This window comes from Vicugna pacos, unplaced genomic scaffold (assembly GCF_048564905.1).
Source record: "Vicugna pacos unplaced genomic scaffold, VicPac4 scaffold_16, whole genome shotgun sequence".
NCBI lineage: Eukaryota > Metazoa > Chordata > Mammalia > Artiodactyla > Camelidae > Vicugna > Vicugna pacos.
This window is the reverse complement of record NW_027328737.1, coordinates 4868208-4940296: the sequence shown is the minus strand read 5'-3', so window position 1 is coordinate 4940296 and position 72089 is coordinate 4868208.

The window sequence follows — 72089 nt, the reverse complement described above, 5'->3', positions numbered from 1 at the left end:
ATATTCTAAATTCTATATTCAGTATTCAGTTTTCTATATTCTAAATTCTGTGTTCAACATTCTATATTCGAAATACTATATGCAGTATTCTGTTCTCTATATTCTAAATTCTGTCTTCTGCATTCCATATTCTCAATTCTGGGTTTTGTATTCTGTTTTCCATATTCTATATTCTGTGTCCTACATTCTATATACTGTATTCTATATTCTGCTTTCTGTATTCTATATTCTTTATTCTGTTTTCTACATTGTATATTCTAAATACTATATTCAGTATTCTGTATTGTATATTCTAAATTCTGTGTTCTACATTGTATATTCATTTTCTATATTCAGTATTTGGTATTCTATATTCTAAATTTTGTGTTCTACATTCAAAATTCTAAATTCTATATTCAGTAGTCTGTATTCTATATTCTAAATTCAGTGTTCTGCATTCCATATTCTAAATCCTGGGTTCTATATTCTGTTTTCCATATTCTATATTCTATGTTCTAAATTCTATATTCTGTACTCAATATTCTGCATTCCGTATTCTATATTCTATACTCTGTGTTCTACATTCCAAATTCTATATTCTATATTCAGTATTCTGTATTCTATATTCTTAAAATTGTGTACTGCATTCCATGTTCTAAATTCTGGGTTCTATATTCTATACTCTATATTCTATATTCTGTGTTCTCAATTGTATATTCTAAATTCTATATTCAGTATTCCGTATTCTATATTCTATATTCTGGGTTCTGCATTCCATGTTCTCAAATCTATATTCACTATTCTTTATTCTATATTCTATATTCTGAGTTCTGCTTTCCATGTTCTAAATTTTATATTCAGTATTCTGTATTCTATATTCTAAATTCTGTGTTCGGCATTCCATGTTCAAAATTCTGGGTTTTACATTCTCTATTCTATAATTTATATTCTGTTTTCTACATTCTATATTCTAAATTCTATATTCACTATTCTGTATTTTATATTCCAAATTCTGTGTTCTTCATTCCATGTTCTAAATCCTGGGTTCATATACTGTTTTCAATATTCTACATTCTGTGTTCTAGATACTATATTGTGTATTCAATATTTTGCATTCCGTATTCTATATTCTATATTCTGTGTCCTACATTCTATAATCTAAATTCTATATTCAGTATTCTGTACTCTATATTCTAAATTCTGTGTTCTGCATTCCATGTTCTAAATTCTGGATTCTATATACTATTCTCTATATTCTTTATTCTGTGTTCTAAATTCTATATTCTATATTCTATATTCAGTATTCCATATTTTATATTGTATTTTCTGGGTTCTGCATTCCGTGTTCTATAATCCATATTCGGTATTCTGTATTCTATATACTAAATACTGAATTCTGCTTTCAATTTTCTAAATTCTGGGTTCTATAATTTCTATTCTATATTCTATACTTTGGGTTCATCATTCTATATTCTATATTCTATATTCTGCATTCCGTAGTCTATATTCTATATTCTGTGTCCTAAATTCTATATTCTAAATTCTATATTAAGTATTCTGTATACTATATTGTAAATTCTGTGTTCCGCATTCTATGTTCAAAATTCTATATTCAGTATTCTGTATTCTATATTCTAAATTGTGTGTTCTACATTGTATATTCATATTCTATATTTAGTATTCTGTATTCTATATTCTAAATTCTGTGTTCTATATTCCATGTTATAAATAGTGGGTTCTATTTTTTCTATTCTAAATCCTATATATATTGTTCCTCATTCTATTTTCTATATACTATATTCTGCATTCCGTAGACTATATTCTATATTCTGTGTTCTACATTCTATATTCTAAAGTCTATATTCAGTATTCTGTATTCTATATTCTATATTCTGTGTTCTGCATTCCATGTACTAAATTCTGGGTTCTATATTCTCTATTCTCTATTCTATATTCTGTGTTCTACATTCTATATTTTAAATTCTATATTCAGTATTCTTTATTCTATATTCTATATTCTGTGTCCTAAATTCTTTATTAAGTATTCTGTATTCTATATTGTAAATTCTGTGTTCCGCATTCTATGTTGAAAATTCTACATTCAGTATTATGTATTCTATATTCTAAATTATGTGTTCTAAATTCCATGTTCTAAATTCCGGGTTCTATATACTCCATTCTATTTTTATATACTGTGTTCAACATTCGATATTCTAAATACTATATTCAGCATTCTGTGTTCTAAATTCTAAATTGTGTGTTCTACATTCTATATTCTAAATTCTTTTTTCAGTTGTATGTATTCTATATTCTAAATTCAGTGTTCTGCATTCCATGTTCTAAATTCTGGGTTCTGTATTCTGTTTTCCATATTCTATATTCTGTGTTCTAAATTTTATATTCTGCATTCTATATTCTGCATTCCGTATTCTACATTCCATATTCTGTGGTCTACATTCTATATTCAAAATTTTATATTTAGTATTCTGTATTCTATATTCTTTATATTGTGTTCTGCATTCCATGTTCTAAATTCTAGGTTCTATATTCTATACTCTATATTCTATATTCTGTGTTCTAAATTGTATATTCTAAATTCTATATTCAGTATTCCGTATTCCGTATTCTATATTCTGGGTTCTGCAGTCCATGTTCTCAAATCAATATTCAGTATTCTGTATTCTATATTCTATATTCTGAGTTCTGCTTTTCATGTTCTAAATTCTATATTCAGTATTCTGTATTCTATATTCTAAATTCTGTGTTTGGCATTCCATGTGCAATATTCTGGGTCTACATTCTCTATTCTATAATCTATATTCTGTGTTCTACATTCTATATTCTAAATTCTATATTCAGTATTCTGTATATTATATTCCAAATTCTGTGTTCTTCATTCCATGTTCTAAATCCTGGGATCTATATTCTGTTTTCAATATTCTACATTCTGTGTTCTAGATAATATATTGTGTATTCTGTGTTTGGCATCCCGTATTCTACATTCTATATTCTGTGTCCTACATTCTATAATCTAAATTCTATATTCAGTATTCTGTATTCTATATTCTAAATTCTGTGTTCTGCATTCCATATTCTAAGTTCTGGGTTCTATATACTATACTCTATAATCTTTACTCTGTGTTCTAAATTCTATGTTCTATATTCTATATTCAGTATTCCATATTCTATATTGTATTTTCTGCGTTCTGCATTCCATGTTCTATAATCCATATTCGGTATTCTGTATTCTATATACTAAATACTGAATTCTGCTTTCCATGCTATAAAATCGGGGTTCTATATTTTCTATCCTATATTCTATATTCTGTGTTCATCTTCCTATATTCTATATTCTATATTCTGCATTCCGAAGTCTATATTCTATATTCTGTGTTCTACATTCTATATTCTGTATTCAATATTCTGCATTCCGTATCTAACATTCCATATTCTGTGTTCTACATTCTATATTCAGTATTCTGTATTCTATATTCTAAATACGGTGTTCTACATTCCATGTTCTTAATTCTGGGTTCTATATTTTCTATTCTATATTCTATATTTTGGGTTCATCATTCTATATTCTATATTCTATATTCTGCATTCCGTAGTCTATATTCTATATTCTGAGTCATACATTCTATATTCTAAATTCTATATTCATTATTATGAATTCTATATTCTAAATTCTGTGTTCTGCATTCCATGTTCTAAATTCTCGGTTCTATATTCTCTATTCTATATTCTCTATTCTGTGTTCTAAATTCTATATTCTAAATTCTATATTCAGTATTCTGTTTTCTATATTCTAAATTCTGTGTTCAACATTCTATATTTGAAATTCTATATTCAGTATTCTGTTCTCTATATTCTAAATTCTGTGTTCTACATTCTATATTCTAAATCCTATTTTCAGTTCTATGTATTCTATATTCTAAATTCAGTGTTCTGCTTTCCATGTTCTAAATTCTGGGTTCTGTATTCTGTTTTCCATATTCTATATTCAGTGTTCTAAATTTTATATTCTCTATTCTATATTCTGCATTCCGTATTCTACATTCCATATTCTGTGATCTACATTCTATATTCAAAATTTTATATTTAGTATTCTGTATTCTATATTCTTAATATTGTGTTCTGCATTCCATGTTCTAAATTCTGGGTTCTGTATTCTATACTCTATATTCTATATTCTGTGTTCTAAATTGTATATTCTAAATTCTATATTCTGTATTCCGTATTCTATATTCTAGATTCTGTGTTCTGCACTCCGTGTTCCAAAATCTATATTCAGTATTCTGTATTCTAAATCCTATATTCTGATTTCTGCTTTCCATGTTCTAAATTCTATATTCAGTATTCTGTATTCTGTATTCTAAATTCTGTGTTCGGCATTCCATGTTCAAAATTCTGGGTTCTACATTCTCTATTCTATAATCTATATTCTGTGTTCTGCATTCTATATTCTAAATTCTATGTTCAGTATTCTGTATTTTATATTCCAAATTCTGTGTTCTTCATTATGTTCTAAATCCTGGGATCTATATTCTGTTTTCAATATTCTACATTGTGTGTTCTAGATACTATATTGTGTATTCTATGTTTTGCATTCCGTATTCTTCATTCTATAATTTGTGTCCTACATTCTATAATCTAAATTCTATATTCAGTATTCTGTATTCTATGTTCTAAATTCTGTGTTCTGCATTCCATGTTCTAAATTCTGTGTTCTAATTACTATACTCTATATTCTTTATTCTGTGTTCTAAATTCTATATTCTATATTCTATATTCAGTATTCCATATTCTATATTGTATTTTCTGGGTTCTGCATTCCATGTTCTATAATCCATATTCGGTATTCTGTATTCTATATACTAAATACTGAATTCTGCTTTCCAATTTCTAAATTCTGGGTTCTATATTTTCTATTCTATATTCTAAAATTTGGGTTCAACATTCTATATTCTATATTCTATATTCTGCATTCCATAGTGTATATTCTATATACTGTGTCCTAAATTGTACATTCTAAATCCTTTATAAAGTATTCTGTATTCTATATTGTAAATTCTGTGTTCCATATTCTATGTTCTAAATTGTATATTCAGTATTCTGTATTCTATATACTAAATTCGGTGTACTAAATTCCACGTTCTAAATTCTGGGTTCTATATACTCTATTCTATTTTCTATATTCTGTGTTCAACATTCGATATTCTAAATTGTATATTCAGCATTCTGTGTTCTATATTCTAAATTCTGTGTTCTATATTCTATATTCTAAATTCTATTTTCAGTTGTATGTATTCTATATACTGTATTCTGTGTTCTACTTTCCATGTTCTTAATTCTGGGTTCTATATTCTCTATTCTATATTCTATATTTTGTGTTCATCATTCTATATTGTGTATTCTATATTCTGCATTCCGTATTCTACATTCCGTATTCTGTGTTCTATATTGTATATTCAATATTTTATATTTAGTATTCTGTATTCTATATTCTAAACTCTGTGTTGTGCATTCCATGTTCTAAATTCCCGTTTCTGTATTCTGTTTTCCATATTCTACATTCTGTGTTCTACATTCTATATTCTGTATTCTATATTTTGCATTCCGTATTCTACAATCTATATTCTGTGTCTTACATTCTATAATCTAAATTCTATATTCAGTATTCTGTATTCTATATTCTGAATTCTGTGTTCTGCATTCCATGTTCTATAATCCATATTCGGTATTCTGTATTCTATATACTAAATACTGAATTCTGCTTTCCATGTTCTAAATTCGGGGTTCTATGTTTTCTATCGTATATTCTATATTCTGTGTTCATCTTTCTATATTTTATATTCTATATTCTGTATTCCGAAGTCTATATTCTATATTCTGTGTTCTACATTCTATATTCTGTTTTCAATATTCTGCATTCCATATTCTACATTCCGTATTCTGTGTTGTACATTCAATATTCTAAATTCTATATTCAGAAATCTGTATTCTATTTTCTAAATTCTGTGTTCTGCTTTCCATGTTCTAAATTCTGAGTTCTATATTCTGTTTTCCATATTCAAAATTCAGACTTCTACATTCTATATTCTGTATTCAATATTCTGCATTCCGTATTCTACATTACATATTCTGTGTTTTACATTCTATATTCTAAATTCGATGTTATGTATTCTGTAATCTATATTCTAAATTCTGTGTTCTTCATTCCATGTTCTATATTTTGGGTTCCATATTCTCTATTCTATATTCTATATTTTGTGTTCATCATTCTATATTCTGTATTCAATATTCTGCATTCCGTATTCTACATTACAAATTCTGGGTTTTACATTCTATATTCTAAATTCGATGTTATGTATTCTGTATTCTATATACTGTATTCTGTGTTCTACTTTCCATGTTCTTAATTCTGGGTTCTATATTCTCTATTCTATATTCTATATTTTGTGTTCATCATTCTATATTGTGTATTCTATATTCTGCATTCCGTAGTCTATATACTATATTCTGTGTTCTACATTCTATATTCTGTATTCTAAATTCTGCATTCCGTATTCTATATTCTATATTCTGTGTTCTACGTTGTATATTCTAAATTCTATATTCAGTATTCTGTATTCCATATTCTAAATTCTGTGTTCTACATTGTATATTCATATTCTATATTCAGTATTCGGTATTCTATATTCTTAATTCTGTGTTCTAAATTCCATATTCTAAATTCTGGGTTGTATATTCTCTATTTAATTTTGTATAATCTGTGTTCAACATTCGATATTCTAAATACTATATTCAGCATTCTGTGTTCTATATTCTAAATTCTGTGTTCTACATTCTATATTATAAATTATATCTTCAGTTGTATGTATTCTATATTCTAAATTCAGTGTTCTGCATTCCATGTTCTAAAATCTGTGTTCTGTATTCTGTTTTCCATATTCTATATTCTGTGTTCTGCAGTCTATATTCTGTATTCAATATTCTGCATTCCGTATCTTGCATTCCATATTCTGAGTTCTACTTTCTATATTCAGTATTCTGTATTCTATATTCTAAATTCGGTGTTCTACATTCCATGTTCTTAATTCTGGGTTCTATATATTCTATTCTATATTCTATACTTTGGGTTCATCATTCTATATTCTATATCCTATATTCTGCATTCCGTAGTCTATATTCTATATTCTGTGTCCTACATTCTATATTCTAAATTCTATATTCAGTATTCTGTATTCTATATTCTAACTTCTGTGTTGTGCATTCCATGTTCTAAATACTCGGTTCTATATTCTCTATTCTATATTCTCTATTCTGTGTTCTATATTCTATATTCTAAATTCTATATTCAGAATTCTGTATTCTATATTTTAATTCTGTGTTCAACATTCTATATTCTAAATTCTATATTCAGTATTCTGTATTCTATATTCTAAATTCTTTGTTCTGCATTCCATGTTCTAAATTCTGGGTTCTATATTCTATACACTATATTCTATATTCTGTGTTCAAAATTCTATATTCTAAATTCTATATTCAGTATTCCATATTCTATATTGTATATTCTGGGTTCTGCATTCCATGTTCTATTATCCATATTCGGTATTCTGTATTCTATATACTAAATACTGAATTCTGCTTTCCATGTTCTAAATTCTGGGTTCTATATTTTCTATTCTATATTCTATATTCTGTGTTCATCTTTCTATATTCTATATTCTATATTCTGCATTCCGAAGTGTATATTCTAAATTCTGTGTTCTATATTCTATATTCTTTTTTCAATATTCTGCATTCCGTATTCTACATTCCGTATTCTGTGTTCTACATTCTATATTCTAAATTTTATATTCAGTAATCTGTATTATATACTCTAAATTCTGTGTTCTGCATTCCATGATCTAAATTTTGGGTTCTGTATTCTGTTTTCCATATTCTATATTTTGTGTTCTACATTCTAAATTCTGTATTCTATATTCTACATTTCGTATCCTATATTCTAAATTCTGTGTTCTACATTCTTTATTCAAAATTCTACATTCAGTATTCGGTATTCTGTATTCTATATTCTGTGTACTGCATTCCATGTTCTAAATTCTGGGTTCTATATTCTCTATACTATATTCTATATTCTGTGTTCTTCATTCTATATTCTAAATTCTATATTCAGTATTCTGTATTATTTTCTAAAATCTGTGTTCTGCATTCCATGTTCTATATTCTGAGTTTTCTATTCTGTTTTCCATATTCTATATTCTGTGTTCTGCTTTCTATATTCTGTATTGTATATTCTGCATGCTGTATTCTATATTCTGTGTTCTACTTCTATATTCAGTATTCTGTATTTTATATTGTAAATCCTGTGTTCTGCATTTTATGTTCTAAATTTTGGGTTCCATATACTCTATTCAATATTCTATATTCTGTGTTCTACATTCTATTTTCTGTATTCTATATTCTGCATTTCGCATTCTATATTGTATATTCTGTGTTCTACATTCTATATTCTAAATTCTATATTCATTATACCGTATTCTATATTCTATACTCTGTGTTCAACATTCTATATTCTAAATTTTATATTAAGTATTCTGTATTCTATATTCTAAATTCTGTGTTCTGCTTTCCGTGTTCTAAGTTCTCGGTTCTATACTATCTATTCTCTGTTTTATATTCTGTTTCTACATTCTCTTTTCTAAATTCTATATTCAGTATTCTTTATTTTATATTCTAAATTCTGTGTTTTACATTTTATAGTCGAAATTCTATATTCAGTATTCTGTTTTCTATATTCTAAATTCTGTGTTCTGCATTCCATGTTCTCAATACTGTGTTTTGTTGCTGTTTTTCATATTCTATATTCTGTGTTCTACATTCTATATTCTGTATTCTATATTCTGCATTCTGTATTCTATATTCTATATTCTGTGTTCTACATTGTATATTCATATCCTATATTCAGTATTCGGTATTCTATATACTAAATTCTGTGTTCTGCATTCCATGTTCTATATTCTGGATTCTATATTCTCTATTTTACATTTTGTGCTCATTATTCTATATTCTATATTCTACATTCTGCATTCCGTTGTCTATATTCTATATTCTGTGTTTACATTCTATATTCTAAATTCTATATTCAGTATTCTTTATTCTATACTCTAAATTCTGTGTTCTACATTCTATATTCTAAATTCTATATTCAGTAATCTGTATTCTATATTCTAAATTCTGTGTTGTGCATTCCATGTTCTAAATTCTCGTTTCTGAATTCTGTAATCCATATTCTACATTCTGTGTTCTACATTCTATATTCTGTATTCAATATTAGACATTCCGTATTCTACATTCCATATTATGTGTCCTATATTGTATTTTCCAAATTCAATATTAAGTATTCTGTATTTTATATTCCAAATTCTGTGTTCTACTTTCCATGTTATAAATTCTGGATTTTATATTCTCTATTCTTTATTCTACATTTTGTGTTCATCATTCTATATTCTATATACTATATTCTGCATTCCGTAGACTATATTCTATATTCTGTGTTCTACATTCTATATTTTAAATAGTATATTCAGTATTCTGTATTCTATATTCTATATTCTGTGTTCTGCATTCCATGTTCTAAATTCTGGGTTCTATATTCTGTTTTCCATATTCTGAATTCTGTGTTCTACATTCTATATTCTTTTTTCAATATTCTGCATTCCGTATTCTACATTCCGTATTCTGTGTTCTACATTCTATATTCTAAATTTTATATTCAGTATTCTGTAGTATATACTCTAAATTCTGTGTTCTGCATTCCATGTTCTAAATTTTGAGTTCTGTATTCTGTTTTCCATATTCTATATTTTGTGTTCTGTATTCTATATTCTTTATTCTTTATTCTACATTCCGTATCCTATATTCTAAATTCTGAGTTCTACATTCTATATTGTAATTTCGATACTCAGTATTCTGTATTCTATATTCTAAATTCTGTGTTCTAAATTCCATGTTCTAAATTCTCTGTTCTATATTCTCTATTCTATATTCTCTATTCTGTGTTCTCAATTCTATATTCTAAATTCTATATTCAGTATTCAGTGTTCTATATTCTAAATTCTGTGTTCAACATTCTATATTCGAAATACTATATGCAGTATTCTGTTCTCTATATTCTAAATTCTGTCTTCTGCATTCCATATTCTCAATTCTGGGTTTTGTATTCTGTTTTCCATATTCTATATTCTGTGTCCTACATTCTATATACTGTATTCTATATTCTGCTTTCTGTATTCTATATTCTTTATTCTGTTTTCTACATTGTATATTCTAAATACTATATTCAGTATTCTGTATTGTATATTCTAAATTCTGTGTTCTACATTGTATATTCATTTTCTATATTCAGTATTTGGTATTCTATATTCTAAATTTTGTGTTCTACATTCAAAATTCTAAATTCTATATTCAGTAGTCTGTATTCTATATTCTAAATTCAGTGTTCTGCATTCCATATTCTAAATCCTGGGTTCTATATTCTGTTTTCCATATTCTATATTCTATGTTCTAAATTCTATATTCTGTACTCAATATTCTGCATTCCGTATTCTATATTCTATACTCTGTGTTCTACATTCCAAATTCTATATTCTATATTCAGTATTCTGTATTCTATATTCTTAAAATTGTGTACTGCATTCCATGTTCTAAATTCTGGGTTCTATATTCTATACTCTATATTCTATATTCTGTGTTCTCAATTGTATATTCTAAATTCTATATTCAGTATTCCGTATTCTATATTCTATATTCTGGGTTCTGCATTCCATGTTCTCAAATCTATATTCACTATTCTTTATTCTATATTCTATATTCTGAGTTCTGCTTTCCATGTTCTAAATTTTATATTCAGTATTCTGTATTCTATATTCTAAATTCTGTGTTCGGCATTCCATGTTCAAAATTCTGGGTTTTACATTCTCTATTCTATAATTTATATTCTGTTTTCTACATTCTATATTCTAAATTCTATATTCACTATTCTGTATTTTATATTCCAAATTCTGTGTTCTTCATTCCATGTTCTAAATCCTGGGTTCATATACTGTTTTCAATATTCTACATTCTGTGTTCTAGATACTATATTGTGTATTCAATATTTTGCATTCCGTATTCTATATTCTATATTCTGTGTCCTACATTCTATAATCTAAATTCTATATTCAGTATTCTGTACTCTATATTCTAAATTCTGTGTTCTGCATTCCATGTTCTAAATTCTGGATTCTGTATTCTGTTTTCTATATTCTTTATTCTGTGTTCTAAATTTTATATTCTGCATTCTATATTCTGCATTCCGTATTCTACATTCCATATTCTGTGGTCTACATTCTATATTCAAAATTTTATATTTAGTATTCTGTATTCTATATTCTTTATATTGTGTTCTGCATTCCATGTTCTAAATTCTAGGTTCTATATTCTATACTCTATATTCTATATTCTGTGTTCTAAATTGTATATTCTAAATTCTATATTCAGTATTCCGTATTCCGTATTCTATATTCTGGGTTCTGCAGTCCATGTTCTCAAATCAATATTCAGTATTCTGTATTCTATATTCTATATTCTGAGTTCTGCTTTTCATGTTCTAAATTCTATATTCAGTATTCTGTATTCTATATTCTAAATTCTGTGTTTGGCATTCCATGTGCAATATTCTGGGTCTACATTCTCTATTCTATAATCTATATTCTGTGTTCTACATTCTATATTCTAAATTCTATATTCAGTATTCTGTATATTATATTCCAAATTCTGTGTTCTTCATTCCATGTTCTAAATCCTGGGATCTATATTCTGTTTTCAATATTCTACATTCTGTGTTCTAGATAATATATTGTGTATTCTGTGTTTGGCATCCCGTATTCTACATTCTATATTCTGTGTCCTACATTCTATAATCTAAATTCTATATTCAGTATTCTGTATTCTATATTCTAAATTCTGTGTTCTGCATTCCATATTCTAAGTTCTGGGTTCTATATACTATACTCTATAATCTTTACTCTGTGTTCTAAATTCTATGTTCTATATTCTATATTCAGTATTCCATATTCTATATTGTATTTTCTGCGTTCTGCATTCCATGTTCTATAATCCATATTCGGTATTCTGTATTCTATATACTAAATACTGAATTCTGCTTTCCATGCTATAAAATCGGGGTTCTATATTTTCTATCCTATATTCTATATTCTGTGTTCATCTTCCTATATTCTATATTCTATATTCTGCATTCCGAAGTCTATATTCTATATTCTGTGTTCTACATTCTATATTCTGTATTCAATATTCTGCATTCCGTATCTAACATTCCATATTCTGTGTTCTACATTCTATATTCAGTATTCTGTATTCTATATTCTAAATACGGTGTTCTACATTCCATGTTCTTAATTCTGGGTTCTATATTTTCTATTCTATATTCTATATTTTGGGTTCATCATTCTATATTCTATATTCTATATTCTGCATTCCGTAGTCTATATTCTATATTCTGAGTCATACATTCTATATTCTAAATTCTATATTCATTATTATGAATTCTATATTCTAAATTCTGTGTTCTGCATTCCATGTTCTAAATTCTCGGTTCTATATTCTCTATTCTATATTCTCTATTCTGTGTTCTAAATTCTATATTCTAAATTCTATATTCAGTATTCTGTTTTCTATATTCTAAATTCTGTGTTCAACATTCTATATTTGAAATTCTATATTCAGTATTCTGTTCTCTATATTCTAAATTCTGTGTTCTACATTCTATATTCTAAATCCTATTTTCAGTTCTATGTATTCTATATTCTAAATTCAGTGTTCTGCTTTCCATGTTCTAAATTCTGGGTTCTGTATTCTGTTTTCCATATTCTATATTCAGTGTTCTAAATTTTATATTCTCTATTCTATATTCTGCATTCCGTATTCTACATTCCATATTCTGTGATCTACATTCTATATTCAAAATTTTATATTTAGTATTCTGTATTCTATATTCTTAATATTGTGTTCTGCATTCCATGTTCTAAATTCTGGGTTCTGTATTCTATACTCTATATTCTATATTCTGTGTTCTAAATTGTATATTCTAAATTCTATATTCTGTATTCCGTATTCTATATTCTAGATTCTGTGTTCTGCACTCCGTGTTCCAAAATCTATATTCAGTATTCTGTATTCTAAATCCTATATTCTGATTTCTGCTTTCCATGTTCTAAATTCTATATTCAGTATTCTGTATTCTGTATTCTAAATTCTGTGTTCGGCATTCCATGTTCAAAATTCTGGGTTCTACATTCTCTATTCTATAATCTATATTCTGTGTTCTGCATTCTATATTCTAAATTCTATGTTCAGTATTCTGTATTTTATATTCCAAATTCTGTGTTCTTCATTATGTTCTAAATCCTGGGATCTATATTCTGTTTTCAATATTCTACATTGTGTGTTCTAGATACTATATTGTGTATTCTATGTTTTGCATTCCGTATTCTTCATTCTATAATTTGTGTCCTACATTCTATAATCTAAATTCTATATTCAGTATTCTGTATTCTATGTTCTAAATTCTGTGTTCTGCATTCCATGTTCTAAATTCTGTGTTCTAATTACTATACTCTATATTCTTTATTCTGTGTTCTAAATTCTATATTCTATATTCTATATTCAGTATTCCATATTCTATATTGTATTTTCTGGGTTCTGCATTCCATGTTCTATAATCCATATTCGGTATTCTGTATTCTATATACTAAATACTGAATTCTGCTTTCCAATTTCTAAATTCTGGGTTCTATATTTTCTATTCTATATTCTAAAATTTGGGTTCAACATTCTATATTCTATATTCTATATTCTGCATTCCATAGTGTATATTCTATATACTGTGTCCTAAATTGTACATTCTAAATCCTTTATAAAGTATTCTGTATTCTATATTGTAAATTCTGTGTTCCATATTCTATGTTCTAAATTGTATATTCAGTATTCTGTATTCTATATACTAAATTCGGTGTACTAAATTCCACGTTCTAAATTCTGGGTTCTATATACTCTATTCTATTTTCTATATTCTGTGTTCAACATTCGATATTCTAAATTGTATATTCAGCATTCTGTGTTCTATATTCTAAATTCTGTGTTCTATATTCTATATTCTAAATTCTATTTTCAGTTGTATGTATTCTATATACTGTATTCTGTGTTCTACTTTCCATGTTCTTAATTCTGGGTTCTATATTCTCTATTCTATATTCTATATTTTGTGTTCATCATTCTATATTGTGTATTCTATATTCTGCATTCCGTATTCTACATTCCGTATTCTGTGTTCTATATTGTATATTCAATATTTTATATTTAGTATTCTGTATTCTATATTCTAAACTCTGTGTTGTGCATTCCATGTTCTAAATTCCCGTTTCTGTATTCTGTTTTCCATATTCTACATTCTGTGTTCTACATTCTATATTCTGTATTCTATATTTTGCATTCCGTATTCTACATTCTATATTCTGTGTCTTACATTCTATAATCTAAATTCTATATTCAGTATTCTGTATTCTATATTCTGAATTCTGTGTTCTGCATTCCATGTTCTATAATCCATATTCGGTATTCTGTATTCTATATACTAAATACTGAATTCTGCTTTCCATGTTCTAAATTCGGGGTTCTATGTTTTCTATCGTATATTCTATATTCTGTGTTCATCTTTCTATATTTTATATTCTATATTCTGTATTCCGAAGTCTATATTCTATATTCTGTGTTCTACATTCTATATTCTGTTTTCAATATTCTGCATTCCATATTCTACATTCCGTATTCTGTGTTGTACATTCAATATTCTAAATTCTATATTCAGAAATCTGTATTCTATTTTCTAAATTCTGTGTTCTGCATTCCATGTTCTAAATTCTGAGTTCTATATTCTGTTTTCCATATTCAAAATTCAGACTTCTACATTCTATATTCTGTATTCAATATTCTGCATTCCGTATTCTACATTACATATTCTGTGTTTTACATTCTATATTCTAAATTCGATGTTATGTATTCTGTAATCTATATTCTAAATTCTGTGTTCTTCATTCCATGTTCTATATTTTGGGTTCCATATTCTCTATTCTATATTCTATATTTTGTGTTCATCATTCTATATTCTGTATTCAATATTCTGCATTCCGTATTCTACATTACAAATTCTGGGTTTTACATTCTATATTCTAAATTCGATGTTATGTATTCTGTATTCTATATACTGTATTCTGTGTTCTACTTTCCATGTTCTTAATTCTGGGTTCTATATTCTCTATTCTATATTCTATATTTTGTGTTCATCATTCTATATTGTGTATTCTATATTCTGCATTCCGTAGTCTATATACTATATTCTGTGTTCTACATTCTATATTCTGTATTCTAAATTCTGCATTCCGTATTCTATATTCTATATTCTGTGTTCTACGTTGTATATTCTAAATTCTATATTCAGTATTCTGTATTCCATATTCTAAATTCTGTGTTCTACATTGTATATTCATATTCTATATTCAGTATTCGGTATTCTATATTCTTAATTCTGTGTTCTAAATTCCATATTCTAAATTCTGGGTTGTATATTCTCTATTTAATTTTGTATAATCTGTGTTCAACATTCGATATTCTAAATACTATATTCAGCATTCTGTGTTCTATATTCTAAATTCTGTGTTCTACATTCTATATTATAAATTATATCTTCAGTTGTATGTATTCTATATTCTAAATTCAGTGTTCTGCATTCCATGTTCTAAAATCTGTGTTCTGTATTCTGTTTTCCATATTCTATATTCTGTGTTCTGCAGTCTATATTCTGTATTCAATATTCTGCATTCCGTATCTTGCATTCCATATTCTGAGTTCTACTTTCTATATTCAGTATTCTGTATTCTATATTCTAAATTCGGTGTTCTACATTCCATGTTCTTAATTCTGGGTTCTATATATTCTATTCTATATTCTATACTTTGGGTTCATCATTCTATATTCTATATCCTATATTCTGCATTCCGTAGTCTATATTCTATATTCTGTGTCCTACATTCTATATTCTAAATTCTATATTCAGTATTCTGTATTCTATATTCTAACTTCTGTGTTGTGCATTCCATGTTCTAAATACTCGGTTCTATATTCTCTATTCTATATTCTCTATTCTGTGTTCTATATTCTATATTCTAAATTCTATATTCAGAATTCTGTATTCTATATTTTAATTCTGTGTTCAACATTCTATATTCTAAATTCTATATTCAGTATTCTGTATTCTATATTCTAAATTCTTTGTTCTGCATTCCATGTTCTAAATTCTGGGTTCTATATTCTATACACTATATTCTATATTCTGTGTTCAAAATTCTATATTCTAAATTCTATATTCAGTATTCCATATTCTATATTGTATATTCTGGGTTCTGCATTCCATGTTCTATTATCCATATTCGGTATTCTGTATTCTATATACTAAATACTGAATTCTGCTTTCCATGTTCTAAATTCTGGGTTCTATATTTTCTATTCTATATTCTATATTCTGTGTTCATCTTTCTATATTCTATATTCTATATTCTGCATTCCGAAGTGTATATTCTAAATTCTGTGTTCTATATTCTATATTCTTTTTTCAATATTCTGCATTCCGTATTCTACATTCCGTATTCTGTGTTCTACATTCTATATTCTAAATTTTATATTCAGTATTCTGTATTATATACTCTAAATTCTGTGTTCTGCATTCCATGTTCTAAATTTTGGGTTCTGTATTCTGTTTTCCATATTCTATATTCTGTGTTCTATATTCTATGTTCTTTATACAATATTCTACATTCCGTATCCTATATTCAAAATTCTGAGTTCTACATTCTATATTATAATTTCGATACTCAGTATTCTGAATTCTACATTCTAAATTCTGTGTTCTAAATTCCATGTTCTAAATTCTCTGTTCTATATTCTCTATTCTATATTCACTATTCTGTGTTCTCAATTCTATATTCTAAATTCTGTATTCAGTATTCTTTTTTTATAATCAAAATTCTGTGTTCAACATTCTATATTCGAAATTCTATATTCAGTATTCTGTTCCTATATTCTAAATTCTGTCTTCAGCATTCCATTTTCTAATTCTGGGTTATGTATTCTGTTTTCCATATTCTATATTCTGTGTCCTACATTCTATATTCTGTATTCTATATTCTGCTATCCGTACTCTCTATTCTTTATTCTGTTTTCTACATTGTATATTCTAAATTCTATATTCAGTATTCTGTGTTCTATATTCTAAATTCTGTGTTCTACATTGTATATTCATATTCTATATTCAGTATTCGGTATTCTATATTCTAAATTTTGTGTTCTACATTCTAAATTCTAAATTCTATATTCAGTAGTCTGTATTCTATATTCTAAATTCTGTGTTCTGCATTCCTTGTTCTAAATCCTGGGTTCTATATTCTGTTTTCCATATTCTATATTCTGTGTTCTACATTCTATATTATGTACTCAATATTCTGCATTCCGTATTCTATATTTTATACTCTGTGTTCTACATTATATATTCTAAATTGTATATTCAGTATTCTGTATTCTATATTCTTAATATTTTGTTCTGCATTCCATGTTCTAAATTCTGGGTTCTATATTCTATAAACTATATTCTATATTCTGTGTTCTATATTGTATATTCTAAATTCTATATTCAGTATTCCGTATTCTATATTCTATATTCTGTGTTCTGCACTCCAAGTTCTCAAATCTATATTCAGTAATCTGTATTCTATATTCTATATTCTGAGTTCTGCTTTCCATGTTCTAAATTCTATATTCAGTATTCTGTATTCTATATTCTAAATTCTGTGTTCGGTATTCCATGTTCAAAATTCTGGGTTCTACATTCTCTATTCTATAATCTATATTCTGTGTTCTACATTCTATATTCTAAGTTCTATATTCAGTATTCTGTATTTTATATTCCAAATTCTGTGTTCTTCATTCCATGTTCTAAATCCTGGGATCATATTCTGTTTTCAATATTCTACATTCTGTGTTCTAGATACTATATTGTGTATTCTATGTTTTGCATTCCGTATTCTATATTCTATATTCTGTGTTGTGCATTCCATGTTCTAAATACTCGGTTCTATATTCTCTATTCTATATTCTCTATTCTGAATTCTATATTCTATATTCTAAATTCTATATTCAGAATTCTGTATTCTATATTCTAAATTCTGTGTTCAACATTCTATATTGTAAATTCTATATTCAGTATTCTGTATTCTATATTCTAAATTCTTTGTTCTGCATTCCATGTTCTAAATTCTGGGTTCTATATTCTATACACTATATCATATATTCTGTGTTCAACATTCTATATTCTAAATTCTATATTCAGTATTCCATATTCTATATTGTATATTCTGGGTTCTGCATTCCATGTTCTATTATCCATATTCGGTATTCTGTATTCTATATACTTAATACTGAATTCTGCTTTCCATTTTCTAAATTCTGGGTTCTATAATTTCTATTCTATATTCTATAATTTGGGTTCAACATTCTATATTCTATATTCTATATTCTGCATTCCGTAGTCTATATTCTATATTCTGTGTCCTAAATTCTATATTCTAAATACTATATTAAGTATTCTGTATAATATATTGTAAATTATGTGTTCCGCATTCTATGTTCTAAATTCTATATTCAGTATTCTGTATTCTATATTCTAAATACTGTGTTCTACATTGTATATTCATATTCTATATTTAGTATTCGGTATTCTATATTCTAAATTCTGTGTTCTAAATTCCATGTTATAAATACTGGGTTCTATTTTTTCTATTCTATATTCTATATATTGTGTTCATCATTCTATATTCTATATAGTATATTCTGCATTCCGTAGACTATATTCTACATTCTGTGTTGTACATTCTATATTCTAAAATCTATATTCAGTATTCTGTATTCTATATTCTATATTCTGTGTTCTGCATTCCATGTTCTAAATTCTGGGTTCTATATTGTTTGTTCTCTATTCTATATTCTGTGTTCTACATTCTATATTCTTAATTCTTTTTTCAGTATTCTTTATTCTATATTCTGTGTTCTATATTTTATGTTCTAAATTCTATATTCAGTATTCTGTTTTCTATATTCTAAATTCTCTGTTCTGCATTCCATGTTATCAATTCTGGGTTTTGTATTCTGTTTCCCATATTCTATATTCTGTATTCTACATTCTATATTCTGTATTCTAAATTCTGCATTCCGTATTCTATATTCTTTATTCTGTGATCTACGTTGTATATTCTAAATTCTATATTCAGTATTCTGTATGCTATATTCTAAATTCTGTGTTCTACATTGTATATTCATATTCTATATTCAGTATTCGGTATTCTATATTCTAAATTCTGTGTTCTGCATTCCATATTCTAAACTCTGAGTTGTATATTCTCTATTTAATTTTGTATTATCTGTGTTCAACATTCGATATTCTAAATACTATATTCAGCATTCTGTGTTCTATATTCTAAATTCTGTGTTCTACTTTCTATATTATAAATTCTATTTTCAGTGTTATGTATTTTATATTCTAAATTCTGTGTTCTGCATTCCATGTTCTAAATTCTGGGTTCTGTATTCTGTTTTCCATATTCTATATTCTGTGTTCTACATTCTATATTCTGTATTCTATATTCTGCATTCCATATTGTGCATTCCCTATTATGTGTTTTACATTCTATATTCAAAATTTTATATTCAGTATTCTGTATTCTATATTCTAAACTCAGTGTTGTGCATTTCATGTTCTAAATTCTCGTTTCTGTATTCTGTTTTCCATATTCTACATTCTGTGTTCTACATTCTGTATTCTGTATTCAATATTAGAGATTCCGTATTCTACATTCCATATTCTGTGTTCTATATTGTATTTTCTGAATTCAATATAAAGTATTCTGTATTTTATATTCCAAATTCTGTGTTCTATATTCCATGTTATAAATTCGGGTTTATATATTCTCTATTCTTTATTCTACATTTTGTGTTCATCATTCTATATTCTATATACTTTATTCTGCATTCCGTAGTCTATATTCTATATTCTGTGTTCTACATTCTATATTTTAAATTGTATATTCAGTATTCTGTATTCTATATACTATATTCTGTGTTCTGCATTCCATGTTCTAAATTCTGGGTTCTATATTCTCTATTCTATATTTTGTGCTCATTATTCTATATTCTATATTCTATATTCTGCATTCCATAGTCTATATTCTTTATTCTGTGTTCTTCATTCTATATTCTAAATTCTATATGCAGTAATCTGCCAACTATATTCTAAATTCTGTGTTCTGCATTCCATGTTGTAAATTCTGGGTTCTATATTCTGTTTTCCATATTCTAAATTCTGTGTTCTAAATTCCGTATTCTGTGTTCTACATTCTATATTCTAAATTTTATATTCAGTATTCTGTAGTATATACTCTAAATTCTGTGTTCTGCATTCCATGTTCTAAATTTTGGGTTCTGTATTTTGTTTTCCATATTCTATATTTTGTGTTCTATATTCTATATTCTTTATTCTATATTCTACATTCCGTATCCTATATTCAAAATTCTGAGTTCTACATTCTATATTCTAATTTCGATACTCAGTATTCTGTACCCTTTATTCTAAATTCTGTGTTCTAAATTCCATGTTCTAAATTCTCTGTTCTATATTCTCTATTCTATATTCTCTATTCTGTGTTCTCAATTCTATATTCTAAATTCTATATTCAGTATTCTGTATTTTATATTCCAAATTCTGTGTTCTGCATTCCATGTTCTGAATCCTGGGATCTATATACTATACTCTATATTCTATATTCTGTGTTCTAAATTCTATATTCTATATTCGATATTCAGTATTCTGTATTCTATATTGTATTTTCTGGGTTCTGCATTCCATGTTCTATAATCCATATTCGGTATTCTGTATTCTATATACTTAATAATGCATTCTGCTTTCCATGTTCTAAATTCTGGGTTCTATATATTGTATTCTATATCCTATACTTTGGGTTCATCATTCTATATTCTATATTCTATATTCTGCATTCCGTAGCCTATATTCTATATTCTGTGTCCTACATTCTATATTCTAACTTCTATATTCAGTATTCTGTATTCTATATTCTATATTCTATGTTCTGCATTCCATGTTCTAAATTCTCGGTTCTATTTTCTCTATTCTGTGTTCTAAATTCTATATTCTAAATTCTCTATTCAGTACTCTGTTTTCTATATTCTTAATTCTGTGTTCCACATTCTATATTCGAAATTCTATATTCAGTATTCAGTGCTCTATAATCTATATTTTGTGTTCTACATACTATATTCTGTATCCTATATTCAGCTTTCCGTATTCTCTATCCTATATTCTGTTTTCTACATTGTATATTCTAAATTCTATATTCAGTATTCTGTATTCTATATTCTAAACTCTGTGTTCTACATTGTATATTCATATTCTATATTCAGTATTCGGTATTCTATATTCTAAATTCTGTGTTCTATATTCTAAATTCTAAATTCTATGTTCAGTAGTCTGTTTCCTATATTCTAAATTCTGTGTTCTGCATTCCATGTTCTAAATTATATATTCAGTATTCTATAGTCTATATTCTAATTGCTGGCTTCCGCATTCTAAGTTCTAAATTCTATATTAAGTATTCTGTATTCTATACTGTTGTTTCTGTGTTCCGCATCCTATGTTCTAAATTCTATATTCAGTATTCTGTATTCTGTATTCTAAATTCTGTGTTCGGCATTCCATGTTCAAAATTCTGGGTTCTACATTCTCTATTCTATAATCTATATTCTGTGATCTACATTCTATATTCTAAATTCTATATTCAGTATTCTGTATTTTATATTCCAAATTCTGTGTTCTGCATTCCATGTTCTACATCCTGGGATCTATATTCTGTTTTCAATATTCTAAATTCTGTCTTCTATATTCTATATTCTGTATTCCATATTCTGCATTCCGTATTCTACATTCCATATACTGTGTTATACATTCTATATTCTAAATTCGATATTCAGTATTCTGTATTGTATATTCTAAATTCTGTGTTCTACATTCCATGTTATAAATTCTGGGTTCTATATTCTGTATTCTTTATTCTTTATTATGTGTTCATCATTCTATATTCTAAATACAATATTCTGCATTCCGTAGTCTATATTCTAAATTCTGTGTTCTACATTCTATATTCTAAATTCTATATTCAGTAATCTGTATTCTATATTCTAAATTCTGTGTTCTACATTCCATGTTCCAAATTCTGGGTTCTGTATACTGTTTCCCATATTCTATATTCTGTGTTCTACATTCTATATTCTGTATTCTATATTCTGCATTCCGTATTCTACATTCCATATTTTGTGTTCTACATTCTATATTCTAAATTTTATATTCAGTATTCTGTAGTATATACTCTAAATTCTGTGTTCTGCATTGCATGTTCTAAATTTTGGGTTCTGTATTCTGTTTTCCATATTCTTTATTTTGTGTTCTATTTTCTATATTCTTTTTTCTATATTCTACTTTCCGTATCCTATATACTTAATTCTGAGTTCTACATTCTATATTCTAAATTCAATACTCAGTATTCTGTATTCTATATTCTAAATTCTGTGTTCTAATTTCCATGTTCTAAATTCTCTGTTCTATATTCTCTATTCTATATTCTCTATTCTGTGTTTTAAATTCCATATTCTAAATTCTATATTCAGTATTCTGTTTTCTATATTCTAAATTCTGTGTTCAAAATTCTATATTCGAAATTCTTTATTCAGTATTCTGTTCTCTATATTCTAAATTCTGTGTTCTGCATTCCATGTTCTCAATTCTGGGTTTTGTATTCTGTTTTCCATATTCTATATTCTGTGCTCTAAATTCTATATTCTGTATTCTATATTCTGCTTTCCGTATTCTATATTCTTTATTCTGATTTCTACATTGTATATTCTAAATTCTATATTCAGTATTTTGTATTCTATATTCTAAATTCTGTGTTCTACATTGTATATTCAAATTCTATATTCAGTATTCGGTATTCTATATTCTAAGTTCTGTGTTCTACATTCTAAATTCTAAATTCTATATTCAGTAGTCTGTATTCTATATTCTAAATTCTGTGTTCTGCATTCCATGTTCTAAATCCTGGGTTCTATATACTGTTTTCCATATTCTAAATTCTGTGTTCTACATTCTATATTCTGTACCCAATATTCTGCATTCCGTATTCTATATTCTATACTCTGTGTTCTAGATTCTATATTCTAAATTCTATATTCAGTGTTCTGTATTCTATATTCTAGATATTGTGTTCTGCATTCCATGTTCTAAATTCTGGGTTCTATATTCTATATTCTATATTCTGTGTTCTAAATTGTATATTCTAAATTCTATACTCAGTATACCGTATTCTATATTCTATATTCTGGGTTCTGCATTCCATGTTCTAAAATCTATATTCAGTATTCTGTTTTCTATATTCTATATTCTGAGTTCTGCTTTCAATGTTCTAGATTATATATTCAGTATTCTGTATTCTATATTCTAATTGTTGTGTTCCGCATTCTACGTTCTAAATTCTATATTAAGTATTCTGTATTCTATATTGTAAATTCTGTGTTCCGCATTCTATGTTCTAAATTCTATATTCCGTATTCTGTATTCTAAATTCTGTGTTTGGCATTCCATGTTCAAAATTCTGGTTTCTACATTCTCTATTCTATAATCTATATTCTGTGTTCTACATTCTATATTCGAAATTCTATTTTCAGTATTCTGTATTTTATATTCCAAATTCTGTGTTCTGTATTCCATGTTCTAAATCCTGGGATCTATATTCTGTTTTTCATATTCTACATACTGTGTTCTTCATTCTATATTGTGTATTCTACATTTTGCATTCCGTATTCTTCATTCTATATTCTGTGTCCTACATTCTATAATCTAAATTCTATATTCAGTATTCTGTATTCTATATTCTAAATTCTGTGTTCTGCATTCCATGTTCTAAATTCAGGGTTCTATATACTATACTCTATATTCTATATTCTGTGTTCTAAATTCTATATTCTATATTCGATATTCAGTATTCTGTATTCTATATTGTATTTTCTGGGTTCTGCATTCCATGTTCTATAATCCATATTCGGTATTCTGTATTCTATATACTAAATAATGCATTCTGCTTTCCATGTTCTAAATTCTGGGTTCTATATATTGTATTCTATATCCTATACTTTGGGTTCATCATTCTATATTCTATATTCTATATTCTGCATTCCGTAGTTTATATTCTATATTCTGTGTCCTACATTCTATATTCTAACTTCTATATTCAGTATTCTGTATTCTATATTCTATATTCTATGTTCTGCATTCCATGTTCTAAATTCTCGGTTCTATTTTCTCTATTCTGTGTTCTAAATTCTATATTCTAAATTCTCTATTCAGTATTCTGTTTTCTATATTCTTAATTCTGTGTTCAACATTCTATATTCGAAATTCTATATTCAGTATTCAGTGCTCTATAATCTATATTTTGTGTTCTACATACTATATTCTGTATCCTATATTCAGCTTTCCGTATTCTCTATCCTATATTCTGTTTTCTACATTGTATATTCTAAATTCTATATTCAGTATTCTGTATTCTATATTCTAAACTCTGTGTTCTACATTGTATATTCATATTCTATATTCAGTATTCGGTATTCTATATTCTAAATTCTGTGTTCTATATTCTAAATTCTAAATTCTATGTTCAGTAGTCTGTTTCCTATATTCTAAATTCTGTGTTCTGCATTCCATGTTCTAAATCCTGGGTTCTATATTCTGTTTTCCATATTCTAAATTTTGTGTTCTACATTCTATATTCTGTACTCAATATTCTGCATTCACTATTCTATATTCTATACTCTGTGTTTTTCATTCTATATTCTAAATTCTATATTCAGTATTCTGTATTCTATTTTATAAAAAATGTGTTCTGCATTCCATGTTCTAAATTCTGGGTTCTATATTCTATACTCTATATTATATATTCTGTGTTCTACTTTGTATATTCTAAATACTATATTCAGTATTCCGTATTCTATATTCTAAATTCTGGGTTCTGCATTCCATGTTCTAAATTATATATTCAGTATTCTATAGTCTATATTCTAATTGCTGGGTTCCGCATTCTAAGTTCTAAATTCTATATTAAGTATTCTGTATTCTATACTGTAGTTTCTGTGTTCCGCATCCTATGTTCTAAATTCTATATTCAGTATTCTGTATTCTGTATTCTAAATTCTGTGTTCGGCATTCCATGTTCAAAATTTGGGTTCTGCATTCTCTATTCTATAATCTATATTCTGTGATCTACATTCTATATTCTAAATTCTATATTCAGTATTCTGTATTTTATATTCCAAATTCTGTGTTCTGCATTCCATGTTCTACATCCTGGGATCTATATTCTGTTTTCAATATTCTAAATTCTGTCTTCTATATTCTATATTCTGTATTCCATATTCTGCATTCCGTATTCTACATTCCATATACTGTGTTATACATTCTATATTCTAAATTCGATATTCAGTATTCTGTATTCTATATTCCAAAATCCTGTGTTCTACATTCCATGTTATAAATTCTGGGTTCTATATTCTATATTCTTTATTCTATATTTTGTATTCATCATTCTATATTCTATTTACAATATTCTGCATTCAGTAGTCTATTTTCTAAATTATGTGTTCTACATTCTATATTCTAAATTCTATATTCAGTAATCTGGATTCTATATTTTAAATTCTGTGTTCTGCATTCCATGTTCTAAATTCTGGGTTCTATATACTATACTCTATATTCTTTATTGTGTGTTCTAAATTCTATATTCTATATTCTATATTCAGTATTCCATATTCTATATTGTATTTTCTGGGTTCTGCATTCCATGTTCTATAATCCATATTCGGTATTCTGTATTCTATATACTAAATACTGAATTCTGCTTTCCATTTTCTAAATTCTGGGTTCTATAATTTCTATTCTATATTCTATACTTTGGGTTCAACATTCTATATTCTATATTCTATATTCTGCATTCCGTAGTCTATATTCTATATTCTGTGTCCTAAATTCTATATTCTAAATACTATATTAAGTATTCTGTATACTATATTGTAAATTATGTGTTCCGCATTCTATGTTCTAAATTCTATATTCAGTATTCTGTATTCTATATTCTAAATACTGTGTTCTACATTGTATATTCATATTCTATATTTAGTATTCGGTATTCTATATTCTAAATTCTGGGTTCTAAATTCCATGTTATAAATACTGTGTTCTATTTTTTCTATTCTATATTCTATATTTTGTGTTCATCATTCTATATTCTATATGGTATATTCTGCATTCCGTAGACTATATTCTACATTCTGTGTTGTACATTCTATATTCTAAAATCTATATTCAGTATTCTGTATTCTATATTCTATATTCTGTGTTCTGCATTCCATGTTCTAAATTCTGGGTTCTATATTGTCTATTCTCTATTCTAAATTCTGTGTTCTACATTCTATATTCTTAATTCTATATTCAGTATTCTTTATTCTATATTCTATATTCTGTGTTTTATATTTTATGTTCTAAATTCTATATTCAGTATTCTGTTTTCTATATTCTAAATTCTCTGTTCTGCATTCCATGTTCTCAATTCTGGGTTTTGTATTCTGTTTCCCATATTCTATATTCTGTATTCTACATTCTATATTCTGTATATTAAATTCTGCCTTCCGTATTCTATATTTTATATTCTGTGTTCTACGTTGTATATTCTAAATTGTATATTCAGTATTCTGTATTCTATATTCTAAATTCTGTGTTCTACATTGTATATTCATATTCTATATTCAGTATTCGGTATTCTATATTCTAAATTCTGTGTTCTGCATTCCATATTCTAAACTCTGGGTTGTATATTCTCTATTCAATTTTTTATTATCTGTGTTCAACATTCGATATTCTAAATACTATATTCAGCATTCTGTGTTCTATATTCTAAATTCTGTGTTCTACATTCTATATTATAAATTCTATTTTCAGTTTTATGTATTTTATATTCTAAATTCTGTGTTCTGCATTCCATGTTCTAAATTCTGGGTTCTGTATTCTGTTTTCCATATTCTATATTCTGTGTTCTACATTCTATATTCTGTATTCTATATTCTGCATTCCGTATTGTACATTCCCTATTATGTGTTTTACATTCTATATTCAAAATTTTATATTCAGTATTCTGTATTCTATATTCTAAACTCTGTGTTGTGCATTCCATGTTCTAAATTCTCGTTTCTGTATTCTGTTTTCCATATTCTACATTCTGTGTTCTACATTCTATATTCTGTATGCAATATTAGAGATTCCGTATCCTACATTCCATATTCTGTGTTCTATATTGTATTTTCTGAATTCAATATAAAATATTCTGTATTTTATATTCCAAATTCTGTGTTCTACATTCCATGTTATAAATTCGGGTTTATATATTCTCTATTCTTTATTCTACATTTTGTGTTCATCATTCTATATTCTATATACTTTATTCTGCATTCCGTAGTCTATATTCTATATTCTGTGTTCTACATTCTATATTTTAAATTGTATATTCAGTATTCTGTATTCAATATACTATATTCTGTGTTCTGCATTCCATGTTCTAAATTCTGGGTTCTATATTCTCTATTCTATATTTTGTGCTCATTATTCTATATTCTATATTCTATATTCTGCATTCCATAGTCTATAATCTTTATTCTGTGTTCTTCATTCTATATTCTAAATTCTATATGCAGTAATCTGTATACTATATTCTAAATTCTGTGTTCTGCATTCCATGTTCTAAATTCTGGGTTCTATATACTCTATTATATATTTTGGGCTCATTATTCTATATTCTATATTCTATATTCGGCATTCCGTAGTCTATATTCTATATTCTGTGTTCTTCATTCTATATTCTAAATTCTTTATTCAGTTATCTGTATTCTATATACTAAATTCTGTGTTCTGCATTCCATGTTCTAAATTCTGGGTTCTATATTCTGTTTTCCATATTCTGCATTCTGTGTTCTATATTCTATATTCTTTTTTCAATATTCTGCATTCCGTATTCTACATTCCGTATTCTGTGTTCTACATTCTATATTCTAAATTTTATATTCAGTATTCTGTATTATATACTCTAAATTCTGTGTTCTGCATTCCATGTTCTAAATTCTGGGTTCTATATTCTATACTCTATATTCTATATTCTGTGTTCTATATTGTATATTCTAAATTCTATATTCAGTATTCCGTATTCTATATTCTATATTCTGGGTTCTGCATTCCATGTTCTCAAAACTATATTCAGTATTCTGTATTCTATATTCTATATTCTGAGTTCTGCTTTCCATGTTCTAAATTCTATATTCAGTATTCTGTATTCTATATTCTAAATTCTGTGTTCGGCATTCCATGTTCAAAATTCTGGGTTCTAAATTCTCTATTCTATAATATATATTCTGTGTTCTACATTCTTTATTCTAAATTTTATATTCAGTATTCTGTATTTTATATTCCAAATTCTGTGTTCTTCATTCCATGTTCTAAATCCTGGGATCGTATTCTGTTTTCAATATTCTACATTCTGTGTTCTAGATACTATATTGTGTATTCTATATTTTGCATTCCGTATTCTATATTCTATATTCTGTGTCCTATATTCTATATTCTAAATTCAATATTCAGTATTCTTTATTGTATATTCTAAATTCTGTGTTCAACATTCTATATTTGAAATTCTATATTCAGTATTCTGTTTTCTATATTCTATATTCTGTGTTCTGCATTCCATGTTCTCATTTCTGTATTTTGTATTCTGTTTTCCATATTCTATATTCTGTGTTCTACATTCTATATTCTGTATTCTATATTCTGCATTCCATATTCTATATTCTATATTGTGTGTTCTACATTCTATATTTTAAATTCTATATTCAGTATCCTTTATTCTATATTCTAGATTCTGTGTTCTGCATTCCATGTTCTCAATTCTGTGTTTTGTGTTCTGTTTTCCATATTCTATATTCTGCGTTCTACATTCTATATTCTGTATTCTATATTCTGCATTCCGTATTCTATATTCTATATTCTGTGTTCTACAATGTATATTCTAAATTCTATATTCAGTATTCTGTATTCTATATTCTAAATACTGTGTTATACATTGTATATTAATATTCTATATTCAGTATTCGGTATTCTATAATCTAAATTCTGTGTTCTGCATTCCAAGTTCTAAATTCTGTGTTCTACATTCTCTATTCTATATTTTGGGCTCATTATTCTATATTCTATATTCTATATTCTATATTCTGCATTCCATAGTCTATATTCTAAATTCTGTGTTCTTCATTCTATATTCTAAATTCTTTATTCAGTATTCTGTATTCTATATTCTAAATTCTGTGTTCTACATTCTATATTTAGTAATCTGTATTCTATATTCTAAATTCTTTGTTCTGCATTCCATGTTCTCAATTTTGTGTTCTGTATTCTGTTTTCCATATTCTATATTTTGTGTTCTATATTCTATATTCTTTATTCTATATTCTGCATTCCGTATCCTATATTCTATATTCTGAGTACTATATTCTATATTCTAAGTTCGATACTCAGTATTCTGTATCCTATATTATAAATTCTGTGTGTAAATTCCATGTTCTAAATTCTGGGTTCTTTATTCTCTATTCTATTTTCTATATTCTGTGTTCAACATTTGATATTCTAAATACTATATTCAGCACTGTGTGTTCTATATTCTGAATTCTGTGTTCTACATTCTATATAATAAATTCTATTTTCAGTTGTATGTATTCTATATTCTAATTCAGGGTTCTGCATTCCATGTTCTAAATTCTGGGTTCTGTATTCTGTTTTCCGTATTCTATATTCTGTGTTCTACATTCTATATTCTGTATCCAATATTTTGCATTCCGTATTCTACATTCTATATTCTGTGTCCTACATTCTATAATCTAAATTCTATTTTCAGTATTCTGTTTTCTATATTCTAAATTCTGTGTTCTGCATTACATGTTCCAAATTCTGGTTTCTATATTCTATACTCTATATTCTATATTTTGTGTTCTACATTCTATATTCTAAATTCTATTTTCAGTATTCCGTATTCTATATTGTATATTCTGAGTTCTGCATTCCATGTTCTATAATCCATATTCGGTATTTTGTATTCTATATACTAAATACTGAATTCTGCATTCCATGTTCTAAATTATGTGTTCTATATTTTCTATTCTATATTCTATATTGTGTTCATCTTTCTATATTCTATATTCTATATTCTGCATTCCGAATTCTATACTCTATATTCTGACTTCTACATTCTATATTTTGTATTGAAAATTTTGCATTCCGTATCTAACATTCCATATTCTGTGTTCCACATTCTATATTCTAAATTCGATATTCAGTATTCTGTATTCTATATTCTAACTACTGTGTTCTACATTCCATGTTCTTAATTATGGCTTCTATATTTTCTATTCTATATTCTATACTTTGGGTTCAACATTCTATATTCTATATTATATATTCTGCATTCCGTCGTCTATATTCTATATTCTGTGTTCAACATTCTATATTCTAAATTCTATATTCATTATTCTGTATTCTATATTCTATATATTGTATTCTGCATTTCATGTTCTAAATTCTGGGTTCTATATTCTCAATTCTAAATTCTCTATTCTGTTTTGTACATTCTATATTCTAAATTCTGTATTCAGATTTCTGTTTTCTATATCCCGTATTCTGTGTTCAACATTCTATATTTGAAATTCTATATTCAGTATTCTATTTTCTATCTTCTAAATTCTGTGTTCTGCATTCAATGTTCTCAATCCTGGGTTTTGTATTCTTTTTTCCATATTCAATATTCTGTGTTCTACATTCTATATTCTGTATTCTATATTCTGCTTTCCGTATTCTATATTCTGTTTTCTACGTTGTATATTCTAAATTCTATATTCAGTATTATGTATTCTATATTCTTAATTCTGTGTTCTACATTGTATATTCATATTCTATATTCAGTATTGGGTTTTGTATATTCTAAATTCTGTGTTCTACATTCTAAATTCTAAATTCTATATTCAGTAGTCTGTATTCTATATTCTAAATTCTGTGTTTTGCATTCCATGTTCTAAATGCTGGGTTCTATATTCTGTTTTCCATATTCTAAATTCTGTGTTCTACATTCTATATTCTGTACTCAATATTCTGCATTCCGTATTCTATATTCTATACTCTGTGTTCTACATTCTGTATTCTATATTTTATATTCAGTATTCTGTATTCTATATTCTAAATATTGCGTTCTGCTTTCCATGTTCTAAATTCTGGATTCTACATTCTATACCCTATATTCTATATTCTGTGTTCTACATTGTATATTCTAAATTCTATATTCAGTATTCCGTATTCTATATTCTATATTCTGGTTTCTGCATTCCATGTTCTAAAATATATATTCAGTATTCTGTTCTATATTCTATATTCTGAGTTCTACTTTCCATGTTGTAAATTATATATTCAGTATTCTTTATTCTATATTCTAATTGCTGTGTTCCGCATTCTATGTTCTAAATACTATATTAAGCATTCTGTATTCTATATTGTATATTCTGTGTTCCGCATTCTATGTTCTAAATTCTATATTCAGTATTCTGTATTCTATATTCTAAATTCTGTGTTCGGCATTCCATGTTCAAAATACTGGTTTCTACATTCTATATTCTATAATCTATATTGTGTGTTCTACATTCTATATTCTGTATTCAATATTCTGCATTCCGTATTCTACATTCCATATACTGTGTTGTACATTCTATATTCTTAATTCGATATTCAGTATTCTGTATTCTATATTCTAAATTCTGTGTCCTACATTCCATGTTATAAATTCTGGGTTCTATATTCTCTATTCTAAATTCTATATTCTGTGTTCTAAATTCTGTATTCTAAATTCTATATTCAGTATTTCGTATCCTATATTGTTTATTCTGGGATCTGCATTCCATGTTCTAAATCCATATTCGGTATTCTGTATTCTATATACTAAATACTGTATTCTGCTTTCCATGTACTAAATTCTGGGTTCTATATTTTCTATTCTATATTCTATATTCTGTGTTCATCTTTCTATATTCTATATTCTATATTCTGCATCCCGAAGTCTATATTCTATATTCTGTGTTCTACATTCTATATTCTGTATTCAATATTCTGTATTCCGTATCTATCATTCCATATTCTGTGTTCTACATTCTAAATTCTGAATTCTATATTCAGTAGTCTGTATTCTATATTCTAAATTCTGTGTTCTGCATTCCATGTTCTATATCCTGGGTTCTATATTCTGTTTTCCATATTTTAAATTCTGTGTTCTACATTCTATATTCTGTACTCAATATTCTGCATTCTGAAGTCTATATTCTATACTCTGTGTTCTACATTCTATATTCTAAATTCTATATTCAGTATTCAGTATGCTATATTCTAAATATTGTGTTCTGCATTCCATGTTCTAAATTCTGGGTTCTATATTCTATACTCTGTATTCAATATTCTGTGTTCTACATTGTATAATATAAATTCTATGTTAAGTATTCCATGTTCTATATTCTATATTCTGTGTTCTGCATTCCATGTTTTAAATTCTGGGTTCTATATTCTCTATACTATATTCTATATTCTGTGTTCTTCATTCTATATTCTAAATTCTATATTCAGTATTCTTTATTATAAATTCTAAATCTGTGTTCTACATTCTATATTCTAAATTCTATATTCAGTATTCTGTATTCTATATTCTGAAACCTCTGTTCTGCATTCCATGTTCTATATTCTGAGTTCTATATTCTGTTTTCCGTATTCTATATTCTGTGTTCTGCCTTATATTTTCTGTATTGTATATGCTGCATGCCGTATTCTATATTCTGTGTTCTAATTCTATATTCAGTATTCTGTAATTTATATTCTAAATTCTGTGTTCTGCATTATATGTTCTAAATTTTGTGTTCCATATACTCTATTCAATATTCTATATTCTGTGTTCTACATTCTATATTCTATATTCTATATTCTGTATTCCGTATTCTATATTCTATATTCTGTGTTTTATATTCTATATTCAATATTCTATATTCATCATTCCGTATTCTATATTATATACTCTGTTTTCAACATTCTATATTCTAAATTTTATATTAAATATTCTGTATTCTATATTCTAAATTCTGTGTTCTGCTTTCCGTGTTCTAAATTCTAGGTTCTATACTCTCTATTCTCTATTCTATATTCTGTTTCTACATTCTATATTCCAAATTCTATATTCAGTATTCTTTATTTTATATTCTAAATTCTGTGTTCTATATTCTATAGTCGAAATTCTATATTCAGTGTTCTGTTTTGTATATTCTATATTCTGTGTTCTGCAATCCATGTTCTTTATTCTGTGTTTTGTTTCTGTTTTCCATATTCTTTATTCTGTGTTCTACATTCTATAATCTGTATTCTATATTCTGCATTCCATATTCTATATTCTATATTCTGAGTTGTACTTTGTATATTCATATTCTATATTCAGTATTCGGTGTTCTATATTCTTAATTCTGTGTTCTGCATTCCATGTTCTAAATTCTGGGTTCTATATTCTCTATTCTATATTTTGTGCTCATTATTCTATATTCTAGATTCTATATTCTGCATTCCGTAGTCTATATACTATATTCTGTGTTCAACATTCGATATTCTAAATACTATATTCAGCATTCTGTGTTCTATAAACTAAATTCTGTGTTCTACATTCTATATTCTAAATTCTATTTTCAGTTGTATGTATTCTATATTCTGTATTCAGTGTTCTGCATTCCATGTTCTAAATTCTGGGTTCTGTATTCTGTTTTCCATATTCTATATTCTGTGTTCTACATTCTATATTCTGTATTCTATTTTCTGCATTCCGTATTCTACATTCCATATTCTGTGTTCTACATTCTATATTCAAAATATTATATTCAGTAATCTGTATTCTATATTCTAAACTCTGTGTTGCGCATTCCATGTTCTAAATTCTCGTTTCTGTATTCTGTGTTCCATATTCTACATTCTGTGTTCTACATTCTATATTCTGAATTCTATATTTTGCATTCCGTATTCTGCATTCCATATACTGTGTTCTACATTCTATATTCTAAATTCTATATTCAGTATTCTGTATTCTATATTCTAAATTCTGTGTTCTGCGTTCCATGTTCTAAATTTTGTGTTCCATATACTCTATTCTATATTCTATATTCTGTGTTCTCCATTCTATATTCTGTATTCTATATTCTGCATTCAATATTCTACATTCTATATTCTGTGTTCTGCATTGTATATTCTAAATTCTATATTCAGTAATCAGTATTCTATATTTTAAATTCAGTGTTCTGCATTCCATGTTCAATATTCTGGGTTGTATATTCTGTTTTCCATATTCTATATTCTGTGTTCTACATTCTATATTCTGTATTCAATATTCTGCATTCCGTATTCTGCATTCCATAATCTGTGTTTTACAATCTATATTCTAAATTTTATATTCAGTAATCTGTATTATATACTCTAAATTCTGTGTTCTGCATTCCATGATCTAAATTTTGGGTTCTGTATTCTGTTTTCCATATTCTATATTTTGTGTTCTACATTCTAAATTCTGTATTCTATATTCTACATTTCGTATCCTATATTCTAAATTCTGTGTTCTACATTCTTTATTCAAAATTCTACATTCAGTATTCGGTATTCTGTATTCTATATTCTGTGTACTGCATTCCATGTTCTAAATTCTGGGTTCTATATTCTCTATACTATATTCTATATTCTGTGTTCTTCATTCTATATTCTAAATTCTATATTCAGTATTCTGTATTATTTTCTAAAATCTGTGTTCTGCATTCCATGTTCTATATTCTGAGTTTTCTATTCTGTTTTCCATATTCTATATTCTGTGTTCTGCTTTCTATATTCTGTATTGTATATTCTGCATGCTGTATTCTATATTCTGTGTTCTACTTCTATATTCAGTATTCTGTATTTTATATTGTAAATCCTGTGTTCTGCATTTTATGTTCTAAATTTTGGGTTCCATATACTCTATTCAATATTCTATATTCTGTGTTCTACATTCTATTTTCTGTATTCTATATTCTGCATTTCGCATTCTATATTGTATATTCTGTGTTCTACATTCTATATTCTAAATTCTATATTCATTATACCGTATTCTATATTCTATACTCTGTGTTCAACATTCTATATTCTAAATTTTATATTAAGTATTCTGTATTCTATATTCTAAATTCTGTGTTCTGCTTTCCGTGTTCTAAGTTCTCGGTTCTATACTATCTATTCTCTGTTTTATATTCTGTTTCTACATTCTCTTTTCTAAATTCTATATTCAGTATTCTTTATTTTATATTCTAAATTCTGTGTTTTACATTTTATAGTCGAAATTCTATATTCAGTATTCTGTTTTCTATATTCTAAATTCTGTGTTCTGCATTCCATGTTCTCAATACTGTGTTTTGTTGCTGTTTTTCATATTCTATATTCTGTGTTCTACATTCTATATTCTGTATTCTATATTCTGCATTCTGTATTCTATATTCTATATTCTGTGTTCTACATTGTATATTCATATCCTATATTCAGTATTCGGTATTCTATATACTAAATTCTGTGTTCTGCATTCCATGTTCTATATTCTGGATTCTATATTCTCTATTTTACATTTTGTGCTCATTATTCTATATTCTATATTCTACATTCTGCATTCCGTTGTCTATATTCTATATTCTGTGTTTACATTCTATATTCTAAATTCTATATTCAGTATTCTTTATTCTATACTCTAAATTCTGTGTTCTACATTCTATATTCTAAATTCTATATTCAGTAATCTGTATTCTATATTCTAAATTCTGTGTTGTGCATTCCATGTTCTAAATTCTCGTTTCTGAATTCTGTAATCCATATTCTACATTCTGTGTTCTACATTCTATATTCTGTATTCAATATTAGACATTCCGTATTCTACATTCCATATTATGTGTCCTATATTGTATTTTCCAAATTCAATATTAAGTATTCTGTATTTTATATTCCAAATTCTGTGTTCTACTTTCCATGTTATAAATTCTGGATTTTATATTCTCTATTCTTTATTCTACATTTTGTGTTCATCATTCTATATTCTATATACTATATTCTGCATTCCGTAGACTATATTCTATATTCTGTGTTCTACATTCTATATTTTAAATAGTATATTCAGTATTCTGTATTCTATATTCTATATTCTGTGTTCTGCATTCCATGTTCTAAATTCTGGGTTCTATATTCTGTTTTCCATATTCTGAATTCTGTGTTCTACATTCTATATTCTTTTTTCAATATTCTGCATTCCGTATTCTACATTCCGTATTCTGTGTTCTACATTCTATATTCTAAATTTTATATTCAGTATTCTGTAGTATATACTCTAAATTCTGTGTTCTGCATTCCATGTTCTAAATTTTGAGTTCTGTATTCTGTTTTCCATATTCTATATTTTGTGTTCTATATTCTATATTCTTTATTCTTTATTCTACATTCCGTATCCTATATTCTAAATTCTGAGTTCTACATTCTATATTGTAATTTCGATACTCAGTATTCTGTATTCTATATTCTAAATTCTGTGTTCTAAATTCCATGTTCTAAATTCTCTGTTCTATATTCTCTATTCTATATTCTCTATTCTGTGTTCTCAATTCTATATTCTAAATTCTATATTCAGTATTCAGTTTTCTATATTCTAAATTCTGTGTTCAACATTCTATATTCGAAATACTATATGCAGTATTCTGTTCTCTATATTCTAAATTCTGTCTTCTGCATTCCATATTCTCAATTCTGGGTTTTGTATTCTGTTTTCCATATTCTATATTCTGTGTCCTACATTCTATATACTGTATTCTATATTCTGCTTTCTGTATTCTATATTCTTTATTCTGTTTTCTACATTGTATATTCTAAATACTATATTCAGTATTCTGTATTGTATATTCTAAATTCTGTGTTCTACATTGTATATTCATTTTCTATATTCAGTATTTGGTATTCTATATTCTAAATTTTGTGTTCTACATTCAAAATTCTAAATTCTATATTCAGTAGTCTGTATTCTATATTCTAAATTCAGTGTTCTGCATTCCATATTCTAAATCCTGGGTTCTATATTCTGTTTTCCATATTCTATATTCTATGTTCTAAATTCTATATTCTGTACTCAATATTCTGCATTCCGTATTCTATATTCTATACTCTGTGTTCTACATTCCAAATTCTATATTCTATATTCAGTATTCTGTATTCTATATTCTTAAAATTGTGTACTGCATTCCATGTTCTAAATTCTGGGTTCTATATTCTATACTCTATATTCTATATTCTGTGTTCTCAATTGTATATTCTAAATTCTATATTCAGTATTCCGTATTCTATATTCTATATTCTGGGTTCTGCATTCCATGTTCTCAAATCTATATTCACTATTCTTTATTCTATATTCTATATTCTGAGTTCTGCTTTCCATGTTCTAAATTTTATATTCAGTATTCTGTATTCTATATTCTAAATTCTGTGTTCGGCATTCCATGTTCAAAATTCTGGGTTTTACATTCTCTATTCTATAATTTATATTCTGTTTTCTACATTCTATATTCTAAATTCTATATTCACTATTCTGTATTTTATATTCCAAATTCTGTGTTCTTCATTCCATGTTCTAAATCCTGGGTTCATATACTGTTTTCAATATTCTACATTCTGTGTTCTAGATACTATATTGTGTATTCAATATTTTGCATTCCGTATTCTATATTCTATATTCTGTGTCCTACATTCTATAATCTAAATTCTATATTCAGTATTCTGTACTCTATATTCTAAATTCTGTGTTCTGCATTCCATGTTCTAAATTCTGGATTCTATATACTATTCTCTATATTCTTTATTCTGTGTTCTAAATTCTATATTCTATATTCTATATTCAGTATTCCATATTTTATATTGTATTTTCTGGGTTCTGCATTCCGTGTTCTATAATCCATATTCGGTATTCTGTATTCTATATACTAAATACTGAATTCTGCTTTCAATTTTCTAAATTCTGGGTTCTATAATTTCTATTCTATATTCTATACTTTGGGTTCATCATTCTATATTCTATATTCTATATTCTGCATTCCGTAGTCTATATTCTATATTCTGTGTCCTAAATTCTATATTCTAAATTCTATATTAAGTATTCTGTATACTATATTGTAAATTCTGTGTTCCGCATTCTATGTTCAAAATTCTATATTCAGTATTCTGTATTCTATATTCTAAATTGTGTGTTCTACATTGTATATTCATATTCTATATTTAGTATTCTGTATTCTATATTCTAAATTCTGTGTTCTATATTCCATGTTATAAATAGTGGGTTCTATTTTTTCTATTCTAAATCCTATATATATTGTTCCTCATTCTATTTTCTATATACTATATTCTGCATTCCGTAGACTATATTCTATATTCTGTGTTCTACATTCTATATTCTAAAGTCTATATTCAGTATTCTGTATTCTATATTCTATATTCTGTGTTCTGCATTCCATGTACTAAATTCTGGGTTCTATATTCTCTATTCTCTATTCTATATTCTGTGTTCTACATTCTATATTTTAAATTCTATATTCAGTATTCTTTATTCTATATTCTATATTCTGTGTCCTAAATTCTTTATTAAGTATTCTGTATTCTATATTGTAAATTCTGTGTTCCGCATTCTATGTTGAAAATTCTACATTCAGTATTATGTATTCTATATTCTAAATTATGTGTTCTAAATTCCATGTTCTAAATTCCGGGTTCTATATACTCCATTCTATTTTTATATACTGTGTTCAACATTCGATATTCTAAATACTATATTCAGCATTCTGTGTTCTATATTCTAAATTGTGTGTTCTACATTCTATATTCTAAATTCTTTTTTCAGTTGTATGTATTCTATATTCTAAATTCAGTGTTCTGCATTCCATGTTCTAAATTCTGGGTTCTGTATTCTGTTTTCCATATTCTATATTCTGTGTTCTAAATTTTATATTCTGCATTCTATATTCTGCATTCCGTATTCTACATTCCATATTCTGTGGTCTACATTCTATATTCAAAATTTTATATTTAGTATTCTGTATTCTATATTCTTTATATTGTGTTCTGCATTCCATGTTCTAAATTCTAGGTTCTATATTCTATACTCTATATTCTATATTCTGTGTTCTAAATTGTATATTCTAAATTCTATATTCAGTATTCCGTATTCCGTATTCTATATTCTGGGTTCTGCAGTCCATGTTCTCAAATCAATATTCAGTATTCTGTATTCTATATTCTATATTCTGAGTTCTGCTTTTCATGTTCTAAATTCTATATTCAGTATTCTGTATTCTATATTCTAAATTCTGTGTTTGGCATTCCATGTGCAATATTCTGGGTCTACATTCTCTATTCTATAATCTATATTCTGTGTTCTACATTCTATATTCTAAATTCTATATTCAGTATTCTGTATATTATATTCCAAATTCTGTGTTCTTCATTCCATGTTCTAAATCCTGGGATCTATATTCTGTTTTCAATATTCTACATTCTGTGTTCTAGATAATATATTGTGTATTCTGTGTTTGGCATCCCGTATTCTACATTCTATATTCTGTGTCCTACATTCTATAATCTAAATTCTATATTCAGTATTCTGTATTCTATATTCTAAATTCTGTGTTCTGCATTCCATATTCTAAGTTCTGGGTTCTATATACTATACTCTATAATCTTTACTCTGTGTTCTAAATTCTATGTTCTATATTCTATATTCAGTATTCCATATTCTATATTGTATTTTCTGCGTTCTGCATTCCATGTTCTATAATCCATATTCGGTATTCTGTATTCTATATACTAAATACTGAATTCTGCTTTCCATGCTATAAAATCGGGGTTCTATATTTTCTATCCTATATTCTATATTCTGTGTTCATCTTCCTATATTCTATATTCTATATTCTGCATTCCGAAGTCTATATTCTATATTCTGTGTTCTACATTCTATATTCTGTATTCAATATTCTGCATTCCGTATCTAACATTCCATATTCTGTGTTCTACATTCTATATTCAGTATTCTGTATTCTATATTCTAAATACGGTGTTCTACATTCCATGTTCTTAATTCTGGGTTCTATATTTTCTATTCTATATTCTATATTTTGGGTTCATCATTCTATATTCTATATTCTATATTCTGCATTCCGTAGTCTATATTCTATATTCTGAGTCATACATTCTATATTCTAAATTCTATATTCATTATTATGAATTCTATATTCTAAATTCTGTGTTCTGCATTCCATGTTCTAAATTCTCGGTTCTATATTCTCTATTCTATATTCTCTATTCTGTGTTCTAAATTCTATATTCTAAATTCTATATTCAGTATTCTGTTTTCTATATTCTAAATTCTGTGTTCAACATTCTATATTTGAAATTCTATATTCAGTATTCTGTTCTCTATATTCTAAATTCTGTGTTCTACATTCTATATTCTAAATCCTATTTTCAGTTCTATGTATTCTATATTCTAAATTCAGTGTTCTGCTTTCCATGTTCTAAATTCTGGGTTCTGTATTCTGTTTTCCATATTCTATATTCAGTGTTCTAAATTTTATATTCTCTATTCTATATTCTGCATTCCGTATTCTACATTCCATATTCTGTGATCTACATTCTATATTCAAAATTTTATATTTAGTATTCTGTATTCTATATTCTTAATATTGTGTTCTGCATTCCATGTTCTAAATTCTGGGTTCTGTATTCTATACTCTATATTCTATATTCTGTGTTCTAAATTGTATATTCTAAATTCTATATTCTGTATTCCGTATTCTATATTCTAGATTCTGTGTTCTGCACTCCGTGTTCCAAAATCTATATTCAGTATTCTGTATTCTAAATCCTATATTCTGATTTCTGCTTTCCATGTTCTAAATTCTATATTCAGTATTCTGTATTCTGTATTCTAAATTCTGTGTTCGGCATTCCATGTTCAAAATTCTGGGTTCTACATTCTCTATTCTATAATCTATATTCTGTGTTCTGCATTCTATATTCTAAATTCTATGTTCAGTATTCTGTATTTTATATTCCAAATTCTGTGTTCTTCATTATGTTCTAAATCCTGGGATCTATATTCTGTTTTCAATATTCTACATTGTGTGTTCTAGATACTATATTGTGTATTCTATGTTTTGCATTCCGTATTCTTCATTCTATAATTTGTGTCCTACATTCTATAATCTAAATTCTATATTCAGTATTCTGTATTCTATGTTCTAAATTCTGTGTTCTGCATTCCATGTTCTAAATTCTGTGTTCTAATTACTATACTCTATATTCTTTATTCTGTGTTCTAAATTCTATATTCTATATTCTATATTCAGTATTCCATATTCTATATTGTATTTTCTGGGTTCTGCATTCCATGTTCTATAATCCATATTCGGTATTCTGTATTCTATATACTAAATACTGAATTCTGCTTTCCAATTTCTAAATTCTGGGTTCTATATTTTCTATTCTATATTCTAAAATTTGGGTTCAACATTCTATATTCTATATTCTATATTCTGCATTCCATAGTGTATATTCTATATACTGTGTCCTAAATTGTACATTCTAAATCCTTTATAAAGTATTCTGTATTCTATATTGTAAATTCTGTGTTCCATATTCTATGTTCTAAATTGTATATTCAGTATTCTGTATTCTATATACTAAATTCGGTGTACTAAATTCCACGTTCTAAATTCTGGGTTCTATATACTCTATTCTATTTTCTATATTCTGTGTTCAACATTCGATATTCTAAATTGTATATTCAGCATTCTGTGTTCTATATTCTAAATTCTGTGTTCTATATTCTATATTCTAAATTCTATTTTCAGTTGTATGTATTCTATATACTGTATTCTGTGTTCTACTTTCCATGTTCTTAATTCTGGGTTCTATATTCTCTATTCTATATTCTATATTTTGTGTTCATCATTCTATATTGTGTATTCTATATTCTGCATTCCGTATTCTACATTCCGTATTCTGTGTTCTATATTGTATATTCAATATTTTATATTTAGTATTCTGTATTCTATATTCTAAACTCTGTGTTGTGCATTCCATGTTCTAAATTCCCGTTTCTGTATTCTGTTTTCCATATTCTACATTCTGTGTTCTACATTCTATATTCTGTATTCTATATTTTGCATTCCGTATTCTACAATCTATATTCTGTGTCTTACATTCTATAATCTAAATTCTATATTCAGTATTCTGTATTCTATATTCTGAATTCTGTGTTCTGCATTCCATGTTCTATAATCCATATTCGGTATTCTGTATTCTATATACTAAATACTGAATTCTGCTTTCCATGTTCTAAATTCGGGGTTCTATGTTTTCTATCGTATATTCTATATTCTGTGTTCATCTTTCTATATTTTATATTCTATATTCTGTATTCCGAAGTCTATATTCTATATTCTGTGTTCTACATTCTATATTCTGTTTTCAATATTCTGCATTCCATATTCTACATTCCGTATTCTGTGTTGTACATTCAATATTCTAAATTCTATATTCAGAAATCTGTATTCTATTTTCTAAATTCTGTGTTCTGCATTCCATGTTCTAAATTCTGAGTTCTATATTCTGTTTTCCATATTCAAAATTCAGACTTCTACATTCTATATTCTGTATTCAATATTCTGCATTCCGTATTCTACATTACATATTCTGTGTTTTACATTCTATATTCTAAATTCGATGTTATGTATTCTGTAATCTATATTCTAAATTCTGTGTTCTTCATTCCATGTTCTATATTTTGGGTTCCATATTCTCTATTCTATATTCTATATTTTGTGTTCATCATTCTATATTCTGTATTCAATATTCTGCATTCCGTATTCTACATTACAAATTCTGGGTTTTACATTCTATATTCTAAATTCGATGTTATGTATTCTGTATTCTATATACTGTATTCTGTGTTCTACTTTCCATGTTCTTAATTCTGGGTTCTATATTCTCTATTCTATATTCTATATTTTGTGTTCATCATTCTATATTGTGTATTCTATATTCTGCATTCCGTAGTCTATATACTATATTCTGTGTTCTACATTCTATATTCTGTATTCTAAATTCTGCATTCCGTATTCTATATTCTATATTCTGTGTTCTACGTTGTATATTCTAAATTCTATATTCAGTATTCTGTATTCCATATTCTAAATTCTGTGTTCTACATTGTATATTCATATTCTATATTCAGTATTCGGTATTCTATATTCTTAATTCTGTGTTCTAAATTCCATATTCTAAATTCTGGGTTGTATATTCTCTATTTAATTTTGTATAATCTGTGTTCAACATTCGATATTCTAAATACTATATTCAGCATTCTGTGTTCTATATTCTAAATTCTGTGTTCTACATTCTATATTATAAATTATATCTTCAGTTGTATGTATTCTATATTCTAAATTCAGTGTTCTGCATTCCATGTTCTAAAATCTGTGTTCTGTATTCTGTTTTCCATATTCTATATTCTGTGTTCTGCAGTCTATATTCTGTATTCAATATTCTGCATTCCGTATCTTGCATTCCATATTCTGAGTTCTACTTTCTATATTCAGTATTCTGTATTCTATATTCTAAATTCGGTGTTCTACATTCCATGTTCTTAATTCTGGGTTCTATATATTCTATTCTATATTCTATACTTTGGGTTCATCATTCTATATTCTATATCCTATATTCTGCATTCCGTAGTCTATATTCTATATTCTGTGTCCTACATTCTATATTCTAAATTCTATATTCAGTATTCTGTATTCTATATTCTAACTTCTGTGTTGTGCATTCCATGTTCTAAATACTCGGTTCTATATTCTCTATTCTATATTCTCTATTCTGTGTTCTATATTCTATATTCTAAATTCTATATTCAGAATTCTGTATTCTATATTTTAATTCTGTGTTCAACATTCTATATTCTAAATTCTATATTCAGTATTCTGTATTCTATATTCTAAATTCTTTGTTCTGCATTCCATGTTCTAAATTCTGGGTTCTATATTCTATACACTATATTCTATATTCTGTGTTCAAAATTCTATATTCTAAATTCTATATTCAGTATTCCATATTCTATATTGTATATTCTGGGTTCTGCATTCCATGTTCTATTATCCATATTCGGTATTCTGTATTCTATATACTAAATACTGAATTCTGCTTTCCATGTTCTAAATTCTGGGTTCTATATTTTCTATTCTATATTCTATATTCTGTGTTCATCTTTCTATATTCTATATTCTATATTCTGCATTCCGAAGTGTATATTCTAAATTCTGTGTTCTATATTCTATATTCTTTTTTCAATATTCTGCATTCCGTATTCTACATTCCGTATTCTGTGTTCTACATTCTATATTCGAAATTCTATATTCAGTATTCTGTTCCTATATTCTAAATTCTGTCTTCAGCATTCCATTTTCTAATTCTGGGTTATGTATTCTGTTTTCCATATTCTATATTCTGTGTCCTACATTCTATATTCTGTATTCTATATTCTGCTATCCGTACTCTCTATTCTTTATTCTGTTTTCTACATTGTATATTCTAAATTCTATATTCAGTATTCTGTGTTCTATATTCTAAATTCTGTGTTCTACATTGTATATTCATATTCTATATTCAGTATTCGGTATTCTATATTCTAAATTTTGTGTTCTACATTCTAAATTCTAAATTCTATATTCAGTAGTCTGTATTCTATATTCTAAATTCTGTGTTCTGCATTCCTTGTTCTAAATCCTGGGTTCTATATTCTGTTTTCCATATTCTATATTCTGTGTTCTACATTCTATATTATGTACTCAATATTCTGCATTCCGTATTCTATATTTTATACTCTGTGTTCTACATTATATATTCTAAATTGTATATTCAGTATTCTGTATTCTATATTCTTAATATTTTGTTCTGCATTCCATGTTCTAAATTCTGGGTTCTATATTCTATAAACTATATTCTATATTCTGTGTTCTATATTGTATATTCTAAATTCTATATTCAGTATTCCGTATTCTATATTCTATATTCTGTGTTCTGCACTCCAAGTTCTCAAATCTATATTCAGTAATCTGTATTCTATATTCTATATTCTGAGTTCTGCTTTCCATGTTCTAAATTCTATATTCAGTATTCTGTATTCTATATTCTAAATTCTGTGTTCGGTATTCCATGTTCAAAATTCTGGGTTCTACATTCTCTATTCTATAATCTATATTCTGTGTTCTACATTCTATATTCTAAGTTCTATATTCAGTATTCTGTATTTTATATTCCAAATTCTGTGTTCTTCATTCCATGTTCTAAATCCTGGGATCATATTCTGTTTTCAATATTCTACATTCTGTGTTCTAGATACTATATTGTGTATTCTATGTTTTGCATTCCGTATTCTATATTCTATATTCTGTGTTGTGCATTCCATGTTCTAAATACTCGGTTCTATATTCTCTATTCTATATTCTCTATTCTGAATTCTATATTCTATATTCTAAATTCTATATTCAGAATTCTGTATTCTATATTCTAAATTCTGTGTTCAACATTCTATATTGTAAATTCTATATTCAGTATTCTGTATTCTATATTCTAAATTCTTTGTTCTGCATTCCATGTTCTAAATTCTGGGTTCTATATTCTATACACTATATCATATATTCTGTGTTCAACATTCTATATTCTAAATTCTATATTCAGTATTCCATATTCTATATTGTATATTCTGGGTTCTGCATTCCATGTTCTATTATCCATATTCGGTATTCTGTATTCTATATACTTAATACTGAATTCTGCTTTCCATTTTCTAAATTCTGGGTTCTATAATTTCTATTCTATATTCTATAATTTGGGTTCAACATTCTATATTCTATATTCTATATTCTGCATTCCGTAGTCTATATTCTATATTCTGTGTCCTAAATTCTATATTCTAAATACTATATTAAGTATTCTGTATAATATATTGTAAATTATGTGTTCCGCATTCTATGTTCTAAATTCTATATTCAGTATTCTGTATTCTATATTCTAAATACTGTGTTCTACATTGTATATTCATATTCTATATTTAGTATTCGGTATTCTATATTCTAAATTCTGTGTTCTAAATTCCATGTTATAAATACTGGGTTCTATTTTTTCTATTCTATATTCTATATATTGTGTTCATCATTCTATATTCTATATAGTATATTCTGCATTCCGTAGACTATATTCTACATTCTGTGTTGTACATTCTATATTCTAAAATCTATATTCAGTATTCTGTATTCTATATTCTATATTCTGTGTTCTGCATTCCATGTTCTAAATTCTGGGTTCTATATTGTTTGTTCTCTATTCTATATTCTGTGTTCTACATTCTATATTCTTAATTCTTTTTTCAGTATTCTTTATTCTATATTCTGTGTTCTATATTTTATGTTCTAAATTCTATATTCAGTATTCTGTTTTCTATATTCTAAATTCTCTGTTCTGCATTCCATGTTATCAATTCTGGGTTTTGTATTCTGTTTCCCATATTCTATATTCTGTATTCTACATTCTATATTCTGTATTCTAAATTCTGCATTCCGTATTCTATATTCTTTATTCTGTGATCTACGTTGTATATTCTAAATTCTATATTCAGTATTCTGTATGCTATATTCTAAATTCTGTGTTCTACATTGTATATTCATATTCTATATTCAGTATTCGGTATTCTATATTCTAAATTCTGTGTTCTGCATTCCATATTCTAAACTCTGAGTTGTATATTCTCTATTTAATTTTGTATTATCTGTGTTCAACATTCGATATTCTAAATACTATATTCAGCATTCTGTGTTCTATATTCTAAATTCTGTGTTCTACTTTCTATATTATAAATTCTATTTTCAGTGTTATGTATTTTATATTCTAAATTCTGTGTTCTGCATTCCATGTTCTAAATTCTGGGTTCTGTATTCTGTTTTCCATATTCTATATTCTGTGTTCTACATTCTATATTCTGTATTCTATATTCTGCATTCCATATTGTGCATTCCCTATTATGTGTTTTACATTCTATATTCAAAATTTTATATTCAGTATTCTGTATTCTATATTCTAAACTCAGTGTTGTGCATTTCATGTTCTAAATTCTCGTTTCTGTATTCTGTTTTCCATATTCTACATTCTGTGTTCTACATTCTGTATTCTGTATTCAATATTAGAGATTCCGTATTCTACATTCCATATTCTGTGTTCTATATTGTATTTTCTGAATTCAATATAAAGTATTCTGTATTTTATATTCCAAATTCTGTGTTCTATATTCCATGTTATAAATTCGGGTTTATATATTCTCTATTCTTTATTCTACATTTTGTGTTCATCATTCTATATTCTATATACTTTATTCTGCATTCCGTAGTCTATATTCTATATTCTGTGTTCTACATTCTATATTTTAAATTGTATATTCAGTATTCTGTATTCTATATACTATATTCTGTGTTCTGCATTCCATGTTCTAAATTCTGGGTTCTATATTCTCTATTCTATATTTTGTGCTCATTATTCTATATTCTATATTCTATATTCTGCATTCCATAGTCTATATTCTTTATTCTGTGTTCTTCATTCTATATTCTAAATTCTATATGCAGTAATCTGCCAACTATATTCTAAATTCTGTGTTCTGCATTCCATGTTCTAAATTCTGGGTTCTATATTCTGTTTTCCATATTCTAAATTCTGTGTTCTAAATTCCGTATTCTGTGTTCTACATTCTATATTCTAAATTTTATATTCAGTATTCTGTAGTATATACTCTAAATTCTGTGTTCTGCATTCCATGTTCTAAATTTTGGGTTCTGTATTTTGTTTTCCATATTCTATATTTTGTGTTCTATATTCTATATTCTTTATTCTATATTCTACATTCCGTATCCTATATTCAAAATTCTGAGTTCTACATTCTATATTCTAATTTCGATACTCAGTATTCTGTACCCTTTATTCTAAATTCTGTGTTCTAAATTCCATGTTCTAAATTCTCTGTTCTATATTCTCTATTCTATATTCTCTATTCTGTGTTCTCAATTCTATATTCTAAATTCTATATTCAGTATTCTGTATTTTATATTCCAAATTCTGTGTTCTGCATTCCATGTTCTGAATCCTGGGATCTATATACTATACTCTATATTCTATATTCTGTGTTCTAAATTCTATATTCTATATTCGATATTCAGTATTCTGTATTCTATATTGTATTTTCTGGGTTCTGCATTCCATGTTCTATAATCCATATTCGGTATTCTGTATTCTATATACTTAATAATGCATTCTGCTTTCCATGTTCTAAATTCTGGGTTCTATATATTGTATTCTATATCCTATACTTTGGGTTCATCATTCTATATTCTATATTCTATATTCTGCATTCCGTAGCCTATATTCTATATTCTGTGTCCTACATTCTATATTCTAACTTCTATATTCAGTATTCTGTATTCTATATTCTATATTCTATGTTCTGCATTCCATGTTCTAAATTCTCGGTTCTATTTTCTCTATTCTGTGTTCTAAATTCTATATTCTAAATTCTCTATTCAGTACTCTGTTTTCTATATTCTTAATTCTGTGTTCCACATTCTATATTCGAAATTCTATATTCAGTATTCAGTGCTCTATAATCTATATTTTGTGTTCTACATACTATATTCTGTATCCTATATTCAGCTTTCCGTATTCTCTATCCTATATTCTGTTTTCTACATTGTATATTCTAAATTCTATATTCAGTATTCTGTATTCTATATTCTAAACTCTGTGTTCTACATTGTATATTCATATTCTATATTCAGTATTCGGTATTCTATATTCTAAATTCTGTGTTCTATATTCTAAATTCTAAATTCTATGTTCAGTAGTCTGTTTCCTATATTCTAAATTCTGTGTTCTGCATTCCATGTTCTAAATTATATATTCAGTATTCTATAGTCTATATTCTAATTGCTGGCTTCCGCATTCTAAGTTCTAAATTCTATATTAAGTATTCTGTATTCTATACTGTTGTTTCTGTGTTCCGCATCCTATGTTCTAAATTCTATATTCAGTATTCTGTATTCTGTATTCTAAATTCTGTGTTCGGCATTCCATGTTCAAAATTCTGGGTTCTACATTCTCTATTCTATAATCTATATTCTGTGATCTACATTCTATATTCTAAATTCTATATTCAGTATTCTGTATTTTATATTCCAAATTCTGTGTTCTGCATTCCATGTTCTACATCCTGGGATCTATATTCTGTTTTCAATATTCTAAATTCTGTCTTCTATATTCTATATTCTGTATTCCATATTCTGCATTCCGTATTCTACATTCCATATACTGTGTTATACATTCTATATTCTAAATTCGATATTCAGTATTCTGTATTGTATATTCTAAATTCTGTGTTCTACATTCCATGTTATAAATTCTGGGTTCTATATTCTGTATTCTTTATTCTTTATTATGTGTTCATCATTCTATATTCTAAATACAATATTCTGCATTCCGTAGTCTATATTCTAAATTCTGTGTTCTACATTCTATATTCTAAATTCTATATTCAGTAATCTGTATTCTATATTCTAAATTCTGTGTTCTACATTCCATGTTCCAAATTCTGGGTTCTGTATACTGTTTCCCATATTCTATATTCTGTGTTCTACATTCTATATTCTGTATTCTATATTCTGCATTCCGTATTCTACATTCCATATTTTGTGTTCTACATTCTATATTCTAAATTTTATATTCAGTATTCTGTAGTATATACTCTAAATTCTGTGTTCTGCATTGCATGTTCTAAATTTTGGGTTCTGTATTCTGTTTTCCATATTCTTTATTTTGTGTTCTATTTTCTATATTCTTTTTTCTATATTCTACTTTCCGTATCCTATATACTTAATTCTGAGTTCTACATTCTATATTCTAAATTCAATACTCAGTATTCTGTATTCTATATTCTAAATTCTGTGTTCTAATTTCCATGTTCTAAATTCTCTGTTCTATATTCTCTATTCTATATTCTCTATTCTGTGTTTTAAATTCCATATTCTAAATTCTATATTCAGTATTCTGTTTTCTATATTCTAAATTCTGTGTTCAAAATTCTATATTCGAAATTCTTTATTCAGTATTCTGTTCTCTATATTCTAAATTCTGTGTTCTGCATTCCATGTTCTCAATTCTGGGTTTTGTATTCTGTTTTCCATATTCTATATTCTGTGCTCTAAATTCTATATTCTGTATTCTATATTCTGCTTTCCGTATTCTATATTCTTTATTCTGATTTCTACATTGTATATTCTAAATTCTATATTCAGTATTTTGTATTCTATATTCTAAATTCTGTGTTCTACATTGTATATTCAAATTCTATATTCAGTATTCGGTATTCTATATTCTAAGTTCTGTGTTCTACATTCTAAATTCTAAATTCTATATTCAGTAGTCTGTATTCTATATTCTAAATTCTGTGTTCTGCATTCCATGTTCTAAATCCTGGGTTCTATATACTGTTTTCCATATTCTAAATTCTGTGTTCTACATTCTATATTCTGTACTCAATATTCTGCATTCCGTATTCTATATTCTATACTCTGTGTTCTAGATTCTATATTCTAAATTCTATATTCAGTGTTCTGTATTCTATATTCTAGATATTGTGTTCTGCATTCCATGTTCTAAATTCTGGGTTCTATATTCTATATTCTATATTCTGTGTTCTAAATTGTATATTCTAAATTCTATACTCAGTATACCGTATTCTATATTCTATATTCTGGGTTCTGCATTCCATGTTCTAAAATCTATATTCAGTATTCTGTTTTCTATATTCTATATTCTGAGTTCTGCTTTCCATGTTCTAGATTATATATTCAGTATTCTGTATTCTATATTCTAATTGTTGTGTTCCGCATTCTACGTTCTAAATTCTATATTAAGTATTCTGTATTCTATATTGTAAATTCTGTGTTCCGCATTCTATGTTCTAAATTCTATATTCCGTATTCTGTATTCTAAATTCTGTGTTTGGCATTCCATGTTCAAAATTCTGGTTTCTACATTCTCTATTCTATAATCTATATTCTGTGTTCTACATTCTATATTCGAAATTCTATTTTCAGTATTCTGTATTTTATATTCCAAATTCTGTGTTCTGTATTCCATGTTCTAAATCCTGGGATCTATATTCTGTTTTTCATATTCTACATACTGTGTTCTTCATTCTATATTGTGTATTCTACATTTTGCATTCCGTATTCTTCATTCTATATTCTGTGTCCTACATTCTATAATCTAAATTCTATATTCAGTATTCTGTATTCTATATTCTAAATTCTGTGTTCTGCATTCCATGTTCTAAATTCAGGGTTCTATATACTATACTCTATATTCTATATTCTGTGTTCTAAATTCTATATTCTATATTCGATATTCAGTATTCTGTATTCTATATTGTATTTTCTGGGTTCTGCATTCCATGTTCTATAATCCATATTCGGTATTCTGTATTCTATATACTAAATAATGCATTCTGCTTTCCATGTTCTAAATTCTGGGTTCTATATATTGTATTCTATATCCTATACTTTGGGTTCATCATTCTATATTCTATATTCTATATTCTGCATTCCGTAGTTTATATTCTATATTCTGTGTCCTACATTCTATATTCTAACTTCTATATTCAGTATTCTGTATTCTATATTCTATATTCTATGTTCTGCATTCCATGTTCTAAATTCTCGGTTCTATTTTCTCTATTCTGTGTTCTAAATTCTATATTCTAAATTCTCTATTCAGTATTCTGTTTTCTATATTCTTAATTCTGTGTTCAACATTCTATATTCGAAATTCTATATTCAGTATTCAGTGCTCTATAATCTATATTTTGTGTTCTACATACTATATTCTGTATCCTATATTCAGCTTTCCGTATTCTCTATCCTATATTCTGTTTTCTACATTGTATATTCTAAATTCTATATTCAGTATTCTGTATTCTATATTCTAAACTCTGTGTTCTACATTGTATATTCATTTTCTATATTCAGTATTCGGTATTCTATATTCTAAATTCTGTGTTCTATATTCTAAATTCTAAATTCTATGTTCAGTAGTCTGTTTCCTATATTCTAAATTCTGTGTTCTGCATTCCATGTTCTAAATCCTGGGTTCTATATTCTGTTTTCCATATTCTAAATTTTGTGTTCTACATTCTATATTCTGTACTCAATATTCTGCATTCACTATTCTATATTCTATACTCTGTGTTTTTCATTCTATATTCTAAATTCTATATTCAGTATTCTGTATTCTATTTTATAAAAAATGTGTTCTGCATTCCATGTTCTAAATTCTGGGTTCTATATTCTATACTCTATATTATATATTCTGTGTTCTACTTTGTATATTCTAAATACTATATTCAGTATTCCGTATTCTATATTCTAAATTCTGGGTTCTGCATTCCATGTTCTAAATTATATATTCAGTATTCTATAGTCTATATTCTAATTGCTGGGTTCCGCATTCTAAGTTCTAAATTCTATATTAAGTATTCTGTATTCTATACTGTAGTTTCTGTGTTCCGCATCCTATGTTCTAAATTCTATATTCAGTATTCTGTATTCTGTATTCTAAATTCTGTGTTCGGCATTCCATGTTCAAAATTCTGGGTTCTACATTCTCTATTCTATAATCTATATTCTGTGATCTACATTCTATATTCTAAATTCTATATTCAGTATTCTGTATTTTATATTCCAAATTCTGTGTTCTGCATTCCATGTTCTACATCCTGGGATCTATATTCTGTTTTCAATATTCTAAATTCTGTCTTCTATATTCTATATTCTGTATTCCATATTCTGCATTCCGTATTCTACATTCCATATACTGTGTTATACATTCTATATTCTAAATTCGATATTCAGTATTCTGTATTCTATATTCCAAAATCCTGTGTTCTACATTCCATGTTATAAATTCTGGGTTCTATATTCTATATTCTTTATTCTATATTTTGTATTCATCATTCTATATTCTATATACAATATTCTGCATTCAGTAGTCTATTTTCTAAATTATGTGTTCTACATTCTATATTCTAAATTCTATATTCAGTAATCTGGATTCTATATTTTAAATTCTGTGTTCTGCATTCCATGTTCTAAATTCTGGGTTCTATATACTATACTCTATATTCTTTATTCTGTGTTCTAAATTCTATATTCTATATTCTATATTCAGTATTCCATATTCTATATTGTATTTTCTGGGTTCTGCATTCCATGTTCTATAATCCATATTCGGTATTCTGTATTCTATATACTAAATACTGAATTCTGCTTTCCATTTTCTAAATTCTGGGTTCTATAATTTCTATTCAATATTCTATACTTTGGGTTCAACATTCTAAATTCTATATTCTATATTCTGCATTCCGTAGTCTATATTCTATATTCTGTGTCCTAAATTCTATATTCTAAATACTATATTAAGTATTCTGTATACTATATTGTAAATTATGTGTTCCGCATTCTATGTTCTAAATTCTATATTCAGTATTCTGTATTCTATATTCTAAATACTGTGTTCTACATTGTATATTCATATTCTATATTTAGTATTCGGTATTCTATATTCTAAATTCTGGGTTCTAAATTCCATGTTATAAATACTGGGTACTATTTTTTCTATTCTATATTCTATATTTTGTGTTCATCATTCTATATTCTATATGGTATATTCTGCATTCCGTAGACTATATTCTACATTCTGTGTTGAACATTCTATATTCTAAAATCTATATTCAGTATTCTGTATTCTATATTCTATATTCTGTGTTCTGCATTCCATGTTCTAAATTCTGGGTTCTATATTGTCTATTCTCTATTCTAAATTCTGTGTTCTACATTCTATATTCTTAATTCTATATTCAGTATTCTTTATTCTATATTCTATATTCTGTGTTTTATATTTTATGTTCTAAATTCTATATTCAGTATTCTGTTTTCTATATTCTAAATTCTCTGTTCTGCATTCCATGTTCTCAATTCTGGGTTTTGTATTCTGTTTCCCATATTCTATATTCTGTATTCTACATTCTATATTCTGTATACTAAATTCTGCATTCCGTATTCTATATTCTATATTCTGTGTTCTACGTTGTATATTCTAAATTGTATATTCAGTATTCTGTATTCTATATTCTAAATTCTGTGTTCTACATTGTATATTCATATTCTATATTCAGTATTCGGTATTCTATATTCTAAATTCTGTGTTCTGCATTCCATATTCTAAACTCTGGGTTGTATATTCTCTATTCAATTTTGTATTATCTGTGTTCAACATTCGATATTCTAAATACTATATTCAGCATTCTGTGTTCTATATTCTAAATTCTGTGTTCTACATTCTATATTATAAATTCTCTTTTCAGTTTTATGTATTTTATATTCTAAATTCTGTGTTCTGCATTCCATGTTCTAAATTCTGTGTTCTGTATTCTGTTTTCCATATTCTACATTCTGTGTTCTACATTCCATATTCTGTATTCTATATTCTGCATTCCGTATTGTACATTCCCTATTATGTGTTTTACAATCTATATTCAAAATTTTATATTCAGTATTCTGTATTCTATATTCTAAACTCTGTGTTGTGCATTCCATGTTCTAAATTCTCGTTTCTGTATTCTGTTTTCCATATTCTACATTCTGTGTTCTACATTCTATATTCTGTATGCAATATTAGAGATTCCGTATCCTACATTCCATATTCTGTGTTCTATATTGTATTTTCTGAATTCAATATAAAATATTCTGTATTTTATATTCCAAATTCTGTGTTCTACATTCCATGTTATAAATTCGGGTTTATATATTCTCTATTCTTTATTCTACATTTTGTGTTCATCATTCTATATTCTATATACTTTATTCTGCATTCCGTAGTCTATATTCTATATTCTGTGTTCTACATTCTATATTTTAAATTGTATATTCAGTATTCTGTATTCAATATACTATATTCTGTGTTCTGCATTCCATGTTCTAAATTCTGGGTTCTATATTCTCTATTCTATATTTTGTGCTCATTATTCTATATTCTATATTCTATATTCTGCATTCCATAGTCTATATTCTTTATTCTGTGTTCTTCATTCTATATTCTAAATTCTATATGCAGTAATCTGTATACTATATTCTAAATTCTGTGTTCTGCATTCCATGTTCTAAATTCTGGGTTCTATATTCTGTTTTCCATATTCTGAATTCTGTGTTCTAAATTCCGTATTCTGTGTTCTACATTCTATATTCTACATTTTATATTCAGTATTCTGTAGTTTATACTCTAAATTCTGTGTTCTGCATTCCATGTTCTAAATTTTGCGTTCTGTATTTTGTTTTCCATATTCTATATTTTGTGTTCTATATTCTATATTCTTTATTCTATATTCTACATTCCGTGTCCTATATTCAAAATTCTGAGTTCTACATTCTATATTCTAATTTCGATACTCAGTATTCTGTACTCTTTATTTTAAATTCTGTGTTCTAAATTCCATGTCCTAAATTCTCTGTTCTATATTCTCTATTCTATATTCTCTATTCTGTGTTCTCAATTCTATATTCTAAATTCTATATTCAGTATTCTGTATTTTATATTCCAAATTCTGTGTTCTGCACTCCATGTTCTGAATCCTGGGATCTATATTTGGTTTTCAATATTCTAAATCCTGTGTTCTACATTCTATATTCTGTATTCCATATTCTGCATTCGGTATTCTACATTCCATATACTGTGTTCTACATTCTATTTTCTAAATTCGATATTCAGTATTCTGTATTGTATATTCTAATTTCTGTGTTCTACATTCCATGTTATAAATTCTGGGTTCTATATTCTGTATTCTTTATTCTTTATTTTGTGTTCATCATTCTATATTCTAAATACAATATTCTGCATTCCGTAGTCTATATTCTAAATTCTGTGTTCTACATTCTATATTCTAAATTCTATATTCAGTAATCTGTTTTCTATATTCTAAATTCTGTGTCCTACATTCCATGTTCCAAATTCTGGGTTCTGTATTCTGTTTCCCATATTCTATATTCTGTGTTCTACATTCTATATTCTGTATTCTATATTCTGCATTCCGTATTCTACATTCCATATTTTGTGTTCTACATTCTATATTCTAAATTTTATATTCAGTATTCTGTAGTATATACTCTAAATTCTGTGTTCTGCATTGCATGTTCTAAATTTTGGGTTCTGTATTCTGTTTTCCATATTCTATATTTTGTGTTCTATTTTCTATATTCTTTATTCTATATTCTACTTTCCGTATCCTATATACTTAATTCTGAGTTCTACATTCTATATTCTAAATTCAATACTCAGTATTCTGTATTCTAAATTCTAAATTCTGTGTTCTAAATTCCATGTTCTAAATTCTCTGGTATATATTCTCTATTCTATATTCTCTATTCTGTGTTTTAAATTCCATATTCTAAATTCTATATTCAGTATTCTGTTTTCTATATTCTAAATTCTGTGTTCAAAATTCTATATTCGAAATTCTATATTCAGTATTCTGTTCTCTATATTCTAAATTCTGTGTTCTGCATTCCATGTTCTCAATTCTGGGTTTTGTATTCTGTTTTCCATATTCTATATTCTGTGCTCTAAATTCTATATTCTGTATTCTATATTCTGCTTTCCGTATTCTATATTCTTTATTCTGTTTTCTACATTGTATATTCTAAATTCTATATTCAGTATTTTGTATTCTATATTCTAAATTCTGTGTTCTACATTGTATATTCAAATTCTATATTCAGTATTCGGTATTCTATATTCTAAGTTCTGTGTTCTACATTCTAAATTCTAAATTCTATATTCAGTAGTCTGTATTCTATACTCTAAATTCTGTGTTCTGCTTTCCATGTTCTAAATCCTGGGTTCTATATACTGTTTTCCATATTCTAAATTCTGTGTTCTACATTCTATATTCTGTACTCAATATTTTGCATTCTGTATTCTATATTCTATACTCTGTGTTCTAGATTCTATATTCTAAATTCTATATTCAGTGTTCTGTATTCTATATTCTAAATATTTTGTTCTGCATTCCATGTTCTAAATTCTGGGTTCTATATTCTATATTCTATATTCTGTGTTCTACATTGTATATTCTAAATTCTATACTCAGTATACCGTATTCTATATTCTATATTCTGGGTTCTGCATTCCATGTTCTAAAATCTATATTCAGTATTCTGTTTTCTATATTCTATATTCTGAGTTCTGCTTTCCATGTTCTAGATTATATATTCAGTATTCTGTATCCTATATTCTAATTGTTGTGTTCCGCATTCTACGTTATAAATTCTATATTAAGTATTCTGTATTCTATATTGTAAATTCTGTGTTCCGCATTCTATGTTCTAAATTCTATATTCCGTATTCTGTATTCTAAATTCTGTGTTTGGCATTCCATGTTCAAAATTCTGGGTTCTACATTCTCTATTCTATAATCTATATTCTGTGTTCTACATTCTATATTCGAAATTCTATGTTCAGTATTCTGTATTTTATATTCCAAATTCTGTGTTCTGCATTCCATGTTCTAAATCCTGGGATCTATATTCTGTTTTTCATATTCTACATACTGTGTTCTTCATTCTATATTGTGTATTCTATATTTTGCATTCCGTATTCTACATTCTATATTCTGTGTCCTACATTCTATAATCTAAATTCTATATTCAGTATTCTGTATTCTATATTCTAAATTCTGTGTTCTGCATTCCATGTTCTAAATTCCGGGTTCTATATACTATACTCTATATTCTATATTCTGTGTTCTAAATTCTATATTCTATATTCGATATTCAGTATTCTGTATTCTATATTGTATTTTCTGGGTTCTGCATTCCATGTTCTATAATCCATATTCGGTATTCTGTATTCTATATTACTAAATAATGCATTCTGATTTCCATGTTCTAAATTCTGGGTTCTATATATTCTATTCTATATTCTATACTTTGGGTTCATCATTCTATATTCTATATTCTATATTCTGCATTCCGTAGCCTATATTCTATATTCTGTGTCCTACATTCTGTATTCTAAATTCTATATTCAGTATTCTGTATTCTATATTCTATATTCTATGTTCTGCATTCCATGTTCTAAATTCTCGGTTCTATTTTCTCTATTCTGTGTTCTAAATTCTATATTCTAAATTCTCTATTCAGTATTCTGTTTTCTATATTCTTAATTCTGTGTTCAACATTCTATATTCGAAATTCTATATTCAGTATTCAGTGCTCTATAATCTATATTTTGTGTTCTACATTCTATATTCTGTTTCCTATATTCAGCTTTCCGTATTCTCTATCCTATATTCTGTTTTCTACATTGTATATTCTAAATTCTATATTCAGTACTCTGTATTCTATATTCTAAACTCTGTGTTCTACATTGTATATTCATATTCTATATTCAGTATTCGGTATTCTATATTCTAAATTCTGTGTTCTATATTCTAAATTCTAAATTCTATGTTCAGTAGTCTGTTTCCTATATTCTAAATTCTGTGTTCTGCATTCCATGTTCTAAATCCTGGGTTCTATATTCTGTTTTCCATATTCTAAATTTTGTGTTCTACATTCTATATTCTGTACTCAATATTCTGCATTCACTATTCTATATTCTATACTCTGTGTTTTTCATTCTATATTCTAAATTCTATATTCAGTATTCTGTATTCTATTTTATAAAAAATGTGTTCTGCATTCCATGTTCTAAATTCTGGGTTCTATATTCTATACTCTATATTATATATTCTGTGTTCTACTTTGTATATTCTAAATACTATATTCAGTATTCCGTATTCTATATTCTAAATTCTGGGTTCTGCATTCCATGTTCGAAATTATATATTCAGTATTCTATAGTCTATATTCTAATTGCTGGGTTCCGCATTCTAAGTTCTTAATTCTATATTAAGTATTCTGTATTCTATACTGTATTTTCTGTGTTCCGCATCCTATGTTCTAAATTCTATATTCAGTATTCTGTATTCTAAATTCTGTGTTCGGCATTCCATGTTCAAAATTCTGGGTTCTTCATTCTCGATTCTATAATCTATATTCTGTGTTCTACATTCTATATTCTAAATTCTATATTCAGTATTCTGTATTTTATATTTCAAATTCTGTGTTCTGCATTCCATGTTCTACATCCTGGGATCTATATTCTGTTTTCATTATTCTCAATTCTGTCTTCTATATTCTATATTCTGTATTCCATATTCTGCATTCTGTATTCTACATTCCATATACTGTGTTATACATTCTATATTCTAAATTCGATATTCAGTATTCTGTATTCTATATTCCAAAATCCTGTGTTCTACATTCCATGTTATAAATTCTGGGTTCTATATTCTGTATTCTTTATTCTACATTTTGTGTTCATCATTCTATATTCTATATACAATATTCTGCATTCAGTAGTCTATATTCTAAATTCTGTGTTCTACATTCTATTTTCTAAATTCTATATTCAGTAATCTGGATTCTATATTCTTAATTCTGTGTTCTGCATTCCATGTTCTAAATTCTGGGTTCTGTATTCTGTTTCCCATATTCTATATTCTGTGTTCTACATTTTATATTCTGTATTCTATATTCTGCATTCCGTAATCTACATTCCATATTCTGTGTTATACTTTCAATATTCAAAATTTTATATTCAGTATTCTTTATTCTATATACTAAACTCTATGTTGTGCATTCCATGTTCTAAATTCTGGGTTCTATATACTATACTCTATATTCTATATTCTGTGTTCTACATTCTATATTCTAAATTCTATATTCTGTATTCTGTATTCTATATTCTAAATTCTGTCTTCTGCATTCCATGTTCTAAATTCTGGGTTCTATATTCTGTAATCTATATTCTATATACTGAGTTCTACATTCTATATTCTAAATTCAATACTCAGTATTCTGTATTCTATATTCTAAATTCTGTGTTCTAAATTCCATGTTCTAAATTCTCTGTTCTATATTCTCTATTCTATATTCTCTATTCTGTGTTTTAAATTCCATATTCTAAATTCTATATTCAGTATTCTGTTTTCTATATTCTATATTCTGTGTTCAACATTCTGTATTCGAAATTCTATATTCAGTATTCTGTTCTCTATATTCTAAATTCTGTGTTCTGCATTCCATGTTGTCAATTCTGGATTTTGTATTCTGTTTTCAATATTCTATATTCTGTGTTCTGCATTCTATATTCTGTATTCTATATTCTGTTTCCGTATTCTCTATTCTATATTCTGTTTTCTACATTGTATATTCTAAATTCTATATTCAGTATTCTGTATTCTATATTCTAAATTCTGTGTTCTATATTGTATATTCATATTCTATATTCAGTATTCGGTATTCTATATTCTATATTCTGTGTTCTGCATTCCATGTTCTAAATTCTGGGTTCTATATTTTCTATTCTGTATTCTATATTCTGTGTTCTGTATTTTATATTCTAAATTATGTATTCAGTATCCTGTTTTCTATATTCTAAATTCTCTCTTCTGCATTCCATGTTCTCAATTCTGGGTTTTGTATTCTGTTTTCCATATTCTATATTCTGTATTCTACATTCTATATTCTGTATTCTAATTTCTGCATTCCGCATTCTATATTCTATATTCTGTGTTCTACGTTGTATATTCTAAATTCTATATTCAGTATTCGGTATTCTATGTTCTAAATTCTGTGTTCTGCATTCCATATTCTAAATTCTGTGTTGTATATTCTCTTTTCAATTTTGTATAATCTGTGTTCAACATTCGATATTCTAAATACTATATTCAGCATTCTGTATTCTATATTCTATATTCTGTGTTCTACATTCTATATTATAAATTCTATTTTCAGTTGTACGTATTCTATATTCTAAATTCTGTGTTCTGCATTCCATGTTCTAAATTCTGGGTTCTGTATTCTGTTTTCCATATTCTATATTCCGTATTCTACATTCCATATTCTGTGTTCTACATTCTATATTCAAAATTTTATATTCAGTAATCTGTATTCTATATTCTAAACTCTGTGTTGTGCATTCCATTATCTAAATTCTCGTTTCTGTATTCTGTATTCCATATTCTACATTCTGTGTTCTATATTCTATATTCTGAATTCTATATTTTGCATTCCGTATTCTACATTCTATATTCTGTGTCCTACATTCTATAATCTAGATTCTATATTCAGTATTCTGTATTCTATATTCTAAATTCTGTGTTCTGCATTCCATATTCTAAATTCTGGGTTCTATATTCTATACTCTATATTCTATATTCTGTGTTCTAAATTCTATATTCTAAATTCTATATTCAGAATTCCGTATTCTATATTGTATATTCTGGGTTCTGCATTCCATGTTCTATAATCCATATTCTGTATTCTGTATTCTATATACTAAATTCTGAATTCTGCTTTCCATGTTCTAAATTCGGGGTTCTATATTTTCTATTCTATATTCTATATTCTGTGTTCATCTTTCTATATTCTTTATTCTATACTCTGCATTCCGATGTGTATATTCTATATTCTGTGTCCTATATTCTATATTCTGTATTCAATATTCTGCATTCCGTATCTATCATTCCATATTCTGTGTTCTAAATTCTATATTCTAAATTCAATATTCAGTACTCTGTATCCTATATTCTAAATTGTGTGTTCTTCATTCAATGTTCTTAATTCTGGGTTCTATATATTCTATTCTATATTCTAAACTTTTGGTTCATCATTCTATATTCTATATTCTATATTCTGCATTCCGTAGACTATATTCTATATTCTGTGTTCTACATTCAATATTCTATATTCTTTATTCAGTAGTCTGTATTCTATATTCTAAATTCTGTGTTCTGCATTCCATGTTCTAAATTCTGGGTTCTATATTCTCTATTCTATGTTCTATTTACAGTGTTCTACATTCTATATTCTAAATTTTTATTCAGTATTCTGTTTTCTATATTCTATATTCTGTGTTCTGCATTCCGTGTTCTAAATTTTGGTTTCTGTATTCTGTTTTCCATATTCTGTTATTTGTGTTATATATTCTATATTCTTTATTCTATATTCTACATTCTGAATCCTATAATCTATATTCTGATTTCTATATTCTATATTCTATGTTCGCTAGTCAGTATTGTGTATCCTATAATATAAATTCTGTGTTCTAATTTCCATGATCTAAATTCTGGGTTCTATATTCTCTATTCTATTTTCTATATTCTCTGTTCAACATTCGATATTCTAAATACTATATTCAGCATTGTGTGTTCTATAGCATAAATTCTGTGTTCTACATTCTATATTCTAAATTCTATTTTCAGTTCTATGTATTCTATATTCTAAATTCAGTGTTCTGCATTCCATGTTGTAAATTCTGGGTTCTGTATTCTGTTTTCCATATTCTTTATTCTGTGTTCTATATTCTATATTCTGTATTCTATATCCTGAATTCCATATTCTACATTCCCTATTCTGTGTTCTACATTCTATATTCAAAATTTTATATTCATTATTCTGAATTCTATATTCTAAACTCTGTGTTGTGCATTCCATGTTCTAAATTCTCGTTTCTGTAATCTGTTTTCCATATTCTACATTCTGTGTTCTACATTCTATATTCTGTATTCAATGTTAGACATTCCGTATTCTGCATTCAAAATTCTGTGTTCTATATTGTATTTTCTAAATTCAATATTTATCATTCTGTATTTTATATTCCAAATTCTGTGTTCTAATTTCCATGTTATAAATTCTGGGTTCTATATTCTCTATTCTTTATTCTATATTTTGTGTTCATCATTCTATATTCTATATACTATATTCTGCATTCCGTATTCTATATTCTATATTCTGTGTTCTACATTCTATATTTTAAATTGTATATTCAGTATTCTGTTTTCTATATTCTATATTCTGCATTCCATGTTCTAAATTCTGGGTTCTATATTCTCTTTTCTATATTTTGTGCTCATTATTCTATATTCTATATTCTATATTCTGCATTCCGTAGTCTATATTCTATATTCTGTGTTCTTCATTCTATATTCTAAATTGTATATTCAGTATTCTGTATTCTATATTCTAAATTCTGTGTTCTGCATTGCATGTTCTAAATTCTGGTTTCTATATTATGTTTTCCATATTCTAAATTCTGTGTTCTACATTCTATATTCTGTTTTCAATATTCTGCATTCCGTATTCTACATTCCGTATTCTGTGTTCTACATTCTATATTCTAAATTTTATATTCAGTATTCTGTAGTATATAGTCTAAATTCTGTGTTCTGCATTCCATGTTCTAAATTTTGGATTCTGTATTCTGTTTTCCATATTCTATATTTTGTGTTCTATATTCTATATTCTTTATTCTTTATTCTACTTTCCGTATCCTATATTCTAAATTCTGAGTTTTACATTCTATATTCTAATTTCGATACTGAGTATTCTGTATTCTATATTCTAAATTCTGTGTTCTAAATTCCATGTTCTAAATTCTCTCTTCTATATTCTCTATTCTATGTTCTCTATTCTGTGTTCTCAATTCTTTATTCTAAATTCTATATTCAGTATTCTTTTTTCTATATTCTAAATTCTGTGTTCAACATTCTATATTCGAAATTCTATATTCAGTATTCTGTTCTCTATATTCTAAATTCTGTCTTCTGCATTCCATATTCTCAATTCTGGGTTTTGTATTCTGTTTTCCATATTCTATATTCTGTGTCCTAAATTCTATATTCTGTATTCTATATTCTGCTTTTCGTATTCTATATTCTTTATTCTGTATTCTACATTGTATATTCTAAATTCTATATTCAGTATTCTGTATTCTATATTCTAAATTCTGTGTTCTACATTGTATATTCATATTCTATATTCAGTATTCGGTATTCTATATTCTAAATTTTGTGTTCTACATTCTAAATTCTAAATTCTATATTCAGTAGTCTCTATTCTATATTCTAAATTCTGTGTTCTGCATTCCTTGTTCTAAATCCTGGGTTCTATATTCTGTTTTCCATATTCTATATTCTGTGTTCTACATTCTATATTATGTACTCAGTATTCTGCATTCCGTATTCTATATTTTATACTCTGAGTTCTACATTATATATTCTAAATTGTATATTCAGTATTCTGTATTCTATATTCTTAATATTGTGTTCTGCATTCCATGTTCTAAATTCTGGGTTCTATATTCTATATTCTATATTCTATATTCTGTGTTCTATATTGTATATTCTAAATTATATATTCAGTATTCCGTATTCTATATTCTATATACTGTGTTCTGCATTCCATGATCTCAAATCTATATTCAGTATTCTGTATTCTATATTCTAAATTCTGAGTTCTGCTTTCCATGTTATAAATACTATATTCAGTATTCTGTATTCTATATTCTAAATTCTGTGTTCGGCATTCCATGTTCAAAATTCTGGGTTCTACATTCTCTATTCTATAATTTATATTCTGTGTTCTACAATCTATATTCTAAATTCTATATTCAGTATTCTGTATTTTGTATTCCAAATTCTGTGTTCTTCATTCCATGTTCTATATCCTGGGATCTATAATCTGTTTTCAATATTCAGCATTCTGTGTTCTAGATACTATATTGTGTATTCTATGTTTTGCATTCCGTATTCTATATTCTATATTCTGTGTCCTACATTCTATAATCTAAATTCTATATTCAGTATTCTGTATTCTATATTCTAAATTCTGTGTTCTTCATTCCATGTTCTAAATTCTGGGTTCTATATACTATACTCTATATTCTTTATTGTGTGTTCTAAATTCTATATTCTATATTCTATATTCAGTATTCCATATTCTATATTGTAATTTCTGGGTTCTGCATTCCATGTTCTATAATCCATATTCGGTATTCTGTATTCTATATACTAAATACTGAATTCTGCTTTCCATTTTCTAAATTCTGGGTTCTATATTTTCTATTCAATATTCTATAATTTGGGTTCAACATTCTATATTCTATATTCTATATTCTGCATTCCGAAGTCTATATTCTATATTCTGTGTCCTAAATTCTATATTCTAAATTCTATATTAAGTATTCTGTATTCTATATTCTAAATTCTGTGTTCCGCATTCTATGTTCTAAATCCTATATTCAGTATTCTGTATTCTATATTCTAAATTCTGTGTTCTAAATTCCATGTTCTAAATTCTGGGTTCTATATACTCTATTCTATTTTGTATATTCTGTGTTCAACATTCGTTATTCTAAATACTATATTCAGCATTCTGCGTTCTATATTCTAAATTCTGTGTTCTACATTCTATATTCTAAATTCTATTTTCAGTTGTATGTATTCTATATTCTAAATTCAGTGTTCTGCATTCCATGTTCTAAATTGTGGGTTCTGTATTCTGTTTCCCATATTCTATATTCGGTGTTCTACATTCTATATTCTGTAATCTATATTCTGCATTCCGTATTCTATATTCCGTATTCTGTGTTCTACATTCTATATTCAAAATTTTATATTTAGTGTTTTGTATTCTATATTCTAAACTCTGTGTTGTGCATTCCACATTCTAAATTCTCGTTTCTGTATTCTGTTTTCCATATTCTACATTCTGTGTTGTACATTCTATATTCTGTATTCTATATTATGCATTCCGTATTCTACATTCTATATTCTGTGTCTTACGTTCTATAATCTAAATTCTATATTCAGTATTCTGTATTCTATATACTGAATTCTGTGTTCTGCATTCCATGTTCTATATTCCATATTCGGTATTCTGTATTCTATATACTAAATACTGAATTCTGCTTTCCATGCTCTAAATTCGGGGTTCTATATTTTGTATCCTATATTCTATATTCTGTGTTCATCTTTCTATATTCTATATTCTATATTCTGCATTCCGATGTCTATATTCTATATTCTGTGTTCTACATTCTATATTCTGTATTCAATATTCTGAATTCCGTATCTAACATTCCATATTCTGTGTTCTACATTCTATATTCTACATTCTATATTCAGTATTCTGTATTCTATATTCTAAATTCGGTGTTCTACATTCCATGTTCTTAATTCTGGGTTCTATATTTTCTATTCTATAATCTATACTTTGGGTTCATCATTCTATATTCTATATTCTATATTCTACATTCCGTAGTCTATATTCTATATTCTGTGTCCTACATTCTATATTCAAATTCTATATACAGTATTCTGTATTCTATATTCTAAATTCTGTGTTCTGCATTCCATGTTCTAAATTCTCGGTTCTGTATTCTCTATTCTATTTTCTCTATTCTGTATTCAAACTTCTATATTATGATTCTATATTCTAAATACTATATTCATTATTCTGTTTTCTATATTCTATATTCTGTGTTCAACATTCTGTATTCGAAATTCTATATTCAGTATTCTGTTCTCTATATTCTAAATTCTGTGTTCTGCATTCCATGTTGTCAATTCTGGATTTTGTATTCTGTTTTCAATATTCTATATTCTGTGTTCTACATTCTATATTCTGTATTCTATATTCTGCTTTCCGTATTCTCTATTCTATATTCTGATTTCTACATTGTATATTCTAAATTCTATATTCAGTATTCTGTATTCTATATTCTAAATTCTGTGTTCTATATTGTATATTCATATACTATATTAAGTATTCGGTATTCTATATTCTATATTCTGTGTTCTACATTCTAAATTCTAAATTCTATATTCAGTAGTCTGTAGTATGTACTCTAAATTCTGTGTTCTGCATTCCATGTTCTAAATCCTGTGATCTATATTCTGTTTTCCATATTCTAAATTCTGTGTTCTACATTCTATATTCTGTATTCAATATTCTGCATTCCGTATACTACATTCCAAATAGTGTGTTCTACATTCTATATTCTAAATTCGATATTCAGTATTCTGTATTCTATATACTAAATCCTGTGTTCTACATTCCATGATATAAATTCTTGGTTCTATATTCTATATTCTTTATTCTATATTTTGTGTTCATCATTCTATATTCTATATACTATATTCTGCATTCCGTATTCTACATTCCATATTCTGTGTTCTACATTCTATTTTCTTAATTTTATATTCAGTATTCTGTAGTATATACTCTAAATTCTGTTTTCTGCATTCTACGTTCTAAATTTTTGGTTCTGTATTCTGTGTTCCATATTCTATATTTTGTGTTCTATATTCTATATTGTTTATTCTATATTCTACTTTCCGTATCCTATATTCTAAATTCTGAGTTCTACATTGTATATTCTAAATTCGATACTCAGTATTCTGTATTCTATATTCTAAATTCTGTGTTTTAAATTCCATGTTCTAAATTCTCTGTTCTATATTCTCTATTCTATATTTTCTATTCTGTGTTCTAAATTCTATATTCTAAATTCTATATTCAGTATTCTGTTTTCTGTATTCTAAATTCTGTGTTCAACATTCTATATTCGAAATTCTATATTCAGTATTCTGTTCTCTATATTATAAATTCTGTGTTCTGCATTCCATGTTCTCAATTCTGGGTTTTGTATTCTGTTTTCCATATTCTATATTCTGTGCTCTACATTCTATATTCTGTATTCTATATTCTGCTTTCCGTATTCTATATTCTTTATTCTGTTTTCTACACTGTATATTCTAAATTCTATATTCAGTTTTCTGTATTCTATATTCTAAATTCTGTGTTCTACATTGTAGATTCAAATTCTATATTCAGTATTCGGTATTATATATTCTAAATTCTGTGTTCTACATTCTAAATTCTAAATTCTATATTCAGTAGTCTGTATTCTTTATTCTAAATTCTGTGTTCTGCATTCCATGTTCTAAATCCTGGTTTCTATATTCTGTTTTCCATTTTCTAAATTCTGTGTTCTACATTCTATATTCTGTAATCAATATTCTGCATTCCGTATTCTATATTCTATACTCTGTGTTCTACATTCTATATTCTAAATTCTATATTCAGTATTCTGTATTCTATATTCTAAATATTGTGTTCTGCATTCCATGTTCTAAATTCTGGGTTCTATATTGTATATTCTATATTCTATATTCTGTGTTCTATATTGTATATTCTAAATTCTATATTCAGTATACCATATTCTATATTCTATATTCTGGGTTCTGCATTCCATATTCCAAAATCTATATTCAGTATTCTGTATTCTATATTCTATATTCTGAGTTCTGCTTTCCATGTTCTAAATTATATTTTCAGTATTCTGTATTCTATATTCTAATTGCTGTGTTCCGCATTCTACGTTCTAAATTCTATATTAAGTATTCTGTATTCTATTTTGTAAATTCTGCGTTCCGAATTCTATGTTCTAAATTCTATATTCAGTATTCTGTGTTCTATATTCTATATTCTGTGTTCTGCATTCCATGTTCTAAATTCTGGGTTCTTTATTCTCTATTCTCTATTCTATATTCTGTGTTCTACATTCTATATTCTAAATTCTATATTCAGTATTTTTTATTCTATATTCTATATTCTGTGTTCTATATTTTATATTCTAAATTCTATATTCAATATTCTGTTTTCTATATTCTAAATTCTCTGTTCTGCATTCCATGTTCTAAATTCTGGGTTTTGTATTCTGTTTCCCATATTCTATATTCTGTATTCTACATTCTATATTCTGTATTCTAAATTCTGCATTCCATATTCTATATTCTATATTCTGTGTTCTACGTTGTATATTCTAAATTCTATATTCAGTATTCTGTATTCTATATTCTAAATTCTGTGTTCTACATTGTATATTCATATTCTATATTCAGTATTCTGTATTCTATATTCTAAATTCTGTGTTCTGCATTCCATATTCTAAATTCTGTGTTGTATATTCACTATTCAATTTTGTATAATCTGTGTTCAACATTCGATATTCTAAATACTATATTCAGCATTCTGTGTTCTATATTCTAAATTCTGTGTTCTACAATCTATATTTTAATTTCTATTTTCAGTTTTACGTATTTTATATTGTAAATTCTGTGTTCTGCATTCCATGTTCTAAATTCTGGGTTCTGTATTCTGTTTTCCATATTCTATATTCTGTGTTCTACATTCTATATTCTGTATTCTATATTCTGCATTCCGTATTGTACATTCCCTATTCTGTGTTTTACATTCTATATTCAAAATTTTATATTCAGTATTCTATATTCTATATTCTAAACTCTGTGTTGTGCATTCCATGTTCTAAATTCTCGTTTCTGTACTCTGTTTTCCATATTCTACATTCTGTGTTCTACATTCTATATTCTGTATTCAATATTAGACTTTCCGTATTCTACATTCCATATTCTGTGTTCTATATTGTATTTTCTAAATTCAATATTAAGTATTCTGTATTTTATATTCCAAATTCTGTGTTCTACATTCCATGTTATAAATTCTGGATTATATATTCTCTATACATTATTCTACATTTTGTGTTCATCATTCTATATTCTATATACTTTATTCTGCATTCTGTAGTCTATATTCTATATTCTGTTTTCTACATTCTATATTTTAAATTGTATATTAATTATTCTGTATTCTATATACTATATTCTGTGTTCTGCATTCCATGTTCTAAATAATGGGTTCTATATTCTCTATTCTATATTTTGTGCTCATTATTCTATATTCTATATTCTATATTCTGCATTCCGTAGTCTATATTCTTTATTCTGTGTTCTTCATTCTATATTCTAAATTCTATATGCAGTAATCTGTATACTATATTCTAAATTCTGTGTTCTGCATTCCATGTTCTAAATTCTGGGTTCTATATTCTGTTTTCCATATTCTAAATTCTGTGTTCTACATTCCGTATTCTGTGTTCTACATTCTATATTCTACATTTTATATTCAGTATTCTGCAGTATATACTCTAAATTCTGTGTTCTGCATTCCATGTTCTAAATTTTGGGTTCTGTGTTCTGTTTTCCATATTGTATATTTTGTGTTCTATATTCTATATTCTTTATTCTATATTCAACATTCCGTATCCTATATTCAAAATTCTGAGTTCTACATTCTATATTATAATTTCGATACTCAGTATTCTGTACACTTTAATCTAAATTCTGTGTTCTAAATTCCATGTTCTAAATTCTCTGTTCTATATTCTCTATTCTTTCTTCTCTATTCTGTGTTCTCAATTCTATATTCTAAATTCTATAGTCAGTATTCTGTTTTCTATATTCTAAATTCTGTGTTCAACATTCTATATTTGAAATTCTATATGCAGTATTCTGTTCTCTATATTCTAAATTCTGTCTTCTGCATTCCATATTCTCAATTCTGGGTTTTGTATTCTGTTTTCCATATTCTATATTCTGTGTCCTACATTCTATATTCTGTATTCTATATTCTGCTTTCCGTATTCTATATTCTTTATTCTGTTTTCTACATTATATATTCTAAATACTATATTCAGTATTCTGTATTGTATATTCTAAATTCTGTGTTCTACATTGTATATTCATATTCTATATTCATTATTCGGTATTCTATATTCTAAATTTTGTGTTCTACATTCTAAATTCTAAATTCTATATTCAGTAGTCTGTATTCTATATTCTAAATTCAGTGTTCTGCATTCCATGTTCTAAATCCTGGGTTCTATATTCTGTTTTCCATATTCTATATTCTGTGTTCTAAATTCTATATTATGTACTCTATATTCTTCATTCAGTATTCTATATTCTATACTCTGTGTTCTACATTCTATATTCTAAATTCTATATTCAGTATTCTGTATTCTATATTCTAAATTCTGTGTTCTGCATTCCATGTTCTAAATTCTATGTTCTCTATACTATTCTCTATATTCTTTATTCTCTGTTGTAAATTATATATTTTATATTCTATATTCAGTATTCCATATTGTATATTGTATTTTCTGGGTTTTGCATTTCATATTCTATAATCCATATTCGGTATTCTGTATTCTATATACTAAATTCTGAATTCTGCTTTCCATTTTCTAAATTCTGGTTTCTATATTTTCTATTCTATATTCTATACTTTGGTTTCAACATTCTATATTCTATATTCTATATTCTGCATTCCGTAGTCTATATTCTATATTCTGTGTCCTAAATTCTATATTCTAAATTCTATATTAAATATACTGTATTCTATATTGTAAATTCTGTGTTCCGCATTCTATGTTCTAAATTCTATATTCAGTATTCTGTATTCTATATTCTAAATTCTGTGTTCTAAATTCCATGTTCTAAATTCTGGGTTCTATATACTCTATTCTATTTTCTATATTCTGTGTTCAACATTCGACATTCTAAATACTATATTCAGCATTCTGTGTTCTATATTCTAAATTCTGTGTACTACATTCTATATTCTAAATT